The 72,089-nt window shown below is 41.7% G+C and overlaps 1 protein-coding gene across 1 annotated transcript; it reads left to right on the top strand.

Annotated features, from left to right (window-relative positions):
* The first annotated feature begins 33,841 nt into the window (after nucleotides 1–33,841).
* Nucleotides 33,842–63,859, top strand: Oprk1 (opioid receptor kappa 1). Its single transcript, XM_038347711.1, has 3 exons — nucleotides 33,842–34,098; nucleotides 44,513–44,865; nucleotides 63,327–63,859. The coding sequence occupies exons 1-3, from the start codon at nucleotides 33,842–33,844 to the stop codon at nucleotides 63,857–63,859; spliced, it is 1,143 nt and encodes a 380-aa protein (XP_038203639.1).
* Nucleotides 63,860–72,089: the final 8,230 nt, after the last annotated feature.

Genomic DNA, 72,089 nt, shown 5'->3' with positions numbered 1-72,089 from the left:
AGGAAATGCCACCACCAATGGATATATAAGAATGAATATATGCAAGAATGAATGTTGACTTGTAAGGAATCTGATTAAGGAAAACGAGTTAACCTCTCTGGACCTCAGTGATGCTTACTGTACATCAGTTTTGAAGATTATTGGACACCTATGGGTAATGAGCATCCACTGCCGAAATTACAGCAGATGCTTAGGAAGTTTAATCATCATTAGAAAATCTATCAAAAAGGAAAGAAAAAAGTATCCTCAGAAAGATCCAAGAAAATAACTGTGATACATTTAATGGTGTTTTATAATTTTAGAGGCTCATGGTTTAAATTGATGAGTTTAGAAAATGCTACATTGATTTAATTGCAAATCATCAAAGTTATTTAGAAGTAACAACCCTTCTTCCTCTCTTGTCTTTACCTCCAGATGTGAAAAACAATTAAAACCTCAAATCTGAGTCAGTGTTTTATGCCGATGGCCTTTTTTCTTCTGCTGCTTCTTGCTTGACTTCAGACGCAGCTTTGTAAAACAGGAAAATGGGAAAGGCAAATCTCAATTTATCTGTGTAGTTAAATGTCAATGGGACTTTGTGATTTCTATTAATATTGCATATTCATTAGAGAGGATGGCTAGAATCTTTTCATATTCAAAATCTCTTCTTCATTTGAGCCACTGAACCCAATAATGGCTTGAATCTTTTAGTTACTGTATCTCTGGGATGCTTGACTGCCCCAGAATCAGCACACCTGATGCTTCATGTCACAAGTTTACCAGCTTCTAAAGCTGAACGCCTAGTGGAGACACTACACACACACACACACACACACACACACACACACACACACACACACACACATCTTTATATGAGGTTGAGTTTCGTTGGTCTCCAAAATATTTCTTAACTGGAAAAGCTTTGAAGGGTGCTGCAGAGATGGTTCAGTGGTTAAGGGCACCTGTTGTTCTGTCAGAGACCCTGGATTTGGTTCTCAGAAACCATATAGTGGCTCACACCTGGGTGCAACTCCAGTTTCAGGGGATCTGACACTGTCTTTTGCTCTCTACAGGCACCGGGTATACACAGGACAGCATAGGCTACAATACAAGGTCTAGAGTAATCTGGCATGCTGCTTCATTTTGATTGTCAATTTGATGAAACTTAGAGCCACCATGAAATCAAGTCTGTAGGTCCCTGTGAGGGATTATCTAGATTAGGATAATTAACATGGGAAGACCCACCCTCCATTCTACAGGCTGGTTCAGGGCTTCAAATGAGAAAATGAGTGAGCACTGGCATTTACCCCTCCTTGCCCACTGCGTTCAGTCTCAGAATCCCTCTTTTTCACCCATGGAGCGGCACAAATGCTCTGATTCTGGCTGCTCTCCTGTGGATACCTCCCTGTGTGTGATTTGTACCCTGCACTGTTCCCAGTCTGCAGGGCTTACTCTGTGGCCCTCTGAAAGGTTCAGTTCTTTACTGTTAATGGGGCCAGTGCAAGTGCTCCCAAGGCCCTGTCCTCTTTAATCCCATGTTCTTTCAGGCTCAGAACTTAACTCTGCAGCACAGAGCACTTAGAAATATTCCTTACTGAGGCATTATAAACAATCCATTAGTTTTGCTTTTCAGTATGTGTGTACACACATTCGAAGGTATGAATATGCTTTGTGTTGTATCAGGCTGTATCGCTTCATTCCTGCTAATGAGGGACAGAATTTTTCCCTAGACCTGGTTACCAAGAGAGTAATGGAGAGGTCTTCTGTTCCTCTGCTTTATGAAATAAGGAGTGGCAGTAGTGTAAAACGAATTTGGTCTTTTGATTTGTTTCAAGTTGTCATTTAAGCATCCTGTCATTAGGTTTGCCAAATGCCTTTCAGGGTCAGACCCATGCTTTCTCTCTTGTATTATAATGAAGAGGAGGGATCTTGTTACCAGGGAAAGTGTGCCAACGAGGGAAGCTAGGGCCAGACATCTGCCAGCCTAAAAAGAGATCCTAGGAGCACTCTGAGATTTCACACGGTGACAGCTGTAAGTGTATGGAAAACAAAAATGAGCTTAGAAACCAAGGAGCAAAGCAGAAGACGGGACTTAGAGTCTCTGAGAGAGAGCTGGGGTTTCTGTGGGCTGGATATCCACCTATGCTGTTTTCCAGATGAAACTGACAAACCATCTCTTTCTGTGTTCCCCTAGAGACAAAGTGAGGTGTCACTCAGCACCAGGAGACTCTAAGCTAGCAGAGCATTGGGTGGGCAGCATGTTGATGGGAAGAAGCACATGGAAAGATGAGGGAAGGAAGGATAGAGAGAGCCATGATTTTACATGTGCTGTTTATGTTAGACGTTGTTCGTGTTTTACCTCTTCATGGAAACGTGTTCAAAATGCCTAGCGTCAAATTTAGCTGAGTGCTACAGCTGAGAGACGCATGGGACATGAGCATGTTTTGAAACACAGTAAAATAACAGCATGGTGAAACAAGCAATCTCTTGCTCAAATTTTCCAGAAAATAGTTTAGAGAGGTATTATTTTGCCAGCAAGGCTTACGCAGCTTGCCCTTTCTTCAGTTTTTTTCAAACAATCAGGCCAGAAGCCCAAAGCTGTCACTAGTATATGCAAGGATGAGAACGTAGACTAAAGATGGTTTTAAAATAAAAGATCTGGGAACTATAAAATACCATTGCTTTCTGAGCAAGAATGTCAGCAGCCACCCGAAAGGAACTTGTACCCAGCTGAGAAGCACACCCGAATCTAAGAGCAAGAGCTTTTGATTAATCCAGCCAAGGATCCTGGTCCATCTAAGGATGTAGCTGGGAAGGGGGAGAGTGAGGATGGCAGTCACAATGACCAGTGTGTACCTCTCTCTGAAAGCACCAAGCTCACAGCCTGTTTCTAAGTGTGTTGCTTACTTTTGCGTCTTACTCTTTTTTTTCCCAGTGAACTTCTATCAACTTCCAGTTTATATATCACTTACTCTTGGAAACCTTTCCCAACTAGCCCGTAGAGTCCATTTGCTCTTTCTTGTGCCTTGATAGCCTTTTGTCCATGCCCCACTTGAAAACACCTCATACGTTCATGCCTTTCATTCTGCCACTGTTCTCAGCATAGGCACCGGAGCACCAACAAAGAGTTATTCATGTGCCTTTAGCCAGCAACTGACAAGGAGGACCTACTTAGCAGAGAATTACCAGATAATTGAGTTGGTGTGTGCTTTGGCAGCTTAACTGCTTTGACAACCAGAATGAGTTTGTCAACACTGAATGGTTTGAGTCAGTGTTTAAACAAGTAGAGGTCTCCTATCTCCTTATTATTTAGAGTTCTGCTTATTTTATTTAAAAAGTGTTAGACTTCTCATGAGTCATGCTGAAAGAAGAATGTCTTAGATGAACTTGCAGAGCATACCACTGGAAAGTCATATTGCATCTTTCTAAAGGCCACAAAGCACATTCATTCTTCAATCATACTCTTGAATGTAAAAGTAGACTTGAGTGGCATTCTGAGGGTAAGGGTCTAGAAAGGAACAACCACCGGTGAGCAACTCTGTGTAGATCCAGCTCGATGAAACAGTAGCCATCTTGAGTCATACCACTTCTACTGACCAGTTCAAGATAAACACAACCACTCAAGTGGTATGTGGACCTTTGAAGCTGCAGTCCACATCAGGGGTGCGCCCAACTCTTTAATACTAGTTTGCAGTGAATCAGGTATGTGATAACTGGTTTGTAACCACATTTATACTGATGATTCTTTTTGAACTAGACTGGAAATCGTCTTTGCACTGCTGCAGCCCAGGACTTGTGAAGAAGTCTCTACGTTAATTGCACGCTGCGAGATCGTGAATTCATGTGTGCTTTCTTTGGTCTAATACGCTTTATCCCAGTTTTCATCAGCCAGGACCAGGCTGTCCTGGAGCACTGAAGTCTTCCCATTTCAATGTGATTTTGACTTTTCCAACTCAAACTGGTTTTTGTGTGATCTTTAGATTGTGATTGCCTTAAAGGTCAGGAGTGAACTGTGGGTGTTATTCATTTAACTTGATCAATATTAGAATCAAGAAGGAAATTTAGTCTGTAATTTAAATAAATAGTGAAGTAATCTTCAGACAAGGGACAATCACATCAGGCATTCTGTTCTCAAAACATCATGTGGTGAGGGGAATCAATGAGAAACACTCCTGAAAATAGAATCTCTTGATGCAGCCTTTATCATGGTAGATGATGCTTTCGATGTGTTCTTAAATTCTTTGTACTACTATTTTAATGAGTATTTTTTGCAACAATGTTCATGAGGGAAATTGGTTTACAACTCTCTCTTTTGTTGTTGTTGAGTCTTTGTGTGGTTTGGCTATCAGGTTAATTGTGGCCTCACAAAAAGATTTTGGTGATGTTCTTTATGCTATCAGTTTCAACATGATACTCACGAAAACATTTTAATTATGACGAAAGAAATTTTTTGTAATTTAGAATTCCAAAATTTCCACCTAAGGCAAAGCTCAGTGACATTGGTCTTGCCAATGACTTTGGCAGTGTGGTTCCAAAAGCATGGGCACCAAAAGCAAGAGGTTTATCAAATTAAAACTTTTATGAAGTGTTCGGGAAACATTCAACAAATGAAAGTATGATGTCTAAAATAGGAAAAACATTTGCAAACCTAGTCATGTGTTAATATGCAGAGGTTGTTAAATTCTGTGTGTTAGATACTGGCTGAATTCTATTTGTCAAGGTGGCTTTTCATTCATTCTCCAGACTTTTACAGGGAGAATTTGATGTCTCTGGAGATTGTTCTCTCCCTTTGTTAATTTCTGTGCTTCTATACTTGCATTTGCTTTATTGAATTGATTAGTATATATGGCCTAATGTTGAATTTTAGTGTATAATTTTGTGCATTATTGTTAATACTAGAGAAAGCACCTGAAACTTATTTTTTTTTCACATTGCTTCTGCTAAAACACTCTGACAGAACCAACTTAAGGAATGACTTATCTGGCCTACAGTTTGAGGATACAATCATTTACTGTGGAGAGGGTAAGGCAGCAGGGACTTGAGGAAGCAGCTCTCAAAGTGTGTTCACATTCAAGGAACGCCTGTGCTCATCTGGCTGTATTGTCCTCAGTCTAGGACTCCAGTCTTTATAAACGTGCTACTCACAGTTCTGAACATCAGTGGAACCTAATCCAGATGCTTCCTTACAGATGTAGCCAGGAGCTTTTCTCCTAAGTGATTCTAAATACTGTCCAGTTAACAACCAATATCAGTCACTGTAATATTGTTAAGATTTCTTAAGTAAAAATACGTTAAAGAAGAATCTTATGTGGAATATCACACAGTGAACCTGGCAGCACAATCTGAAGGAGCCCACACCCCTCCGCAGGAATCCTCAGACCCAGACCCAAAAAGATGAACATGGGATGTACTCACTCATAATCGGTTTCTAGCCATAATTAAAGGACATCGAGCCTATAATTTGGGATCCTTGAGAAGATAATAAGAAGGTGAACTCCCAAAAGAAGATATAGTAATCCTCCTGGATATTGGAAGTAGACACGATCGCCAGGCAAAATTGGGAACTTGAGGGTTGGGCGAGACTGGGCCAAGGGAAGATGGGGAGAGAAAAGTGTGAAGGGGAGAATGGGGGGAGCTCGGAGGAATGGGATGCTTGGGATACAGGAAGGGTGGATATGGGAGCAGGGAAGCATATGTCTTAATTTAAGGAGCCACCTGAGGGTTGTCAAGAGACTTGACCCTAGAGGGGTTCCCAGGTTTCCAGGGAGACGCCCCCAGTTAGTTCCTTGGGCAGCTGAGGAGAGGGAGCCTGAAAAGGCCAGTTCCTATAGCCATACTGATGAATTTCTTGCATATCACCATAGAACCTCCACCTGACGATAGATGGAGAAAATGACAGAGCCCCACATTGGAGCACCGGACTGAGCTCCCAAGGTCCTGAGGAGGAGCAGAAGGAGAGAGAACATGAGAAAGAAAGTCAGGACCGTGAGGGAACCTCCATCTGGCGATAGATGAAGAAAATGACTGAGCCCCACATTGGAGCACTGGACTGAGCTCCCAAGGTCCTGATGAGCAGAAGGAGAGAGAACATGAGAAAGAAAGTCAGGAACGTGAGGGGTGCGTTCACTCATGGAGACGGTGGGACAGAACTAATGGGAGATCACCAACTCCAGTTGGAATGGGACTGATGGATCATGCGACCAAACCCGTCTCTCTGAATGTGGCCAACAGCGGGGGCTGACTGAGAAGCAAAGGACAATGGCGCTGGGCTCTGATTCTTCTGCATGGATGGGCTCTGTGGGAGCCTTCTCAGCTTGGTCAATCACCTTCCTGGACCTGGGGGGAGTTGGGAGGACCTTGGTCTTAGCATAGAGTAGGGAACCCTGATGGCTCCTTGGCCTTGAGAGGGAGGGAGGGGAGGTATGGGTGGAGGGGAGGGGAGGGAAGGGGGAGAAGGAGGGGAGGGAAGGGGGAGGAGGAGGAAAAAAAACAAAAAGAAAATAAAAAAAGAAAAAAAAAGAAAAAGAAAATTGAACACCTGAAAAAAAAAAAGAAAGAATCTTGCAGTTACTACTTTCTCTGAGTTTTACATTGTCTATCAAACTGGATCAAAACCTTTTCTTAGCATTTATGACAATAGCCAAATAATTTTTTCTTTGGGTCTATTAACATACCATAGTCTAGTAATGGATATTCTAACATTGAATTTGAATAGATACCATTAAGTGATTGTTATTTTCTTGATAAAGAATAGGAGGATTTTGTTTGCTAATACTTTAATATTTTTGAACTGATGTTCATAAATATTGTTTGCCTATAGTTTTCTTTTGCTATATATGTAGTCTTTTAAAATCACGTTTAAATTTTAGCTATAGACTTGCTTAAGAAAAATACTGGGAATTTCTAGAATTTGAGTGCCATGAACAGTTCATGGTGCTCAGGGACTCAGTACTTTAAAGCTGTGGAAATTCCCCTATGGAACAATCTTAAAAAGATTCTTAAAATTCTTTGGGGTAAAATTATTCTTTTTGTCTATATTAGACATAATTTCTTTAATTGTGTACTATACTTGTAATGACAAAGTTTGAACATTATTTTAAGGCTTCAATTTCCTTGCAAAGGAGAAGCATAAAATAATCAAATAGTTCTTCAGACTCTTTAGGACACTTTCAAATTTTCCATCTTGACAGTTTTCTGGGAAGCAAATTGTAAAGACAGCAATGTAGGTAAAAGCTAGTTTATAAAAGTATTCAAGATGTAATTTATGTCCAGAAAAGCAAGATTCAGGAGCCTTGACACCACCCAGAATTATCTTACCTGATTAGGTTTTGGCTCCAAACTGACATAATAAAATCCCCAGGGCTGTAAGTCTCAGAAGATGATTTCTTCTGACTTAGATGATGTCAATTTGAGAGCTTATTACATCTCCTTTTGTGTGAGGGAGAAAAGGAAATCTCAGAAAATTTCCCACTGAGATCCAGTAGTGTTACCCTGCTGTTGAATATTCTCAGGAAGTTTTAGAATTATATATGAGCAGAGGCCCAGTTCTGACTAGGTAAGACCCTGGTCCAAGCTCCAAAAGGCAGAGGAACTAGTCCGCATACACTTACAAAGGCCTTAAGACTGGCCACCTATGGTCTAACATGGCCAGAAGATGATCATTAATTTTAGCCTATAATGTCTTTGACTCCCAAGCTTGAATTGCTTGCCATTCAATTTTACATTAAGCTAATATATCTTTTTTTACACTGAAAGTCATTACTTATTCCAAACACCTAGCAGCACAAAGGCCAGGTCACATGGCAACTGGAAGCTGAACACAGTTGCTCTTTAGATGGTGCAGCCCTCATCTACTTCTACCTGTTAAGGTATCTGTATCATTTTGGGAGGCCTGGAAAGCACTTTAGTTTGAGATTTATGACCAAATTGAAAGAGTAAAGATATGATTTAGTCAATAATTACACTGATAAGGAAAGGTTACAGAAGAATAACTCTGTAAAGACAGGGGACATGTTTTGTGGTGGGTGTGCACCTGCTCAACCATGATTCCAACACCTGTCAGATCATCCTATCAGTTTGTGCCTGTCATGTCATACTGTTTACCTCTAGTTCCACCTCCTGTCTACCAGATTGCCCTTGAAGCATCCTCTCATTTACACCAAGACCGATGAGGTTATTTCAGAGACTGGCATTATTGTCAATTGCCTCTTTGCACAGATGTCTGTCTAGACTTGGCATCCACGGCCTTCCTCAGTTAGCATTGCTCTCTAAATGACAGTAAAAATGGTAGGACTTTTCACTGCCCCAAATGTCAACAAAATTTTAAAAAGATCACTTTAAGTTTAAAATACCACAAGTTAAATTAAAAAGGCCCCAAGGGAGCTCTTTGCTGTGGCACGTTCACACTAAAAGAACACAGTCTTCCAATTGTGTCACATAGACTTGGGCATCTGTGTCAGGTCTAGGTAAGGCTTGACTGACAGTTTGCAAAGTGAAATAGATGGCTCAAGAAGAGAAAAAAGAGAAAAGAGTGGAGTCCCAGGGACTGCACAGAGTTCTTGGATGCTCTGGCCCCTCTACGATAGGGAAAGCATGCAGTCACCAGGAGAGGAACACCTGGGAAGATGCGTAGATAGTTCACCTTGGCCGTCATCTAAAGATGCCCTTGACTAGTCACATCTGCATTTAGCTCAAGCCATTAATTCTGTGCACTAGAGATAGAGTGGGCAACAGCGTAAGCGCCACATTCTTTGTGTCTTCATAAAACCCAAGCAGTTCTCAGTGAGGTTCAGAAGCATTATTTATGTGACACAGTTGTCATAACTATGGAACACAATATTGCTATTCTATATGAACTATATAAGACCCAAAGAAAATAACAGCCAATCATTTACTTTCTTTTTTTACTTTGGTATTTTTCAAGACAGGGTTTTTCTGTAGCTTTGGTGCCTGTCCTGGAACTAGCTCTTGTAGACCAGGCTAACCTCGAACTCAGAGATCCACCTGCCTCTGCCTCCCAAGTGCTGGGATTAAAGGCGTGCGCCACCACCGCCTGGCCTCCAACCATTTTCTTGTTTTGCTTTGATGACAACTAGCTTTGCATAAGAAATTAAAATGGGAATTGTATTTAGTTAATTATAGCATTTAAATTTATTTCTATTAAAATGAAATACATTGCTTTGAAGCCTGAGTGTTGATGGCTCATACTTGTGAAAATCATGTTGTTGCTTGATTCTCCATTTTTCTGTGCCTCACTAAAAAGAGCAAAAAGGACAGTCACAAATTGCCACAAGTGCCATTCTGTTTCCATTTTCTTTGTGATTTATTTCTTTTTTCTTTTTTTTTGCAATTAGTCTATTTATACTATCATTAAAAAACAGTCAAAGAAAAAGCAATATTTAATTTCTTGTGTAGGCATATGGTGTGAAATGCCAAAAATGAATGGCTCTCTGGGAATCAGCTTTTGGTTTGAACTTGGCTTCTCTACTGATTTAATAGTAACTTTGAAAAAGTAGTATCAAGTCTGCTAATTTAAATGTGAAGAATACTTGGCAAAGAGAAGCTTAAATGCAAAGTGCCAAAGATTTCTAGGATTATTCAAGAGAATAGAGAAAACTAAGAAGTGAAAAAATAAAGGAATAGTATAAACTTACAGACTAACTGGTTATAACATCCCCAAATAATGTTAAAGAAATAGGATTTTTCAGTAAGATTTAGAAGACTGCAGTCTCTAGAAAATAAAACTTACGATGCTATAGTCTGTAACTGAATAACATCATAAAAAGTAATGGCCCTCTTTCTAATTACGATGATGCCTCTGCTACAAACCCCACACTGAGAACCTTGGGGGACTATTTCTAGATGAGCTGAATGAGAGTGGACATTGATTTTCTCTCTCCCTCTCCCTCTCCCCTCCCCCCTCTTCCCTCCCCCTGCCCCTCTCCCTTCCCGCCTCCCCCTCTCCCTCTCCCCTCCCCCTCCACACTCCCTCTCTCCCCTCCCTCTCCCATTCTCCCTCTCCCCCTCCCTCTCTCTGACAAAACTTCTGCGTGTAGCCTTGGCTGTGTTGGAACTTGTTCTGTAGACCAGACTACTGGCTTGGTACTTAGAAATCTGCCTGTCTTTACCTTTCGAGTGCTGGGATTAAAGGTGTCACCACCACTGCCCAGCTGACATTGGATTCTTTGAAGGGTGGGGCAATTGCCTTGTATTTCTACCTCTCTACACTGCAAACAAAATCATGACAGCCTAAGGTAAGCATTTATGTCTTGCATGATTTAAAAATAAATACTGAGATATGTTGAGCAGGTTTGCTAGTGAGTTCTTGATATTAAAACAGATTAAAAAAATGACAAAAGTGGATTTAGGCAAACAGATTTGGAGCTGTGTTACTGATTCTATGGAAACTTCCAATGATTGCCATGAGCTCTAAACTAGAGACAGCTTTAAAGAATTATTCAAAATGGAATGTAGGGACAAAATTGTTGACCTCCAATGTTGACCAGTCAGTGAGTCACACTTGGGTTCACGTAAGTAGGGTACCAGCAGTTCTCAAAGACCTACCAATACACAGTTTCTCTAGCAGTTGAGATTGAGTCCCTTCTCCAATCAAGAAAGAAGAAAGCACCTGCTTCCGCTACATTTGGAGTCAGGGAAATAACCCTTTTAAAAAGTGACTACAGAGAAAAAGGTGAGTAGAGGAATCAGGAGGAATAAAATGGAGAGAGGGGAAAGTCAGTCTGTCTGAGGATCCACTGGTTCGTCACTGAGCTGGTCAGTGGACAATGGCACCTCTGCCCAGCAGCCAGAGCACTACTGAATATCTAGATATCTGCATGTGAGACTAAAGAGTGTGGCTGCCACAGACCAGTTTTACCACTCAGTGGACACAAACTGCTCAGAGAATTTCACTCTTTAAGATTCAGTTTGTGTGTTTGTGCTCGGGCAGATGAGCATCTACCGGAGGGCTCCCATGTGACAGCAGCTGAATGATTGCAAAGTAAGTAGTGATTGGCGTGAGAGGGTTCATCCCACTGTGGGTGATGCCTCCCCTGGGCATATAAAAACAGGCTGAGCAAGCCATGGGAGCAAGCTAGTACGCAGTATTCCTCTACGCCCTCTGCTCCAGTTCCTGCCCCCAGGTTCCTCCTGCTTGAGTTTCCTCCTTGATTTAGCTCAGCAATGCCTGTCTGCTGAGAGATGCAAATTCAAATAAACCTTTTTCCTCCACAAATTTCTTCTTGTCATGACGTTTATCACAGCAATAGAAAACAAGCTAGGCCATCATTACTCTGGCTTTCATAGGAAGAAGTGGAAATATGATGTCCTCGTATTTTTTTTTAGAGAAGCATGTAGCACAAATAGGTAAATTTCCAAGTAACAAAAGCTGTAGACTTTCAGAAAAGAACAGCGCATTATAGAACATCTGCTAGGATTCATCTTACTCAGAGCAGAGAGAAGTGAAGCTGAGCAGAACTCCGTCAGAGTCCAGGTTCAGGGTTCCATGTTCTTCCCACCCAAGACTCCCATTTCTCCTGAATCATTGCTTGTCTCTTCCGGAATCTTAAATAAATGAAGAAGGGAATGACATATGAACAGGGAACAAGATAACCAATCTGAAGAGGCACATTTGACAAAATGATAGGACAAAAGTTTTAGGAATTAAAAAAGAAAAAAGATTCAGTGAAATTGAAAAGTTGGTAATACAGGTTGTTTATTGTTTTTTTTTTTTTTTTTTCTTATGCTTCAGCTAACGTTGTAAGATTTGGGGCCTGTTGTGCTAGGGTTGCTGGGTTCCAGTGTAGACATATTGTCCTGACTGTTATGGATTGTGTTTTTACACTTGTGTTTAGGTATCTGGTTTTGCGAGATTGAAATTCTAGGTGCTGATATCTGACTTTGTTTTTGTTAGATAGGTGTTTTGTTTCTTGGCTTTTATTTCCTTTCTGGTTCTTAGGAGTGTGGTGGCTGCGTGTTGCCTGTAGGAAAATCTCCTGGGTTCCTACTAGGTATCAGCACTGGGTGTTCCAGGCAAAACGCTTTGCTGTGTGTTTGGACCTGAGACTTAGGAATGAGGAAGCTTGTGGGGGTGGAGGGAATTTCACAAGAGTGAGGAAGCAGGGTGTTCCACCAAAGTCTGCTTACTCAGTCCCCTGGGCATAGGGGCAGAGGGTGAGGAAGGGCCACAGCAGCAGGTATTCCGAAGAGCTAAGGGTGAGACTGGGGGATTGGTCTTGGAGGAATGGAGGGAAAGGTGAAGATCTGCAGTTAGCCTACCTATTAGCCTGGTCAGAGTGGCCAATCACCAATCCAAGGCTCAAAGAACATGAGGAATAGAGAGCAGAAGGAACGAATGTATGCGAGTGGAAACTGTGCTTTTTGTTTCCTGGCCACCCAGACCCAAGGAACAACACTAAAACCATATAATTACAACAGTGTTTGGTCAATAACTCAGGTACATCCCTAGCTAACTCTTACATCTTAAATTAACCCATTTCTGTTAGTTTATATTTTACCACAAGGTTCACAGTTTGTTACCTCACATCTTGCTTCTTGGGCAGCTACATGGCATTTCCTGACTCTGCCTTTTTTTCCCTCCCTGTATTCAGTTTAGTTTTCCCGCCTAACTAAATTCTGGCCTGCCATAGACCAAAGCAGCTTCTTTATTAACCAGTAGTAATAAAACATATTCATAGCCTACAGAGAAGAATCCCACATCAAATGTAAGTTGGAGAATGTGTAGTACTGCTGCAACATGCTCTCTTCTGGCTATGTTATTGGTACATATATATTGCATGTATTGAACTACAACAGCTGTGGTTTTCTACATTGAGGCCCATGTGTACATAGCTCTTCTTTTCCAGCTGTGCTTGTACCATTTTATAAGAGTTTCTTTTACTATTTTATTTCTTGTACCATTTTCTAAAAATTTATAAGGATGTAAATCCCATTTACTGCAGAAGAGGTAGGCAGTCCTTGAGACTCATGTCTTTATCAGATGAAAATGTGGATTTAAGTCACCCGTGGAGCCATTTCATAATCTTACTGATCCAAACAAAAGGAAAAAGAAAAAAGTTTCTCAAAAACCCTTTGAGATATAGCTTGAAAGTCACTAAAAGAGCTTGGTGTTTTAGCTACTTATTGATTTCTGTGAAGAGAAAGACAACTTACAAAAGAAAGCATTGCATTTGAGGTTCACAGTTCCAGAGGGTTAGAGTGCCCGACTATTAGGATGAAGAGCAAGGCAGCAGGCAAGAAAGCTAGAGAAGTAGCTGAGAGTTCAACATCTGATCCACAAGCATGAGAGAGAGAGAGAGAGAGAGAGAGAGAGAGAGAGAGAGAGAGGAGAGGAGAGAGAGAGAGATGAGAGAGAGAGAGAGAGAGAGAGAGAACAAGAACTAAACTAACTGGAATTGTGGCCATGTTATAATATATATAGCAAACTCCCTGTAGCTCTGTGGATCAAAGGGCTTAGATGGCTCTTCCCTTCCAGCTTTGCTAGCTGCAAATCACTTCAGTCTCCTGAGCTGGTTTCCCTCCCTGTCTAAAGCTCTCTTTGGCAGGTGTCCCACAGCTCTGGCATCTCCAGCATCTTGGGATCTCCAAGGCATCACTTTCACGGCTTCATGCACTGATGCTCCAGATCTCTATGCAGAGACTCTTCTGTCCCACACCTGGCCTCCGCGACTCTCCCACACAGTGGAAGATTCCATAACTCCTTTATTCTCATATTTTTCATGACTGTAAAGCCAGAAATACATGCTAAACTACTTGGAATGGGATCTTGTGTCCTCTTTGAATTATATTTGCATAGACTTCGACTTGCTATCGCTTTTTAGGACAAGATAATAACTCCTAGGCCTTTTCTTTTTATAAGTTGCAGGGTTGGCTGAGTGGGGTTTTGCCCTGCAGGTACCACTCATTTTATTTACTTTTCTTTTATCAATTTCAGCACAAACCATGTCAACATAGCTCCAACATTGAATTTCCCAGTGCTCTTCTTCTTCTCAAACTGTACAGTTTGTACTTCTTACCCTGCTTGCACTTTTTCAATGTAGACCCAGATAGGCAAAATCACTAATAACCACGGACACAGTCAATACAAAGTTGCCTTAAAATCTCCTTTGCCAATGATGTTTGTCCAAAACTCTTCAATTTAGCTTCAGGCAGATTCTTAGGAGAGGGCAAACTTTAATCACATTCTTTGCCAAAATATCTCAAGAATGGTCTCTTGCCCAACTGATAATATTGTTCTCTTCTGAAACTACTTGAACTGGGACCACAAAATCCACATTGTTCTCAACATTCTTTTCTTTCAGTATCCTATTATGATTGGCCGTCAAACCCCACTTACAACCTTCATTCTGTTTCCTAGTTGAGAGTCCTAATGCCTTCTAGATTTCTCTAAAATATATCAGGATGGTCAGGCCTGTTACAACCATAGTTCATCCCTGGTACCAACTTCTGTCTTAGTTACTTTTTGATTCCTGTAAAGAGATACCATGACAAAGGTAACTTATTAAAAAAGCATTTAGCTTGGGGCTCACAGTTCCAGAGGGTTAAAGGCCCCCCACACACACAAGAGAGAAAGAGAGAGAGAGAGAGACAGACAGAGAGACAGAGAGACTATTACATATGTTTTAATAAGTTCTTTATTAAAAAATATTGGTGAGAAAGGACCTTCCGTGTAGCATCTCATGGGTTGAAGGTAATAAAGAAATTCACAGGAGGCTAACTTCTTGGCTTAGTTTCCTTAGATGTCTCTTTAACAGCTCACTGCTTTCTCAAAGGATTGAGGTCTCCAGATACAATAGAGATTAACTTATATTGCCCACATACTTGCCTACAAGTCAAGTTGATGGAGGCAGTGCCTCAGCTGACAGTCTCTCTTCCCAGATATGTCAAGGCTTGTTCCAAGTAGACAAAAGGAAAAACAAAAGGAAAAAAGGAAAAAAGAGTGAGCAAGCAAGCCTAAAATGGAAGCAGCTGAAGCTAGTAGGAAGTTTACGTCTTATTACTCTGCCATCCAAGTCACCGAGGGTTCACGCAGAGATGTTTGATGTTAAGTGGAGGTCTTTTAGGAAGACCCTAGACTCTGCCAGTCCTGATCTTATTTTTTTAACTTTATGTATTTATGTCTGAGTGTGCACATGTGTCTGGTGTGTACGTTTGCAGGTGTCAGAGGACAACTTTCAGAAATGTGTCCTTTTCTCCTACCACTTGGGTCCTGTGGACTTGACTCGGGTGGTTAGGCTTGTTGACAAGTGGCTTTATTCACACAGCTCTCGCTCTGTCGTGTCAGTCATCTTCTTCCTGGCTTCTATTCGATTACCATGAGCCTCGCCCCAAGTATACTCTGCATTCCAACGGTTTGGTTGGTAATTAAGACAGGGCGCAGGTGGGAGTCCTCACTTCCTATTTGGGCCTCCCCTTTTGAAATGCCCTACCTCCCACATTTGTAAGAGAGTTTCAGCACAGAAATACTCAGGATCTCCATGGCTCTCAGGATTGGAGGGTGGCTGACAGCAAGGTGACCTTTTGAAAGTTGCATTGCTCCCCTTAGTTTCTTCTTGGTCTTGACCTCAGAACACCTTGGTAGTGCTCTTGAGCACGTGTTTTAGGGTTTTGTTAGGCCCAGAGGAACCTTTTGTAGTTTCCACCTGACCTTAGGAACAGACTGAGTTATAATCATAAGCTCCTCTCTTGGCGCACAACAATACATTTGATCAGAGCTTCCTTGAGTCTTTCTAAGAAAGTTACACTGCCCCATGAATTACTTGAAAAAGCTTGAAGTTATTTAAGGGTTTAGTGTGGGTCCTTTAAAGACTTTTAAATATAGTGATAAATGCTTTTCTCCATCTCCACAAGGGCAGTAGTAATACCATTCAGTGTATATGGAGAAATGCCTGCTCACCAGGAGGGTAATAATTTCAGTAAGCCTCCCTCTTGATTCATCTTATATATGTTGTTCCCGAATAGCTCTGTAGCTTGTGGTCTTTTCTGTATCTCTTTTAGTTAGTATACTTTTCCATGCTAAATCATATCACTGGGCCTAGCCTCAAAATATCTCTAACATGCTTATCAAGGTTTTCTTAGAATTCACCCATCAGTTTAATGTGTCTTAAGTCTCAAAGAGAAAAACAACATAGACCCAGTCCTTCCACCAGTCTCTAGGCGCGCCCCTATCAAGCACAAAACAGGTAGGTTTATGGGAGTTTAGAGTTTGGGCTCCCCTGCGTAGGGTGGGCAGAGAAGTGTCACTGTAGCTGCCCCACCCTAGATGGAGACTTTTTAAAATTCTCTTTCTCTCCAGAAGGTGTATTTAAAGGATTTGTGGGCTTGGCCACATTGTGGCTAGGATTTATGAGTCTTTATGGCATTTTTTTTTTATGTAAACTGCATATATCTCTAAAACCAAAGAAGCTCTCATGCATGGAACATCAGAACATTTTTCTTGCTCCCGGTGAAAGAAGTCTAACTGCAATATAGTATGATGATTAATACGTCCCTCCGGGGCCATCTTTCTTCATCTCTCAGCTGGCATTCTGGTCAAGTCTGCTGGCAGGAGAACACCATCCTGTACTTTTCAGGGTTTGTGGATCAAACTCATTCCAGCTTTTAAGGGTGGTGTGTCTCCGAGGAGAAGAAACACATATGGTCTTTGACTCTGAGTTTGTCAATCTGTAAAATAGCAAAGGAGGAAAGGCGACCCTAATTCCTGGCCTAGGTTAAACTTTCCATTTGTATGAATGCTGTTATATTATCAGCAAACTGCCCAAGATCAGAACTCCTGGGCTTTATGCTCGGGTTTTTTTTTTTTAATTTTGTCCAGATGAAATTGTCTTTAAGTTTTCCCAGATGATAAGAAAGGCTTTCTATAAATGACTTCTCAGAGTTTCCCTCAAAGACAGAGAGACGGTTGACCCAAGGTAGATAACATACTCAGGTATTTTGGTATCTTGTGGATCACCAATAAAACCCCAAACTGTAATCATCCTGGTTTGTGAACCCAGGATCATGTTTTAGGAATGAGGAGAGATAAAACCTACACATTAGAAAGAAAGAAACATGTGTCGTAGGAAGAAAGGAAAAAAAGGAACTCTGGCTGGTAGCAGAGCTATACAGCTAGAGGACACTGCCCAAGCAATAGGGTGGGATAAAGGTGACCTCTCTTCTCTTGCTGCACAAGATGATCCATGTCTTCCCAGTGCTGAAGCTCTGTCTTAAACTAATACAGTAATCTAAATGTTATCAAGTAGAGGGGCTCGAATCCATGAGCATCTGTAACTGATGTCATGAGAGTTTGCCCAGATGATAAATCCTCATTGGGACCAGTTTCTTACCGCTTAAGTTCTGTGTATCTTTTGTCTCAAACGGAATGAATATTTCTGAAACCTCAACTAATATTTTAAGTAAGCATTCACAGCATAGAATGACCAGCATCAGAGCAGACATGGCAAATGGCAATGCGAGTAAACATACCCAAGGGCAGCTGAAAGACAAATGGGAAGGAAGAAAACAAGAACGTGAACAAGAAATGGGACATGATCAAAAACTGTGACCCTGCAGTTCAGGGGAAGAAGAAGAAAAAGGAGAGAGGAATCAATCTGGAAAATTGGCTGAAAATTGTCAGGAACAAATGGAAATCCTGAGAAGACCAGAAACAGCTGAAAATGAGAGAGGAAGAAGAAAAGTGAGAGGAAGACAGCCCAGTCAGCAATGCTGATGTAGTTCCCTCGTGAAAATGATCAGCTCTGTTACTGGAGAAGGAGGGATTTGCTCTTGTGGGTTCTTAGTCTCACTAACAAAAAGAATCTTATAAAAACATACTCAGAAAGAAGCTGAAGATTATTTTATTGGTGTTTGAAAGAAAAACAACAGGGCAGATAAGCTCAAAATCTTTCACGTCCTGAATAGAAAGACACCAGTAAGAGGAAGAGAGATAACTGTACCATTTGAGTTAGAGTCCAAGAGAGCCATTCGGCATGCTATCATATTCATCAATGGAGATCAGGGAGAAATTGTATGGCAGAGGGGAAGTGAGTTTCTAAGAAAGAGAGAGCACAGAATGCCAGGGGAAACATACTGAATTTTCGGCTGGTATCAGAAAAACAGAAAGGAAGGACAGAAGAGTTGCTTTCATTAAAGAATGCAGAAAAGCAGGCTGGTTTGGTATTACATGCTTTGGATGGATAAGCACACTATTTCATTGAGGGGATAATTTTTCCTCCCCCGTCCTTAGCATGTCTTCAGGTGAATCAGTTTTCCTGTGGGTGGCTTTCACGTGGTTGACAGGTCCAGCTGGATTAACTCTCCACAGAGGTGACGATAGCATGTAGCATTCTGATCTTTAGGATGCATGAGATGTCTTTTCTTCACCCAGAGCCAAGGGCAGAACTCAGATCCCCTTCGTCTGACCTGAAGGAGATAGCTTAAAGCCTGATCCCTCCCCTTTCCTCATGGTATTTTAAACCCTAAACAGGGGCAGCTGTCATGTTACTATTCTAGTAACATATGCTGGAATGACATACTCCAGAGAATATGGAATATTCTCCTATTACCAGAGAAATGGAAGTTGGGGGTAAAAGATGATCCTGAAAAAGAGATCTTCAGTTGCCTCCCAGACTACCAATCCTTATCAGCCTACTTAACACAATGTCCCTTGAATCAGTGCTTTCCTGTGTACCCATAGAAGAAACTCAGATTGGAAATATCTATTTCAGGTGCTCTGTACGTCCTTCACATATGAATTCTTGATGTTGAACCTTTCTGTATAAGCCAAGCAAGCTAATTGCAGGTGGATACCACCAGACCTCCATTTTCTTTTGGCTGGTCTCTAATCCTGTGGCTTTCCAGTACCCATTGAAATGTCAGTGCCTCTTAAGTTAGTACCTCTAGCTCTATTCACACCCACCGACAGGTAGAACACTTTCATTTGAATGATTAGGAATAATTTAAGGCAGCAGTGCTGATGTTTGACCCTGAAGTTTTATGAGCCTATCTTCATCAGTCACTGCCATCCCTAGCTTCCCTGTTATTCCAACCCAGCAAAAATCTAGGCACACCCCATCTCTCCCTTGTCTCAGTCCCCACATTTGCTCCATCAGCATATTTTATTAGCATTGAGGTGGTATTCAGATCCAGTTATTTCTTTGTGTTCCTATTGCTAATCCACAGTCCATACCATCCTTGTCTTTTCTGGACCACTCAAACATCTTTGTAATTTTTGTGCTGCATTTATGGATTTCAGACCTCCCTTCTAGGCAGAGACCTCAGAGAGGCTTTGCCCAAAAGTTACTTTGTGTTCCTCACCTTGTTTTCCTGGGAGATGCATACTTATGTGCTTACTTGTAGGTTGCCTGGCCTCTTCACCAATGACAGCTTTTGTGAAGGAGGAGATGCTGTTTCTCCTTCTTGTACCTATTATGGGCTCAATTACCTGAAAGACAAATGAACAGACATAAAAAATTCATATCCATGTAAGGCTTGCTTTCACAGTAATAACTGGAGAGGTCTGGTTTGCTCACAACTTAATTTCTTATTCCCCTTCCCCACTTTGGTCTCTGTTGCAAAAAAAAAAAAAAAATATGTTGCCAAAAGTCACTTTTTGGCTTCCTAGAGGTCATACAAAAGGGATCCTGGAGAAATTCAGGTGAGAGAGGACAGAGTAAGCAAAACCAATCCTTCCCTTCTCCTCCTAAGTAGCATTGCCAGAAGTAGATATACCCCATTTGGTTCTCATTACCTTTATCAGTGTTCTCTGTGTTGTCTAAGGCACCAATAGGCAGCACTTCCTTTTATCACACCTTTTCAGAGTCTATTTGGACTCTGTAGACACTATTTTCCCCACAGCTCTCCATTCCTAGAGTTGGTGCAAATCTTTGTATTCTCTAGTCCTCTTACTGTCTCATTGCAGCAACTCCATCTCCTATGTAACCAATACCCTTCATTAAATATGCCCTGTTTAAGACACTTTAGCTAGTAGCCATTTTCCTAATGGGGCTCCAAGTCAAACTTATATTTGCAAAATGCTGCCATTGCTCCAAACATCGGCGGATCCCTTTTGTAACTGCCTCCCTATTGTGCTAGGAGTCACCCTTTGTTTGTGCTGCTACAGCAAAATACCATAGGCCAAGTAACTCATAAACACAGTGTATTTGTTTTTTTATAGTTTGGAGGCTGGATGGCCGATGGCAGGGCATCAGTGTATGGTGTCTTCAGGTTTTGTGTCTAGTGAGGGCCTGGTTCCTTTGCTTCCGGGACGGTGCTTTTCTGTTGCCCTGTCATCACATGGAGAAGGCAGCAGGGCTAGAAAAGAAAGCCTCATCTTTTTCCCTCTGACCCTTCTATAAACCTCTAATCCACGGGAGAGAGCAGAAATGCAGTGCTTAAGCCTCCCCCCCAAAAGCTCTGCCTTCTAGTACTACGAAAAGAAGGAGGAGGAGAAGGAGGAGGAAGAGGAGGAGGAGGAGGGGGGGGGGGGAAAGAAATTTTCACATAAATTTGGAGAGGACTCACTTAAGTTACTGAGCATTCAAAACAATAATCTGAGTAATTCGACTCATTACACAAGTCTAATGATGAGCTTTGACCATTCCAAACATCAAGAAGACATTTAGAAATATGCTTTTTACAGCTCCTGGAGTTTCTTAATCGAATTACAGGAGGACATTGTATTATTTTATTGCTTTGAGAAATAGCAATCCTGATGATGTAAACAGAGTTAACTTCCTCCCTCCCTGCATTCTCCTCTCCATGCCTCTCCTTCCCTTCCTCCTCTCCAGCTCTCCAACTTATCTCTCTTTCTTTGTCAAAGATAGTAATTTAAGATCATAAAAACTCCCTCATCAATTCCTCCCTCACAGCAACTCCTCCCCTCTAATCACCCCCTTCCCATAGTCACTCCAGGCCCCTCTATTCCCCCCTCACTCATGTTCACCCCTCCCCCCATCAAGCCCTCTCCCCTCTGGAGGGCTCACTGGTCAATACTGTGGGGAAAATCCTGCTCCTCGGGAAAGAGAGAAGGGAAGGGTTCCTGGCACTCCTGTTTTCAATACACAATGTCAATCTAAGGAGCTGTAGTGTGTGCAAACTACCTGGATGCAACACTGAGAGTTAAGGGTGGTATTTCATTTAGACCTGAAGAATTGTGTCTTTTCTTTTTTTGTTGTTTATTACTTTTCATCCGAGACAAATTTATAAGTTCCTTTTAAAATGTGCCTTAGTTATTTGAATTGCATATTTAAAGACCTTCATTTGTGATTCAAAAATGCAAAATACCTCTAAAGATTTTTTTTTTCCCAGATGTTTGCAGAGAATGAAATGAGAATCTTGCCTGAAGTGAACGAGTCTTTATTTTACTCTGGTGGGATGCTAATAATATATTGATTATAATAACATTGGATTATAATATTTCTGATTAAGGTCTTAATGAGGAAGTTATGTCGAACAGTCTGTATACTTTATTGGTTTTGTAAATTTTGAAAAAAAAATACTAAATCCTAAAACACAAGGTTGTGAGAGCTTTGTGTATAGGACTTGAGACCTGTGATAATTTTTGGAGTTATGGCAGTAGATTCTTTATAGTATAAAATCAAATTTGAATAATAGGGAGAAATAAGTTGTCTGAAATTCTCTCTTTCACAGTGCCAGATACACCATTGCAGGTGTATTGTAAGAGATACTAAACAGAACTGCTGCTTGGGCCTGGGTCTGAAATGAAAATTAATGATTAGACAAATTCAGGCTGACAGGGGAAAAGAGAAAGTATTTAAACAGCTCTTGAGACTCCTCTCAACCTGCCTTTCTGGTGTGGTGGTGGTGGTGGTGGTGGTGGTGGTGTGTGTGTGTGTGTGGGTGTGTGAGTGTGTGTGTGTGTGTGTGTGTTGTGTGTAAAGAACCACATGACCCTATGGAAGTCAGAAGGTCTCAGATCTCTTGAGGTTGGAATTGTAGGTGCCTGTGCATGATAGGACCTGAGCTCTGTTCTCTAATGGGGAGGTGAGTACTTTTAACATGGATCTATCTCTTCAGTCGACGTAATATCTTTTAAAAATCCTTTAAGTGCTGCTTGATGCCTACTTTTAGCAGGATCCAGCATTTAGAATCTAAAGTATTCTCTTATTTGATACAGGTTACCAATTCCTAATGGCTGTTATCCAGGGATTCAGTTGTTGTAGGTTGGTTGCAAAATGAAAATGGAAAAAGCAGCAATCATATGGTTTGCTTCCTCAAGGTCCAAGTTTGGTTATGATCCCAGGCCAGTTCATTAGCTTTAAGAGTCCAGAAATATATTAAGGGATAATTGTCTGTGCTTATCTCATAATCATGACTCTGGTCACTAAGATTAGAGTTGTTGTTTGTAATGAGATATTAAACTGTAACACAGGTGATATTGTCTTCTGAGAGTGATCAGGGCCATCTGCCTGCAAGAAAGGATCCAGCGGATGATAGAATGAAAAGCTTGCTCCATGAAGCAAGGGCTCTCCTGCTTCTCTCCGGCTTCCCTACCTCTCCACCATTTTTCTTTTGTAGCATATTTATTGAAATGCAATTGTCATGAAATTAAAACCAACCCACTTAACGTATCAAATACAATGTTTTTAGTATATTTGCTGAGTTAAGCAGCCACAATTATGATTTGCTTCTAAAGTATTTTCCTCACTCCTGAGAGAGATAATCTGCACTTTCTGGGTCTAGTCAGCAGCCAGTATGATCTGTCTAACTAGATTTGCTTATACTGTACATTCTATATTCCCAGGATCATGCAGTGTGTAGTTTGTATCAACTTCTTTTACTTATTGAAGTGTCTTCAAGACTTGTCAAGACAATATTGTATATTAGGTATTAAGACACGTTTCTTTCACTTTTTGATTGAATAATATTGCATTGTACAGATATAAAATTTATTTTTCTACTCATTCACTTACACAGACTTCAGGTACTTCTGCTTTTCCAGCTATTGTTAATGTCATCGTTTTCAGTACACAGTATGTATATTTGTGGTACTAGGGACTGAACGCAGGACCTTTCACTTACCAGCCAGACAAATGCTCGACTACTGAGCTACATGTTCCACTTGTCATGTACATGGGAGGAGAAGATCTAGGTAAAATGTTAATGATTATTTATTTTACCTTCCCAAACTCTTGTCCAAAGTGGAATGATGATGCTACATTCTCACCAAAAATTTCATCTCCTCTTTATATTCTCTAACACTTGTCATATCTTCACATGTGTGTTGAAGGGTATCTCATGGCTTTGGCGTGCATTCTCTACTTATTAATGAGGTTGAACTTCTTTGCATATGTGTCTTGGTCACTGACTTGCCTTTTGTTTGGGGATCTACCTATTTTAGATCTTATGACAGTTTATTATTGAACTTAAAACATTGTTATTGAATTGTTAAGAGTTCCTTGTAGATTTTTGGCCTTGTCTCTCAACACACATGAGTTACAAATGGCTTCTATTCATCAGTGAGTTTTCTTTCCATTTTTTCTCTGTGTAACATTTAGCAGTAGTGTTTTTTAACTTCAGTGAGATCTATTTCTCATCCATCATTGTGCTTTGCTGTAAGCTAAAGTTGTCACTTAACAAAACCCTTACAGATTCACTCATAGGAAAGAGGCGTTTGAAGATTTTGCTATTTGTTGTTGTTGTATCCTAGCTTTGTGGTCCATTTTGAGTTAATCATTTAAAAAAGCAACAGTTTGGAGAAGATATCTGAGATAGAGGAATGGGTTAAATGACACCAAGAAGAAATAAAGACATAACTCTAAACTAGACATTTCAGGAATGCCTACAGCTCTGGATTTGATCACAGCACTGAGCTGAAATGTCTTCCCTAGGACTCTTGACTGCAGGCCCCTGATTAGTTTGCTATATATCTCTACCACACTCCCTTGATTACTACAGCTTTAGACTCAGTTTTAGAGCTAGGAAGTATGAATTTTCCAAAGTAACTGTTTTTCAAATTATATTTCTATTGCATTTTATATGAAATTTTGGATTGCCTCGTTAATGTTTTTACAAAAAGAAAAACTCAGTTCTACTTTGGAGATTGCAACTCTGCTGATTCTGAAGATCACTTTATGATGTTATTCATCTTAAGTCTTCAGACCCATGAGTATGGAATTTATATTGAAAATACTTTTTTCATAGATTATATTCTGATTATGGTAACCCTCTTACAATATTTATCAGAATCTTCCCACCCACCCAAATCCACATTCTTCTTTTCTCTCGTTAGAAAAAGCCATCTAAATATAAAAATAATAAAATATGGTAAAATAAAAACTAGCAAAGGACTAGGACAAAACAAGAAAGCAGAAAAAAAAAGGAGGTAAAGAAAAAAATTCAAGAACCATACAGATGCAGAGATATACACACTCCCACATACACATAGAAATCCCAATACAAACACAAAACTGAAACTCATAATATATAAACTAAAGACCTATAAGCTAAAAATAAAATGACCGGACAAAGCATATGAGACAAAAACCCTCCAAAATACCACCAAATTTATTATGTGTTGACCATCTACTGCTGGATATAGGGCCGACACTTAATAGTGGTTTGTAAGCCCAGTGAGACTCCATTCAAGAAAATTAATTTTTATTTTGTGAATGAGAATCAATCGGAAAGAGCTTTTGCATTAGGGATTGGGGCAATCATCTGCTTCTCCTCTCAGTACTAGGACCCCATCTGGCTTAGATTTGTGCAGGACTTAGAATTTTATGTGTGACTTTTATACATCCTACAAATCCTGTTCATGTTCATTGTTTCCTCCCAAATTAGCACACCCCAGTATTCACGTGTTCAACACTTTCCCTCTAAATGACCGGAATTGGTCATTCATTCCTGGCCTTGCTTAGTTGTCTAAATGGATTCTGTTGGCGGTGGTGCTCATTAACACAACTTGTGAAAATGGCTTTCATGTTGCTATTTGTTCCTGATTCACAAATATAGTTAAATTTCTCTCAACAGAATCTGGGGCCCATCCCAACTTCATGTTGCTGCACACACTTGGTTTTAATTGTACTCCTATGGACACTCTATTTTTATTAGAAATAAATATTTCATGCGATCTGGGAAGGTGAAAAAGTTGCTGGGTAGGGACATCAAAGACAGTTTCTATTCCTCCTTCCTCCACTAATTACATGGTCATGGCTGTGTGTCTTGACATCTTGTAGTCTACTGTTTATAAAAAAAAAAAGAAGTAGGATTTTTCTGCATGAAGAACAGGAAGATATTAGAAACAAACGAGTTATCATTATAGGAAGAGCTTTGATAAAATCAAAGGCTTCTAGAAATTGATGATATTCTTTGTACCATGGCCACAAAGAGGTGATTTAATATGCTACATGAATTTAGAACAAAGGTTATCTTTAAAGTGAAACTGGATTCAGGTTTTCCTGAATTTTTGAGAGTAGTTATGTCACTTCTGTCTGTGTTTTCTTTTATTTCTTTGCCAAAAGTATTATTCTATAGTGCCTACTCCCTCTGATGTTTACATGTCCCTGTTTGCACTTTTGTTAAAACGGGGGGGGGGGACAGGAATAAAGCTCCCGCCTCAGCCAACAAGCTCTTGTAAGCTCTCTTCTTCCCTCCATCCCTCCCTTCTTCCCCCCTCCCTGCTTCCTCAGCTCCCCCCTCCCTCTCTCCCCTCCCTTCTTTTTGCTGGTAGGCTATTCAAATGTTTTTTTTATGTTTGCAGAACTGTGCTGTGATCCTTTAAAATAACCACTGTGGGTGTGGTCTACGGCATTAGTGTTAATGGCACATGTGCTAAAATACTAGACATTGGAAGAGTTCTTTTTCTCGTGAGAGTCAGTCAGAATGACATTACAGATGCACCAGAAATAGTTCCTCCATTCAGGGAGTTTTTTGCTTCTAGATTTTGGGTACTAACTGAATAATTAAGAAATTTGTTGCAAAATAAGTAACATTTTGGGCAAGCACTGCCTTCAGATTATAGTTACTGAATATGACTGCTCTGGAGTCCTGAGATCCTAAGTTCTGTTAAGCTCAGTGAATGTATTGGTCTTAAAATGTGTACAAAGTATGGTGTAGGACTTGAAGTGACCCACCCACTTGTTTTCTCTTGGGTTACTAACCCTTGAGTTCCATCACTGGTCATATGCTTGTTTTATGATACATATGTGTGTGTGTGTGTGTGTGTCTGTATACAACAAAAGAAAAAGGAAACACTACAAAGTTGGTAGACTCAATGTAACCGCTTTCTCAGGGTAATACCACTTTCCAGACACATGCTCATAATCTATGAGAACCATTTCTGGTCCCATTCACTGCCATTCACTTCTTCACTATGAGATGTAACATATGACCTATTACTATCCTCAAGTCATTCTTATAGCTTATATTATATCCTCATATATCTTTTGTTGATGTGAGAAATTGTTTGGGGAACATAAGTAATCAGCATCAATATAAGCATTTATTTAGTTAAAATACTATTCATTCTTTACATACAAGATAGAAAGGATGATGAGTTTAAGAGTGCCCACAAAATCTACCATGGATACGCCAAGTACTGGGTGACCAGTTGTTTTAGGATTGGGAAAAGGACTGGCCATGTGGTATGAAACTTTCCCTCTGAAGAGTGGGCAGTGTGGGCTGTTGGAAGGAGCTGGCTGCTTGTTCCTCCCAGCTGCCCGGCTAACTTAGCCCTGAAATAACCACACAGAAACCATATTCATTAAATCACTGCTTGGCCCTTTAGCTCTAACTTCTTATTGGTTAATTCTTACATACTGGTTCAACCCATTTCTATTTATCTGTATATCACCACGAGTCCGTGGCCTACCAGCAAAGTCTCAGCACATCTACCTCTGGCAGCGGGTCCACGGTGTCTCCTCACTCCGCCCTTTTTTCTCCCAGCACACAATTCTGTCTTCCCTGCCTACCTAAGTTCTGTCCTATCAACATGCCCAAAGCAGTTTCTTTACTAACCAATGAAAGCAACACAAAGACAGAAGGACTTTCTATTCCAGTAGTTCACTGCCTTCACTGACATTTTCATATCAGCAGAAAGCTGAATGGGAAAGTCTGTTACCCACTGGCTGCTTGAGTATCCTTTTGAAGTTCTTCACATTCTCCTGAGCTATTCAAGGATGGGGCAGAAATGGGTCATTAAGAGACATAAGGGAACATTGTTACTTAAACTCTGTGCTAGAAACCCAAAAAGTGAAATGCCTCCAGCTACATTCAAGCTAATGGCTTCATGTAGAGTAAGCACAATTTGGGGCAAACAGGAAAGCTGCTCCGTTGTGCCCAGTGCTAGCCCTGAAAGTCCAATGCACAACCAGCGAACCTGAAGCCTTCTCTCGCAATGCAAGAGTGTTCCTCACCTCCAGGGCTGAGCAGTGCTTCGCTCTGTGACTATCGTGTCCAGTTGGGCTTTCCCGTTCCCACAGTAGTGATAAGAAATGAGGAATGACTTCTAGTCCCTGAGGGTAGGGGAAGCTTAACATCCCAGCTTGCCCTGTTGTGAGACTTCCTTCAAGAGAGAACTTGAAAAATCACATTCACATTTCATTAAGTTTCATTATCTCGTTTCTTATGTAATGGTCAGATATAAACCCTAACGTAAATTGCAGATAATGCTGGGTACCCAGTGACTTCCTATGTGTCAATATGTTACTTACCTCCTCTCTCCTGTTGACTACTTATCTTCACTGTAATCTCTCTTCTCTGGGCTTTGCTCCTGTTTATTCACTTCCATTCCTTATCTGTCTTCTCTGCTCTGTCACTGTCTCTGCAGTGGCTTCAGAGCTGTCTCATCAGCTCCAGCCTCGGATACCCGTGTTTATGTCCCTGGATTCAAACACTCACCCTTCTCCCCCACATCACATATACAATAGAGTATGTCACTGGTGCCGCAAACACAGTCTTCCAAAGCCAGAGCTCTTTATGTTCTAGGCAAAGTCCTCATTATTTCCCTGAGTTTTCTTTCTGGTTACCCAAGCATCATCCTAAAGTAATTCCAGGCTCTTCATCCACCCTAACTTCCAAATTCATTCAAGCTACAGGCCCTACTAATTTAATTCCCTAAATGCTTTTCAAAATTATCATCTCCTCATCTTCTTAAATTACATTGTGTTAGTAAGGAGTCATCCCCTCCAAGGCTGTTAGGAAAGCTTTGCCATCTTTGCCTGGCCAAGCAGTGGCTCTTCCATCTCTCCATCGGCCTCTCCTGCAGTCAGCCTGATCTCTGCTGGCCTGAACTGTTCTGGGGCTGCAGCTCTCACAATGGCAGCATAAAGCCCCTGTCAACTCAGCGAACTCCACACCCTGACACAAGCTCTCACACCTTTGCCGGGGATCTCTGGGCCCTTTCTTCTTGGTAAATTCTTTCTCACATTTCAATCCCTACCTTTGTTACTTACCATAAACAATACTGGTTTCCTCTGAGACGATTCTGTGTACATGTCCTGTGTGCCAATTCTGTCCATATGTCCTGTCCTACTTTGCTTTTGTTGATATGATAAAGAACATGACCAAAAGCAACATGGGGAGGGAAAGGCTTATTTGGCTTACACATGCCAATCTCAAACCATCACCCATGGATGCTAAGGCAGGAAATATAGCAGAGGGCATGGAGGAGTGGCACCTACTGACTTGCTCCCCATGGCCTGTTCATGTTCAGCCTCTTTCTTATAACACCCAAGACACTTACCCAGGGCTACAGGACCCACAGCAAGCTGGGTCCTCCCACGTCAATTATTAATAAAAAAAAAGCCTCAATTTTCTCAACTGAGGCTCCTCTTCCCAGATAACTCTACCTTATCCGACATTACCCAACGCTAACTAGGACATGTCTGATAAACCATTCTGGCCTCTTGTTACCAGAGTTTCTCTCACTCCCTACTCTATTGTCTGACACAGGACTGGCAATGAACTTCACACAAATAGATTTGACTCACTAAAGAGACTTCATGCAAAAGAAGTTTAAGTCCAAGAGGGTGGGAGAGTTCTTTAACCCTTCATTTATATACTGTGTATTGCACAGAGACAACTTTTAGTCACAACAATGGGCTTGCTGATTCAACATGGGATGCCCTGCTCACCCCTCCAAAGTGAAGAAAGTGGTGTTCCGAAGTCCATGCCTTGGGGATAGGGGACTGGGTCCTTTGGTAAAGTGTGGAGCAAGAAAGAGGACCCGAGTTCAGATCTGCGGACTCCATTTCCCCCTCACCTGGATAATAACCATCAAAGGACAGTTTCAATGTTACTTCTTTAGAAGGATGCTCACTGAATTCTCTTACTGCCTGCCATTTCTTGGCATCCTGTCTTCTTTTTCCTCCACACACACGAGAATGGGAGGACAGCATCTCAGAGAATGCTGTCGTTCCCAAGTCAAGGGATTTGCACATTAATGATGATATTTTACTAAAAAATGTCAGCATGGTGTCACTAATAAGAAATCATTTTTTAAAATTTTGGACAAGCTTTCTGCATTGGCTATGAGTTTTATCCCTGTTTTATCCCTCATTGCACCTTTACCAAAGTTGGCATAATTGTTATTAATTATCCATAAACTCTTCAGTTTAGATTCAGCCTCGCATGTCTGAAAGTACACCATACTTTAGAGAGATTGCTTTTGTCTAGCTTCCTGTCACACTCTTAGGGCCCGCCTTTTCTCCTGCCACTTGGGGACACTTAGCAGAAGGTGCTGAGTCAGGCAAGCTGGTCCTGCTTGCACCTTGGCTTAGTGTAATGGGCTATAGCAGCTGCAGCTGGGACTTGTCACTGACCCTTCAGCTCTGAAGCCATGGCTGGTTAATGAGTCCTGAAAGTCAGGAGAAATCGCATTATTCACAACAGGCTGGGGGTTCTCCAGTCCTTCTTCAGGATTGTCACAGCTGCCTGTCACTCAAGGTGCTTCTTAATGCGAACATTTTCTTTGTAAAGGTGCTTTCTTTGTCGTTTTCACCACCGTGGCCATGTAGAGTATTAGTGAGCTCATTTATTACTTTTTAAAAATATTTTATGTGTATGGGTGCTTTGCCTTGATTTGTATCTGTGCACCACATGTATGCCTGGTATCCACAGAGGGTCCCCTGGAACTGGAGATCCAGAGGGCCATGAGCCATCATGTGATGCCAAGAACAAGTCTTCTAGCAGAGCAGCCAATGCCTTTAACTGCTTCACTATCTTGCCAGCTTCAGTCTCAGAATGGCTAATCATACATGCTTCATAAGTGTGTTGTGGTGCACAACAATTTGATAGTTCATTTTCTTTATGTTTTACCCAATATTATGATAAAAATCTCATACTTCTAAGAGCTCGACTCCACAGAAACAGTTATGCTTATCACCTTCAGAGACAGCAGGTCCCTGGCAATGGGGTAGGGGGCACCTTCGGGCATAACAGTGTTCTCTCTATCTTGGGTCTCTTTATTTTGGCTATTAATGTGATTTAAAAGAGGGTGAGAAATAGGGCAAAAGTAAAACAAGTCACTTTTACTGGCTGTAGCGTTCTATGTCCTCACAGCTGTCTTAACTTAGGTTTCCCACTAGTGGTGGAATCTAGCCTGCGGTTTTACATTTACAAGTCCAGGCTGAGCTGCCTCCTGACTTAGGGTGTATCCCAGAGATGCCCTTTCATCCCGTTCTCTATATCCTGTCACCCCTATTGATGAGTTCTACAGTCACAGACAGACCCGAACCTTTCTTTAATTAATTTTTTTCTACTGAACACACACAGACATTTTGTCAACATATCCTAATTATCCAAATATTTATATAGCATTTGCTTTTTTTTTTTTTTAGGTTTCATGGTGAACATAGAGATGACTTGAAGTAAAAGGGGACCTGTGCCCAGGCTATATGCAAATGCTACAGTGTCTCTGTGAATGACTTAGAACTCTGTGAAGTTTGCTATCTGTGGGGTTCTGTAACCAATCGGCTAGAGATCCCGAAGAACACATATAAATGTAAGTGTATAAGAATGGAAGACCAAAAGGTTGAATTATTCAAATGGCATGAGTGCTTAGAAGTGTTCCCCTTTGAAACTTCATGTATATCTTGCCAATTAATGTGTTCTTGTTTTTCTGCCTTCACTAAATGCCTCTCTCTTCAGCTAGTGTTTGGGAAATGGGCTCTACATTTGTCTTCTCACATGGGTAGTTCTCCTCACCAAGCACATGACGAGACCCATGATTACATTGTGTTTGAACCCAGATTCCGCGTTACTGATGGTATAAATTTGAGTAAAGAGGGTGGGCAATGTGTAAATAAGAGCAAAGAGAGGTAAAGTAAAACAGGCACACTTCAAAAGCGTGTAACACAAAGGCAGTTATATATTTAATGCATAGAATGTCAGACAAATAAATACTAAATAGATACAAAAGATGGATAATTCTGGATGGCCGCATATTTTCACTGGAAAACGGTTTTAACATCTTTTCAAATGCCATATAGCTTAGTTTTTGTCATTTCTAGGGAAGCATCTTTTGATGAGCTGGTTTGCTGGCCACAGGTCATCCCTGTCACAGGAAGTGATTCCCCAAGACATGAAGAAAGAGTCTGCCATCTTCCTTACGGACAAGACAGCCTTGGATTCATCCTGTCTCGCGGGAGGCAGTGTCTGCAGAAGCAGGTATCACTGTCTGTGTTAGTCAGGTTTCTACTGCTATGAACACCACGACCAGAAGCAGGTGCAGCAGAAAGGGTTTAGTTCAGCTTACAGCTCTTAGGTCAAACCTCATCCCAGAGGAAAGTCAGCAGGGACTCAAGCCGGGAGCCTGGAGGCAGGAAATTAAGCAGAAGCCATGGAAGAGTGCTCTTTATAGGTATGTTTCCCATGTTTTTCTCAGCCTGAATTCTTATGCGCTCCAGGACTTTCTGTCCAGAGGTAGCACTGGAGTAGACACTCCTACATCAACCATTATTCAAGAAAACATCCCACAGTCTTGCCTACAAGCCATTTCCTTCTTTCTAGAGAAGTCTAGCTTTGTGTCACATTGACAAAAACCAAAACCAAACCAAAACAAAACAAAACAAAACAAAACAACAACAACAAAAAAAAACAAAAAGAAAACAGTACTCTTTCCATTGAGAATTTGCAAGGCTTGATAATGAGCTCAGAGCTGGAAGCACTATTGGCAAAGGGGAGTGTTTTCTGCAGCAGCAGAAGGAGAGTTGGACATTTGCAATCTTTAAGGCCAGATGGCAGATTTTCAGTTAGAATGCTTTGGAAGGTGTAGGAGGCCCCTTCCACCATCATCTGGTGGATAAAAGAGCAAAGTCTGCTATTAAAATGCCCACCTGTGGACACCATGCACCTTAAGGGAAACAATAGGAACCTGGTTTGTCTAAGAACCTTGGAAGCCCTGGAAAATGCAAGTGCCTTACCCTTGGGTGACTGCAGTCCTTCTCTTCTGAACCGTCCTTTGGGACCCAGCCCTGGATCCCCACCTGAACGTTGCCCCCCACGCCCTGGGTCTTTTCTACTCAACAGACTCTGACAGAGACATTTGGATTTTCAGTTACTTTCACACAGTGGAAACTGAGTTTCTGCACAAAGGTTTGGGTTCTCTGCATTTGTTAGAGGAGGCAAGAACTTCACGACTGGAGATTAATTTAAGAAAGAGTTGCTGTCCTGCTCCACAGGGGGGTCTGGGTGAGGGTAATCATAGGCAATAATGTTAGTGCCTGTAAGGTACAGTCCACTTGCACCCTGCCATGCTAAACAGACAGAAGGACAGAGACTTTCTATTTATACATCTTAAACCACTAGTTCTATATGACCAGTTTGATTCTGACTAGATTATTTTGCAACTTTATTGGATCCTGAATAAATAAAATTCAATACTACCACGATTAGTCCCCTGGCCTAAAAAGGGTCTGGTCCTGTGAACTATGAAGACACGAAATTCCAAACACATTGTGCATTCACTCCAATGGTCTCATTAACTCTGGTCACTGCATGGGCGCTCTTATCTGTTAATGGACCAGAGCTAAATGCTGGGCTGCCCGCCTGCCCGCCTGCCCGCCCGCCTGGCCGCCGGGAAACTGCATCGCTGAGGGAGGAAGCAAAGCGGTGTGCAGCTGGGGAAGTTGGAATTGTTGAGAGCCGGCAGCGCAGCCACGGGGGCCTTGGCTAGGCTCTGAGGGGGTGGGGAGGGGGATGAGATCTCTCTGGCGGGGCGGGGTGGGGGAGGGGGACAACTAGCCCGGCTGCTCTCAATCTGCCGGTCGCTTCCGCCCCTTCATGGCTGCATCCCACCCAGCCGAGCCTCCTCCAGTTGTGGAAGCCACGCACTGAGCAGCGGGGACGTGGACCCATCAAGGCAGAACAACCCCGGGAACTAGAGTGGTACCTGGGAGTCTGACAAGGACTTGGGAGAGGTCGCCTGTCAGGGATCGGGAGGTGAGCTTGGGGCTCTCAGAGCACAGTGGTTGATTGTTGCTCTCAGGCTCAGTGAATCTGGGTGGCGGGGCTCTTCTTGCAGTTGCAAAGGCACACAGGCAGGGTGGACAGTGCCTGAGGGCAACGTGCACCCTCAGGATTCCTGGAACGTGCAAATGCTCTCAGTTTATCAGTGGGAGTGTGTGTGTGTGTGTGTGTGTGCGCGCGCGCGCGCGCGCGCGCGCGCGCGGTGGTGGGGGCGTTAAGTTTTGAAGGGGGGTGCCACCAAGAGGCCAATCATCCAAGCCCCTTCCTTTGGATGAGCGCCCACAGACTGAGACTGAGTTGAGGGGTTGCGAGCTCCCGCCTGCCAGCCGTGCATGCCTCCCCTGCACAGGCAAAGTTTGTCTCTCTGGGATCAGTCTGTCCTCGGCTCCCTCAGCCCCACAGATATCACTGCTCCTCCCTTTCCAGCTGCAGCCCTCACATGGAGTCCCCGGTCCAGATCTTCCGCGGGGAGCCAGGCCCCACCTGCGCCCCAAGTGCTTGCCTACTCCCCAACAGCAGTGCTTGGTTCCCTAACTGGGTAGAATCGGACAGGAACGGCAGCATGGACTCAGAAGAGCAGCCACTGGAGACGGCGCACGTTTCCCCAGCCATCCCTATCATCATCACCGCTGTCTATTCAGTTGTGTTCGTGGTGGGTTTGGTGGGCAACTCGCTGGTCATGTTTGTCATCATTCGGTGAGTGCGGGGACAGGGTGTGGTGGTGGCATGGGTGGGGAGTTGATAGTGTGTATGTGTGTAGGAGTGAGCCAGCCAGGTGTGGGATCTCTTCGGTGCAGGGTTCTGAAGACTCTCCAAGGTGACATCTTACAAGAATTTCCCGGGAGAGTTTGTATGGAACTGTGGGCTTCACACAGGGCAAACCCAAGGTACCTTTAGGATTTAAGAGCTGCTTGCCTGTCAAAGTAGAGGCTCTAACCTCTGCCTGAGAGAGCGCTGTGGGAAAGTGCCAGGGTTCCGATGACAAGGTCATCCCCTGGTAAATATAAGAGAACATGTATGCAAGTCTTTTCTTGCTTACCTGCTTTGGATCGAAGCACTTTACTGCCCTGTGTAAATATTTCTTTAAATAAATTCCAGGCCCACCAACTGCAGTGGAGATAATTCAGAATTTTCTGTGACTCATCAGACTGGTGTTGTGGCTTATCAAATGAAAACCAATATTCTACTTAGTGGATATCCACTAGCAAGATTTTGCAGTGCCCAGGAACAAACACAATAAGTGTGCTAAGCAAGTACTCTACTTCTGAGCTGTTTGTTTAGCCCTTGGCTTTTTGACACAAGTTCTTTCTGTGCAGCCCAGGCGGGCTTTGAATTCATTCTGTAGTTCCGGCTGCTCTCAAATTCCCATCTTCCTGCCTCCAAAAATCTGAGTGCTAGGATCATAGCCCTGGGCCATGATACTCAGTTCATAGAGGCCCCCATTTCCCCCTCTGCAGCCCTACATCCTCTGAGCTTTGGCTGCTTCGTAGATTAGTTTCTTCTGATCAAATCCTCCGTGGCCTCATAGATCTCTTCTGCCCTCTTGGAATATTCTCCTTATTACTCAAACAGAGAGACAGAACCAGTGGTATATGTGTATGCTAAAAGAATGCACACAAGGAATTGTTTTATTCCATTGTGAGGTGAGCAGGCGTCTGAAATCTGTAAAGCAAGAAGCCAGAAGGGCTAGATGATATGCCCGGGGAGAAATTCTTCCGTGGTGAGCCTCAGTTATACTCTTAGTGCTGTCTCTGATTCAGCTGCCTGGCCTTGTGCTCATTATTGCTTCCCCTACTTAAGGTCAACTGAATCTAGGCTAAGACCTCCTACAGAAACCCTTCACAGTAACACTCAGATGAAGAAGTTTGAAGAAATAAAAATGTGTGAAGACCTAGAAGCCACCGTCTGGCTGAGGAGAACCTTAAACCTACTGACACCCACCCCCATGGCTTCCTTCTTTTTTCCCCTTCCTTCCTTCCTTCCTTCCTTCCTTCCTTCCTTCCTTCCTTCCTTCCTTCCTTCCTCCCTCCCTCCCTCCCTCCTTCTCTTCCTCCCTCCCTCCCTCCCTCCCTCCCTCCCTCCCTCCTTTTCTTTTTGTGGCCATGATCATCAGGAATGTGATGAAAAACCCCAAACATACTCTCCTCTCTCTCTCTCTCTCTCTCTCTCTCTCTCTCTCGCTCTCTTTTTCTCTTACTCCCCCTACAGTTATCCATCCTTACCAAAAACCCCCCCCCCCCCCCCCGCCATTCTGGATGGCTACCTGATGATCTAACATGCACTGCTGAATTTCTAGACCTGCCTGGATGATTCTGACAGGGCTACCATTACAGAACGCTATAGACTAGGTGGCTTCCATAACAGAACATTTTATCTCACAGTTTTAGATGCAGAAAGCCCAAGGTTAAAATGTACTAGGTCAGAATTTTCTGGAATCTCTTTTTGACTTGTCATCCCTCTCTGCATCTGTCATCTCCAAGTGATCAAATGGACTTTTTTCTGAATGTGACTATGTCCTAGCCTCTAATAAAGACATCAGCCATATGAGCTGATGTGTGATCTCACTGGATCTTAATGACTTCTTTGATGGTCATGTCTCCAGTCACATTCTGATGTGCCAGCCATTCGGACACCAAAATATGAAGCTCGGCCTGTGACTCTAACCCATCACTTTCCATTCTTCTAGAGCACTTCCTTCCAGTTTCAAATTCTGCATGAATTACTTTTATAATCTATTTGATCAAAAGTTCACTCTTAATGAAGGTACATTTCTTTGTCAATTAATTTTAAGGATAAGCAAAGAAATTTTACAGAGAAAAACAAAGCAAAAATGAGTAATTCGTCAGGCCTTGGTGACAGGCTGAGCCTTTTCCTTTTATCAGGTTTCAGGAATTTGCAGCCAGGGCTTGGCTCACTTCCAGACTTGCTCTGGAATAGAGGACATTTGCTTCTTTGGAGCTCAAGCATCGCTGTGTTGAAAGTTCCCCCAAAGAGTCATCTTGAAAGAGGCTTAAAGGTAACTATGGAAGGACTACTGCTACGGAAAAGGCTGCATTTCCCAAGCTCAAATTTATTGATCCACCCAAAATTCCTGAGCACGGAGCTTGATTGTCATGAAGAAACCAATTTACTCACCTACAAATAAGAGGAAAAAGTTTACTTTTCCTTAAGCGACGATGCAGAAATTCTATAGTTCACTCTGCTTACGTCATCTTAAGTTTGGGACAGATACTGGCTTATTTAGATTATCTCTGAGCCAGTCTAGACTGTATGACCAAACTGTGTGGCTGAACTGAATAAGAGTGGGAAGGAATACGATGACCCAGCTGGAGAGTCTGCAGTAGCAATGTGTCTTCTATGTCAGTTCTTTCACCCCCTCCAGAGTCCCAGTAATCCCTGCACTAGATGTCCTTGTCTTCCAGAGTCTCATGGGTATCAGCTTGACTCCTTTTACATATTGCAGACCATTGCAGAGGAGCATAAAGAGAGCTGGTGGACAGCGTGGCTGGTCACATCCCATGCACCACTGCTCCCTCCTGCAACTTTATCCTGTGAACCAATATGCTCTCATTTTTCTGCGTCCTGTCTGGGAACCAACATTAACATTCCCTGTTATGCAAGAAGAGCAAAAGCAACCTCGGAAATTAAGAGCCCATCTTTTTTTTTCCCTTCAATTATTTTGTACATGTTTAAGAATCTCTCAAAAGAGAGCTAGTTTCATGGCAGCTTCTTGTGTGGATTAGTTAAAACTATTTTCTCTCAGTGGAGTATGTGAGCTCAATGAAGTATGGATCCTGCACAGCCATTTCAGGACAGAAGCTAAACAGCCACAGTAAGATAAAGAGGATGGGGAATGGAGGGAGGAAGGGAGGAAAGAAGTCAGCTGGGCTGGGATCATAGCCCTGCAATCACAGCTACCTGATAGGTTGAAACAGGAGAAATGTGAGCTCAAGGCCTGTTTGGACAACTTAGTGAGGGTAAAATAAATCTCAAAATAAAAACTAAAATACAGAGCTGGAGGAAATGCCTCTGTTTGGGCACTTAGTGAGCACACATAGCGCCCCAGCGCCATAGAAAAGAAAGCCAGAAATGTGCTGCAGAGCTCTTCCTGAGTGAGCAGCCCACCGACAAAGCCTTCTAACTGCTCCCACATGGCATTCTCCTGACTCTCCTTTCTTTCCTGGCATCTGCCTTGGGGCTGGTTTCAGGCTAGTTTGTGTCTTCCTGGGAGGGAAGAATCCTCTCCACTAGCTATTGAAATGCATCCTCAGTGGCAGTATCTTCCTGGGAACTGTGTGGGTGGCACCTCCTTCACCTTAGCTTGACTTCTGGATGCAGGCAGACATGGTTGCCCCTGGAGGCTCTGTTCTTGGCTACAAATCTACAATTCTGTGGCTGTGAGACAGCTGCCCTTCTAGGATAGGAGGGATTTCAGTGGGACATGTAATATAAGCTTAGGATTATATCAAGAGCTTTGATGGTAACAATTGCTTGCTCTTCACCTTCTCTTTAAAAGGGCATGCCAGTTTATGTCATAGATAAAGAAAATTTGTAGAAGAAAAGTAGTTGGTGGTGGTTTTTGTTTTTGAGACAGTCTCTAAATTCTCTACACTCCCCTCAAACTACTATCTGCTTACTTCAGCCGAGCAAGGACTGGAGTAGCAGCCCTGTACTACCAAACCTCATAGGAGAATGGATTTGAAGAATGGAGTTAATGCTGCAGAACTCTTGTGGGCTATTGTTTGTTCATTTATGTGACACTTACTATCCAAAGTTTTCATAAGGTCAGAATTTTCATAAGAGACTTAAATCTTTGCTTATGTCAAGTCTTCAGACTTCTGTATGAAGCCATAGAAATAATTTTAAATACATGCCTTTTGGTACCCAGATAGCTGTGCCTGACTGCACATGCTGGAATTTGTGTTACAATACCAAGAGGAAGGGATGAGCTCTTCCCAGCCACTGACTACTCCAGTGAAATTGCTTCTTGGGCATTCCCCATCCTCCTTAAGGGGCCACAGTTTTGCTGGGACAGCCTGCCCAGCTGCAATGCTTAGCTTAGGATTGTCACTGTACTCGGTTGCCTGCGTGCTCAGGTGTGATGCTTGCCCTAGGGTTGCTCTTGTACTTGGTTACCTGTGTGGTTACCTGAGCAAGTACACTATCTAGTGTTCCTGTTTCATTTTCCTGTGCTGGCTCTGTGCACAAGGGTGAACACTGCAAACACGCTGGCTCCAATGGGAATGAGGTTGCACACAGGGACCTGTGGACTGAGGCAATGTCAGACACAGCTCAGAGGCAAGGACCACATTTCCTTTCTTTTCAGAAATGAACAAACTACTACTGCCTCTTAGTAAGCAACCATGATTTCAATAGCAAGTAATCCAGAAGGATGTTTAACAAATTAATTTTATTGAGATGAACTGAAGATATCCGGAGAATTTAATGATGCAAACTCATTATGTTTTTAAGTCATTCAGCTGAGAAGTCAGATCAGGACCATCTTCATCCCTAATCATTTTAATTTTATTTAATGTCTTAAAAGAGACTTTTCTAAACTAATAGTTGAGTTCACAGAAAACTTGAAAGAAAGGCATAAATGTTCTACGTACCCTGACCCTCACAGGCAGTCTTTCCACCATCAATCAATGTCCTGCTTCAACCAGAAGGAGACAACTGACCTCCCTGCGCAGACTCAGGATTGTCACCCAGACTCCAAAGTTGGCACTGGGATTGTTTCACCCTATCAGGTTCCACTGAGGTCTAACTGACTACTGAAAATGACTTGTGTTGAAGGTGTGTTTAGGTCATTTGTACTTAAAGTTCATTTTAAAATGTTGCTTAAAAGCCTGCATGTTGGAGATGTCATTCACTTAAAGTGCTGCTGCTCAGAGGCAGTAGGATATTTAAGAGGTATGACACAATGTAAGAAAGTGAGGTTGCAGGACCTTGAAGGAGAGATTGTGGGGTGCATACATGAGCTCTTGCTCTCTCTTTCTCCCCTCTCCCCCACTGCGGTCTGAGGTAAACAGGCCTCCTTTAACAGGGCATACTGAGCCGTCATGACCATCTTCAAACAAATGGGCCAATAGTGAACTGAAAGCTCCCAAACTGGAAGCCAAGACAAGCTTTCCTCGTTACAGATTGATTACCTCCGGTATTTTGTTACTGTGACAGAAGACTAACATTGTTTAAGACATGTATGTACTGTGAAATGTTTAGCATTAACAAACACCTGCAATACCACACAGAGCTGCTTCTCTGAGAGTGCCAGTTATAGGAGGCACACTTAAGAATTTTCAGATCCACACTATAGTAAGTAATTATAGACATCATTTATACATTTTTTTCCCTCCAAAGTGAATTCATCTTGTAACAGAGGATTTGTACCTTTGGCCAATGTCTCCTCATTTACCCACCCTTTTATATCATAAGCACAGAAGCTAGCATGTTATGCAACCTGGAAAACATGCCCAAATGTAGCGAGTACATCATTCTTGTTGGCAGTGCAAAAGAAAGCCCACCCACCACTTGCTTGCCTCTTGTCATATTTGTCTCCTACTGCTTGCTCAAAAGGACTGTGTTTCCCTGAGGCTGCACAGCTTTCCTCCTACTGAGTCTGAATGTGGGCAGTGCCAGTGTTGGAAGATAGATGCCAGATCCATGGTTTTAGTGGAGATGTACTTTTCATTACGTTGGTACCAAGGTTTGGGTTTCTGCTATGTCACTGGCTAATTGTGGAACAAGTTACCTGTTCCTTTGAATTCATTCGTTGCCACCCTCCACCTCCAAATCACTAGAGTAGGCTCTTCACACCTGAAGACTCTGTCTTTGTAGTTTCAACCAAATGTCCTTAGGCCTGTCTTGGTTTCTGTCTGTACCAAATCTGTGCCATTTAACAAACTAACAGAAACAATAACACCCTCCCAAACACTGAGTATAACTACTATTGAAATTGCATTTGTGAACACACAGAGGGAAAGAAGCAAGAAACCAGGAAAATCTGCACAGATTGGTAAGAGAGAGAACCTGATGGGAACTTGAGCTTACCAGGTGATAGGGACACAGAGATACGTTTGGTGTCCAGTATCCTTTGCAGGAGATAGTGAGGAGATAGATAGACTTTCTGGGGGAGTGATGGGAGAGGAGACTGGATGGGTGGGAACAGTGGTGTTGGGCCAGTGGAGAGCTATGACCCATCAAGAACAAAACTCTTTTATGCACTTACTAGTGACTTACCAAGTGTGAGATGGTGCTTTAAGAGCTGCATATGAGCTGGCAAAGTTGTGGTGATGGTTAGATCTCACACACACACACACACACACACACAGTCACACAGCAGGGGCCTGCCCCATGATAAGTGCTTAGGAGATGGTGGCCTCTAGCATCATTACCAAGGCAGCTGCTGCTCTGCTTGTTAATTGTAATAACCTCCCATGGCCCTGCCCTAACGACCTATAGTATAGCCCTGTGTTTCTTGAGGACCCTTGGAATCCATGTCTACCGGGTAAAGAACCTCTGCCCTCTTCTTGGTCTGTCTTTCTCCTTCTGTCCGGTGTACAGTATTGTGACCCAGGGTTTTAGCTCTGTGGAGATTAGCGAGGAGAAACCCCTGTATTTGCCCTTTAGTGCCATATGCTCCTGAGATGTGGATGTTAAAAAGAGCAACCATTTGCAGTCAACCCGCCTTCAGCTTCTGCACACAAGCCAAAACTTCCCACCTTGATGGTGACATTTTACTTTAAACGCTTGCAAATTTCTGTAAAGCATTGTGGTTGAAATGGAGAAAAATCATATTCTATTTCAAGAAAAAAAAAGCTATGTTTTCTCTTCAGTGGACATAAAATGTTAGACTGGCTAACATTTAGTCATAGTTAATTATAAGCACCTCCTGGGGGCTCTGCCAGAATCTTTGATTGTAGAGGTCTTGGTTTCCACTTAGATGTTCATGGAATCCAGCACAGTGTACTTCCCCGAAGACTGTTAATTCTATTGAATTTGTGGCTCATTCTTTCCTTTAGTTCTGCTTGTGAGCTCTCTATCCCATTAGTGTGGCAGGTTTCTAAGCACCTGTCTGCAGGCTGGAGCCCTGCCCTGTTCTTCAGAGCAAGGTCTGTCTCTGTGCTGCACAGATCACTCAAGCCCACATGTCTTCAGTAGATGTGAAAAGGCATAAATCTCCAAGGCAGTTTGAAGGGCAGGGGTGAGAATCAAGTAAGACAAATGGAAGTCATAACACTAGATTTTTGAAAGTTATTTGGGAACTGGAATGACAGCTGTAGGAATACATAACTTGATTTCTAACTCCTGGATGGAAGTTTCTGCACTTTAATTTGTATTTATATCACTTGAAGATTTTTAAAAAGAGAATCACATGATTCTTAGTTGCCTCATTTGTAGAACAGCAATATTAGGCTCTACCACACGGAGTTACTGAGAGGCCTAAGTGAGATAAAGTCTACATTCCCGATGGAAAGCTTTTTGAAATGAGTGCTCACTGTGCTTGCTGTCTGTGCTCAGTTCTTTTTTTCTGAACTCCGATGACATGATGTGGAGTCTTTCTAAATTATTTAGATTTATACAGTTTTGTGCATCTATTGCTTATAAATACTTTGAAAAGCTAAACACCAGATTTCACCCAACATTCTATGATGACTTTGGATCCAGATCTTATTTCATTTTAGTATTATTGCACTTGGGTTTTTCTACGCCAGAGCTCAAGTTTCATTTGACCACCATCTTTGTATTCAAGCTAAATTGGGTAAAGTGGACATGAGCGTCATCTGGAAGCTACACCCAGCTTTGTTTTCTGGGATTGCTATTAGATTCACCCCAGATATGAAAGGGAGGGGAGAAAGGGTTGGGGCATGGGATATAAATCAGACACGATTGCTGGGAAAAGGGAGAAATACATTTTGCCTCAGGCCCCAAAGTTACCTTTGGAATGCTGTGCAGTGAGCTTGCATTTTGTACACAAGGAAACTGAGGTTTATTTATTAGGTCCTTGCTATTCTCCGGACCTTGAACATTGCTCAAAGATCTGTGTGTTGAACATTTAGCGTTAGACCCTTAATGGATGCAGGCTTAAATGGGATCTTGGGACCTCATGCTCCTCTTCATATTCTTCACTACTGGTAAAACGAATGGCTCTGCTCTGCTGTGCTCTGCTGTGCATGCCTGTCTAGATGTGCTGCCTTACCACTGACCTGTAGCTACAGGAGCAGCAAGACTTTGTAATAGAACCTCCAAGAAAGGGAATGGAATTGAATGGAATTAATACTTTCTACAGACAAGTTGACTAGCTCAGGTATTTGTCATCATGATACAAAACTGACTAATTCCCCCTAGTGAAGTCTGTCTGTTGACTGGAAGGGAGAAAATTGAAGATCATGACCCTGGTATATCTAATTTTATAAAGCAAAGTATGGCAGTGCATGTTCATGAAGACACAGGAACTTCAGAGACTCTAAACACAAGAGTAGATACACAAGCTACACCAGCTGAAACTTCCAATAATATCAGAGATTTTTCTTAGGGGAACTCGAAGGAGTAGGAGTTATGTCTATAACCTGTATTTTTCATACATAAAATCACATTTTAAAACAGGCAATATTCAAATGTATTGCAGTCTATATTTTCTCATTAGAAACATTACTTTCATAACTGTGCTTTGCTTAGTTATCTGTGCTTTTAGAAAGATATTATGAGTATTTGGTTATAAAGTCTTAAAAGCTTTCTGATACATATAGGCCATTTAATATTTGAGTTAAATGTCCAAAGGTGTAATGTGTTTCCCCACTTCCCTGAGTAGATCACTCATTTACAAATGAACCACAGAGGAAAACAGAACTTGCTAGCTTTATTACTATTCCTTGTAATGCCCTCCCACCCAGCCAATAACATACTCTGTTTCTCACAAGAAGAGAAGGAGGAAATGAAAGGCAGTGGATGCTGAGGGTAGAATACATCCATGCCTGCCACATGTGTTTAGCCAGACTTCCCAGTGGCCTCTCTCCTAGGCTCCCAGCTTTCTATCCTTGTGTATCAGAAACTGACTCAGGAAGTTGAGACTCGGGACTGTGACTTCACCTTGGGCAACACCATCCCATTTCTATGTTATCACTGACAGCAGGGTGTTTTCATGAGGAAATGTATGTGTCTAGGAGCACAGGGTGCATTCATTGAGATGAAGTTTACATTCTGAGGTACACGGAAAGGAATTAACACACTGTTTTTCTTCTTGGCTTCAGAGAGGTGAAGCACTATGGGTATTTACTGCTCAATGGATTCTGGAGGAAGTATTCCTTCAAGGAACGACTCTTTGGTTGTTGATTCAGATTTAAGGGAAAATGGTGTTACTCTGAGTTTTGTGTTGTAGTGTAGAGAATAATTTCAGCTTCCAGGCAGTCTTGCCAACTCAACTTGAACATTATTGTCGCTTTGACTGAAAAGTGAGACAACTGTACACTTTAAAAACCTGTCTAGGACTGGGATAGAGAAAGACAGAATTCATTTTTATCTACTGTGATGTTGCTGTATCAAATATAACTCATCTTGTTCTGTCTTGTTTATATACTACACTTAAAATGACAAGTTGGTGGCATATTGGTTAGCAGAAATCAATGACTCTAATTGTGCTTTGGCCTCTACTGCTGGATACATTTTAAAATTGAACACCATTTTGTACTTTCAAAGGTAATAATAAAAGTAAATAATTACAGCGATTGATTTGTCAAAATAACTATGAAGGGAAAAGGGTTTGCATTATACAAACAAAAGAAAAGTATTTCAAAAATACTTAATATAAGACCTCTCTGAAGGATTAAAATAAATCATCAACTATGACATGAAGACCTCTGTGTATTTTAGTCTGTCTGTGTATTCATCTATTTATTGATCTGTACTTTCTTCATTCTCTTTTTTATTTAAATATTTTGAGCAAAGCACTAAAACCTTAATCAAACCTTTTACAGTATGCACATGCAATACCTGCAAAAGGAACAAGTAAGTGCATAGCAAAATCAATCATCCAGTGACTGCCGCTAACATTCACGCTCTGGGTTTAAGTTGCAGAGCTGGAAGGAACTGACATTTTTTTCTTATCATTTAGATACACGAAGATGAAGACAGCAACCAATATATACATTTTTAACCTGGCTTTGGCAGATGCTTTGGTTACTACCACCATGCCCTTCCAGAGTGCCGTCTACTTGATGAATTCCTGGCCTTTTGGGGATGTTCTGTGCAAAATTGTAATTTCCATAGACTACTACAACATGTTCACCAGCATATTCACCTTGACCATGATGAGTGTGGATCGCTACATTGCTGTGTGTCACCCCGTGAAAGCCTTGGATTTCCGCACACCTTTGAAAGCCAAGATCATCAACATCTGCATTTGGCTTCTGTCGTCATCTGTTGGCATATCAGCGATCGTCCTGGGAGGCACCAAAGTCAGAGAAGGTAACATCTATTGCTTTCATGCCACTTATAAAAATAGAATTTTTGATTAGATAAACTTTTTTTTTTATTTTGGGAACTAGTGGAACACGTATCTATTGGGAAACAAGCAAACAAAAAGTAATTTATAATTTATAAATCCACGGAGGATTAGAAACAGAAAATTTTTTTTCTTTTCACCTCCAAACCTGGAGTGGGGCGATGACAGTGCCAGAGCACAGACACCCAGAAGTCTCAGATCTTTAAAGCGCTTGGTGATGCTGGAGGAACTGTAAACCCAGGGAGGGAAAACTATACACGCTGGCTTCCTTTTTATTTCTTCTCTTCCCTTTCTTTCCACAGAAGCTTTTGTGACACGGAGATTTAGTGTACCATTTTACAAAACACACTTTGGAAACGAGTAGCTCAGACATTCGTATTTTAACTAGTGATGTGGTAAACCAACCAGAAAGTGAGTGTGAAAATCCTGACACAATTTCTGTTGGTCATAAGAAGAAAAGTGTGTTCACAAAAGGTCTTCTAACTGCCACTGAATCCCGTCATACTCATTACTCTTATGACGGGGAGAAAATGCAGTCTGGAAGGGTATGAAGTAAGGAACCAAAGGCAAGAAAGTTTTGAAATTGCAACCTAGCAAACCCATGGCTTCCCTTCTTTTTCTTCCCAACAAGGGATTAAATTATTAAACACATATGTGAGATCTTTGTCCTTTCCACTTTAAGGTTATTCCTCATATATCTTTTCTTCATTGGCTTAGGTCAGCTCATAATCAGGTTCACAGGTGCTTACAATTCTTGCTCTATGTAAACAGGGAAACTACTCTCATCAAATTGGGGTGCCTGGCTTAATCGAGCTGGAGTGTGACCTAGCTTAGGCTGACCTGCAACTAAGGTGAGAACCACTGTCTCAAGAGTTTTGCTTTTGAAGCTATGGAAAATATGCTTGATCTTAATAGAGATTTCCTAGAGAGGAGCAGGTAAACAGCCTTTGAACTGTATAAATACTGCTTAATGCTCTTGCAGGTGTCCAGATGAATCCTTTTATTAGCGAGCTTTGTAGTACCTGTGTGTACAGATAATTGAACATGTGTAGCAAGGACTTAGGAACAGGACAGGTACTAAAAGCAGTGCTTATCTTACATGGTCCAGGCATGGGTGACCTTTGCTCATTCTAGATGGTTTATTTTAGAAAAATTTTAGGGTCACAGCAAAATTGAAATGCAAAGTAGAGTTCCAATCCGTCTCTTAACCGCACACTTGCACTGCCTCCATTATCAGCACCTCCACTGGAGTGGCACCCTTGTCACAGCCCAGTCTAAATTAACACATCGTCACCCACAATTGGCAGCTTATAATAAGGGGTTATTCTAGGTGTCATGTTCTCATGGCATTTTCCTCTGAACTGTGTTGCAAGTTCTCAACACAGCTACATCAGGTACTGGACTCTGACACTTGTCATCCAACAAGCAGTTGGGAAGATGAATAATCACACAGAAGAATTCGTTTTTTCATGACTACATTAAGGGGAGATAAATGGCAAGAAGCTCTTCTAGGGCTCAGGTGTCAGCACACACAAGTCCCATCCTGGAGCAATGCTGTGCACACGCTCAGATGAGAAGGGGCTTTGTGGCGATAGGTGATAGAGGACTTTCCCAGGGCAAATAGAGACCTGGTTTTACATTTTGTGTTCCACTTACAAAGTTAACTACTATATTACTTCTTTTTTCAATTAATTAATTAATTAATTAACTTTTAATTATTCCAAAGGCATTCCCAAAGGCAAACTTGTGTGCTCTACAGAGTCCAAGCAAATGCAATGATTATAGGCATGGCCTGCCACAGCTCCTGTGTTTCCCAGTTCCTCTGTCTTGCTCCAGCACTCAACATCTTATTCAGCTAATTCCTTATAAATTACACACACACACACACACACACACACACACACACACACACATACACACTTGTTCTGTTTCTCTAGAGAGCCCTGACTAATGCAGGGGAGGGAAAGTTGGTTTATAAAGCTTGAACATGTGATCAACAGTTGTCTTCCTGGGGAAACCTGGCTAGGAAGGATAAATAACTATAATTTGTTCTCTAGAACAAGAAAACAACCAAGAAAGGACTGTAATGATGTTTCCTCAAAATGCAGCAGATTTTATGGTGCCCGTCACAGGGTTGTTGGTGACATAGACAAGAGACAGATGGTTGGTTTGAGGTCTCACAAAGGTCCAGGCAGGCAGCAGGCCTCATAAAAGTTAAGAGTGTCTGGATTACCCAACAAGGATCAGCGACCTGCAGGGCAACTGGCGGTTCTCGCTGTGCTTTGTGGAAATGGGTTTGATTTGGCGCCATGCTGTCGGCTTCCCATGCCGCAGTTCTTACCTATGGGGTTCTCCGTGAGTACAAGACTCTACCAGCGGATCTGCGATGCACCTCAGTAAGTTACCAGGGTACTTAAGTGTAAACAAAAGCTGCTCAGAGTGGAACTGGGGTCAAACCGACATTGCTGTGTTTCCTTTAAAGTGATCCCAAACCAAAATGACCCCTCCAAACCATCATCACTTACGATTAAAAACACACGTGAGTTACACACACACACACACACACACACACACACTTACTCTATATAAGTGACACGTTACAAATACATACTTTTTAAATGTGTACATTAATTTTACGAGTTTTAAAACGGCAGGCACATTGATAGCAACTGCACGGCAAATTAGCACCTGTGCTTATCATCCTAGTCACCATTGAGTGGATACAGCTTTTATCAATTATACCTCAATAAGACTGAGTTGATATATAGCATGAAGTTTGCTGCACACCACACCCCCCGTGTCTGCGCTCGTGCGCTTGAACCCAGTTACTGAGTTTCGGGCAAGGGGCAGGAGGTTAAAATACACAAAGACTCACACAGATTGAGAGACAACAACACGGGTCATCCTTGAATTCCTCAAGAATGCCCCCTTTATTGTGTTCAGGGGCAGATTACATAGAGATAGCCATGCCCCAGCCAAACCCACCAGAAACCACTCTCCTGCCATCAGGAACTCCTGAAGGTTTCGTGCTCAGAACAGCGGTAGGCACTCAGATCAGGGGATTACAAGAAATTCAGGATCTGGGGTCTCACTGCTCCCAACATCTCCCCCCTAAATTTTTCATAAAACAGTGTCTGATCTTAAGTATTCGGGGGGATAAGGGGTCAGTATCTCCAGGTAACATGTACTTCGGGCACTGCTGTGGCATCCGCCAGGCTAGGCACCGACTGGGCTGAGGAAATGTGCCTTCCACCACAGCCACCTAGCAAAGCTCTGCTCCAGCTGCCTTCTAGCCCCAGCTGCATTCGTTCTGGGTCCAAACTGGTGCATGGAGTGGAGCAGAACTCAGGGAAGCAGGCTTGCTCTGCAACCACTGAAGGGGCCCCACTTAGGGAATTTGGGCATTATCAATCTGTCTGACTACTTCCTGCTGAGTTGGGACGCTGCATTCTTGGGGGTATTTACTACAATTTACTGCCATTTTCCAGTAGCTCTCAGATGCGGGTCAGGGTCGTGCTGTGCTTCTGCGCCTTGAGGCCCGCGCTGGAGTGGGCCTAGCGTTCTTGCCTTGTCGGTCCTCGAGGCAGGTCCCGGGGTTTGCATGCATGGCAGCCCCTCAGCGCTGGCCGCCTGGAGCCGCTTGGCCTTGGAGCCGCCGCTCACACTCCACTGCCAACATTTCAGGAGGTCTCGGGGATTCAAACCACATGAATATCGAATAAATCCTTAGGTTCTCATCGTCTGTGGAGACAAAAACAGAACCTTTTTTCCAAAGCATCAAGCTCTTAAGCCCATATTTTAAAGTCAAGATACCTTTCTTAGCAGTTGCTAGAATCAAATGTCTTTCTCCAGTCCAGAACACAAAAGACAACACAATCAACATATCATACATCTGTACACATTTATCTTTTAAAGCTATATACATTCTTTCTATCTTTTCCCAATACATAAGTCCCCTCCAGCCGGGGACAATCCTGTTCGTTTACCCCTCTTTCTCGGTTGGACTTCCTGGAACCAAAACCGAGCGAAGGACGTCAGGATTAACACATATACCCCAATCCACCCTTACCTTCTGAGGGCGACCTCTCAGCATTCCCTAGTTCCCTATATCTCAGCTGGGACCTCCAATTGCCGAAATCTTGGTGGAGACCTCCAATAGCCGCGCACGGCGCCCCCGTGTCTGCATTCACTGCGCTGGCACCCAGTTCGCGAGATTCGGGCAAGGGGCAGGAGGTTAAAATACACAGACAGACAGAAAGATCAACGACACGGGTCATCCTTGAATTCCCCAAGAATGCCCCCTTTATTGTGTTCAGGGGCAGATTATATAGAGATAGCCACGCCCCAGCCAAACCCACCAGAAACCACTCTCCTGCCATCAGGAACTCCTGAAGGTCTCGTGCCCAGAGCAGCTGTAGGCACTCAGATCAGGGGATTACAAGAAATTCAGGATCTGGGGTTTCACTGCTCCCAACAAAGTTGTTGTCACAGTAACATTAATTAACACACTCATCATCATGCAATTACCACACTTAATGTGTTGAGGCCAGGGCTATAATGTAAGGGCACTTGGGTCCTACTTTCCCCCCACATTTCAAGCAAACAGTACAGTGTTGACATTCACACTCTCCATGCTGAGTTCTGGAATTGATTAATCTTTTAAAATATGCCAAATAATTTTATATGCATGGGCATTTCATCTGCATCGTTATGTGTGTATGCTGTGCATACCTCCAGCTGTGCTTCCAGCTGTGCTTCCAGATGTGCCTCCAGCTGTGTTCCAGCTGCGTTTCCAGCTGTACTCCAGCTGTGTTCCAGCTGCGTTTCCAGCTGTGTTCCAGCTGCGTTTCCAGATGTGTTCCAGCTGTGCCTCCAGCTGTGTTCCAGCTGTGCTTCCAGATGTGCCTCCAGATGTGCCTCCAGCTGTGTTCCAGCTGCGTTTCCAGCTGCGTTTCCAGATGCGTTTCCAGCTGTGTTCCAGCTGCGTTTCCAGCTGTACTCCAGCTGCGTTTCCAGATGTGACTGATACTCTGAATGATAGTCTCTATCCTGACTCTTTGGATATGACCCTAAGAGGCACATGCGACAAACACAAATACCTGGAACTCTGTGTGATGGCATGGAGCTGAAAAACTTCCTCGCAATGAAACGAAAAGATAGCCCACAGAATGAGAAAGAAAACTAGAAGTAACAACATCTATGACCCATTAAAAGAAACCAGAAAATACAGACTTAGTTTAAAATGTTCAAAATAGTCTAGAGATGAATCAGGAGAAATATTAAATGAATTTTCAAAGTGGCTAAAATAATGAGAATGGATACAATACATTGTATTTCTAGGAATAGAATCTAATAAAAGTTTTTTTTAAAAAATAGAGAAATGGAAAGATATACTTTATAGATTAGAAATGTAGCAGTCTCCCCAAATATATCTATAGATTCAGCTAACCTCAATACACCAAGTAGGTGTTTCGTGCCTTTTATGATAAAGGTTTAGCTAAAATTAAACTATAAACATAAATGTTATTCAGCCATTGCAAGTATAATTTTAAAAGTGATGTCAGACTATCGTGCTGGCAAACCTTAATTGTTGACGCGCCCTAGAGTTAGTTATTTGAGAGGAGCGCATCACCCGAGGGACTGCCCAGACCAGATGATCTACAGCTGTGTCTGCTCAGGACCGTTCTCATCGTTAACTGATGCAGGAGGGCCCAGCCCACTGTGGCTGGTACCATCACTAGGCGAGTGGTACTGAGCTGCACAGCAAGCTAGCTGGATATAAGGTGGCTTTAGAGCCAGCTAGCAAGCCGCTTTCCCCTGCTTCCTGCCATTCTTATCTTACTGGGAAGTGAGTTTCTTGGTCAGAAATAATGCCCTGTGGAACAGCAAGCCTTCAAGATTCTGCCTTGGGTTCCCGTCTTGACTTCCCACAATGAAGGGTTGTGGTCTGGAGCTGTAAGCTGAAATAAACCCTTTTCTCCCCTGAGTAGTTTTCCATCAGGGTGTCTGTTACAACGGCAGAAATGAAAGCAGGGCAGTGCAGTGGTCATGTAAAGTAGATAAAGGAGCATGCTTGATGCAAATGCAGGAAGATGTGTAAAAGTCCATGACAGCAATGGTCTAACGGTGGGGTTGTGTTTCTATTACATGGGCTTTTATATCAAATTTCCTGTTTTTTTTTTTGTTTTTTTTTTGACAGCATTTGCTTTATTTGCCATCTCTAGTGATATTCAGATATATGAAGTCATAAATAACAAGTAACTTTGAATTTAATTTATTGTTTTAATTAGAAGTATTGATAATGTGATGTTGATTTATATATAACATATTATATATAATTATATAATTTTTAATAAGGGTCTCATGATGTACTCTTGGCTGACCCAGAAACTTTGTGTATAGACTTGCTAGTCTTGACCTCACAGAAATCTGCCTGCTTCTGCCTCCCAGGTGCTGGGTTTACAAGTGTGTCCCACCATGCACAACTGTTGCTATTTTATATAAAAGTTTTACTCAGTGTCTTTTATCTCTTTTTTTCTCTTTTCTTTTATTAAAAATTTCCATCTCCTCCCCTCCTCCTTCCCCTTCCCTCCCCTCCCCTCCACCCATACCCCCACTCCCTCCCTCTCCAGGCCAAAGAGCCATCAGTGTTCCCTACACTATGTTAAGTCCAAGGTCCTTCCAACTCCCCCCAGGTCCAGGAAGGTGAGCAACCAAACTGACAAGACTCACACAGAGCCCGTCCTTGTCATAGAGACCAAGCCCATCGCCATTGTCCTTGGCTTCTCGGTCAGCTTCCACCATCAGCCACTTTCAGAAAGTCCGGTTTGGTCAGATGTTCCATCAGTCCCATTCCAACTGGACTTGGTGATCTCTGGTTAGTTCTGTCCCACCGTCTCAGTGGGTGAATGCACCCCTCACGGTTCTGATTTTCTTTCTCATGTTCTCTCTCCTTCTGCTCCTCATCAGGACCTTGGGAGCTCAGTCCGGTGCTCCAATGTGGGGCTCTGTCTCTGTCTCAATCCATCGCCAGGTGAAGGTTAATATCCAGGAGGATAACTGTATGTTTTTTTCTTTGGGTTCATCTTCTTATTGTCTTCTCAAGGATCACGAATTATAGGCTCGATGTCCTTTAATTATGGCTAGAAACCGATTATGAGTGAGTACATCCCATGTTCATCTTTTTGGGTCTGGGTTACCTAACTTAGAATAGTGTTTTCTATTTCCATCCATTTGCCTGCAAAATTCAAGATGTTATTGTTTTTTTTTTTTATCACTGAGTAGTATTCTAATATGTATATATTCCCCAGTTTCTTCATCCATTCTTCCACTGAAGGGCATCTAGGTTGTTTCCAGGTTCTGGCTATTACAAATAATGCTGCTATGAACATAGTTGAACAGATGCTTTTGTAATATGATTGGGCATCTCTTGGGTAAATTCCCAAGAGTGGAATTGCTAGGTCCTGGGGTAGGTTGATCCCAAATTTCCTGAGAAACCACCACACTGCTTTCCAAAGTGGTTGCACAAGTGTGCATTCCTACCAGCAATGGATGAGTGTACCCCTTGCCCCACAACCTCTCCAGCAAAGGCTATTATTGGTGTTTTTGATTTCAGCCAATCTGACAGGTGTAAGATGGTATCTCAAAGTTGTTTTGATTTGCATTTCCCTGATAGCTAAGGAGGTTGAGCATGACCTTAAGTGTCTTTTGGCCATTTGAACTTCTTCTGTTGAGAATTCTCTGTTCAGTTCAGAGCCCCATTTTTTAAATGGGTTAATTAGCATTTTAAAGTCTAGTCTCTTGAGTTCCTTATATATTTTAGAGATCAGACCTTTGTCAGTTGCAGGGTTGGTGAAGATCTTTTCCCAGTCAGTAGGCTGCCTTTGTGTCTTAGTGACAATGTCCTTTGCTTTACAGAAGCTGCTCAGCTTCAGGAGGTCCCATTTATTCAATGTTGCCCTTAATGTCTGTGCTGCTGGGGTTATACGTAGGAAACAGTCTCCTGTACCCATATGTTGTAGAGTACTTCCCACTTTCTCCGCTATCAGGCTCAGTGTGTTCAAATTAATATTGAGGTCTTTAATCCATTTGGACTTGAGTTTTGTGCATGGTGATAGATATGGATCTACTTTCATTCTTCTACAGGCTGACATCCAGTTACGCCAGCAACATTTGTTTAAGATGCCCTCTTTCTTCCATTGTGCACTTTTGGCTCCTTTATCAAAAATCAGGTGTTCATAGGTTTGTGGGTTAAGATCCGGGTCTTCTATTCGATTCCATTTGTCGACTTCTCTGTTTTTATGCCAATACCAAGCTGTTTTCAATACTGTAGCTCTGTAATAGAGTTTGAAGTCAGGAATGGTAATGCCTCCAGAAGTTCCTTTATTGTATAAGATTGTTTTGGCTATCCTCGGTTTCTTGATTTTCCATATAAAGTTGATTATTGTCCTTTCAAGATCTGTGAAGAATTTTGTTGGGACCTTGATGGGGATTGCATTGAATCTATAGATTGCTTTTGGTAGAATTGCCATTTTTACTATGTTGATCCTCCCAATCCACGAGCAAGGGAGATATTTCCATTTTCTGGTATCTTCTTCAATTTCTTTCTTCAAAGACTTAAAATTCTTGTCAAATAAGTCCTTCACTTCTTTGGTTAGAGTTACCCCAAGATACTCTATGCTATTTGTGGCTATTGTGAAAGGTGATACTTCTCTGATTTCCCTCTCTGCTTCCTTATCCTTTGTGTATAGGAGGGCAACTGATTTTTTGGAGTTGATCTTGTATCCTGCCATGTTACTGAAGGAGTTTATCAGCTGTAAGAGTTCTTTGGTGGAGTTTTGGGGGTCGCTTATGTACACTATCATATCATCTGCAAATAATGAAAGTTTAACTTCTTCCTTTCCAATTCGAATCCCCTTGATCCCCTTATGTTGTCTTATTGCTATTGCTAGGACTTCAAGTACTATATTGAAGAGATAAAGAGAAAGTGGACAGCCTTGTTGTGTTCCTGAATTTAGTGGGATGGCCTTGAGTTTCTCTCCATTTAGTTTGATGTTAGCTGTTGGCTTGCTGTAAATAGCCTTTATTATATTTAGGAATGACCCTTGTATCCCTATTCTCTCCAAGACCTTTATCATAAAGGGGTGTTGAATTTTGTCAAATGCTTTTTCAGCATCTAATGTGATGATCATATGGTTTTTTTTCCCCTTCAGTTTATTTATATGATGGATTACATTGATAGATTTTCGTATGTTGAACCAACCCTGCATCTCTGGGATGAAGCCTACTTGATAGTAGTGGATAATTTTTCTAGTGTGTTCTTGGATTCTGTTTGCCAGTATTTTATTGAGAATTTTTGCGTCAATGTTCATGAGTGAGATTGGCCTGTAATTCTCTTTCTTGGTTGAGTCTTTGTGTGGTTTAGGTATCAGGGTAACTGTAGCTTCATAAAAGGAATTTGGCAATGACTCTTCTGTTTCTATATTATGAAATACCTTAAGGAGTATAGGTATTAGGTCTTCTTGGAAGTTCTGGTAGAATTCTGCATTGAAACCATCTGGTCCTGGGCTCTTTTTGGTAGGGAGGTTTTTGATCACAGTTTCTAATTCTTTGTGACTAACAGGACTATTTAGAATGTTCACCTGGTCCTGGTTTAACTTTGGTATATGGCACTTATCTAAAAATTGTCCATTTCTTTTACATTTTCCAATTTTGTGGCATACAGGCTTTTGTAGTAAGATCTAATGATTCTCTGAATTTCCTCTGTGTCTGTGGTTATGTCCCCGTTTTCATTTCTGATCTTATTAATTTGCATGTTCTCTGTCTGCCATTTGATTAGTTTGGCTAGGGGTTTGTCAATCTTGTTGATATTCTCCAAGAACCAGCTTTTTGTTTCATTGATTCTTTGGATTGTTTTCTGTGTTTCTATTTTGTTGATTTCTGCCCTCAGTTTGATTATTTCCTGTCTCCTACTCCTCCTAGGTGAATCTGCTTCTTTTTTCTAGAGCTTTCAGGTGTGCTGTTAAGTCTCCAATGAGTGCTTTCTCCGATTTCTTTAAGTGGGCACTTAGTGCTATGAACTTTCCTCTTAGCACTGCCTTCATTGTGTCCCATAGGTTTGAGTATGTTGTGTCTTTGTTTTCATTAAATTCAAGAAAGACTTTAATTTCTTTCTTATTTCTTCCTTGACCCAGGTGTGGTTCAGTAGTTGACTGTTCAGTTTCCATGAGTTTGTGGGCTTTCTGGGGGTAGCATTGTTGTTAAATTCTAATTTTAATCCATGGTGATCTGACAGGACACAGGTGGTTACTAATATTTTTTTGTAACTGTGGAAGTTTGCTTTGTTACCGAGTATGTGGTCAATTTTTAAAAAGGTTCCATGAGCCACAGAGAAGAAGGTATATTCTTTCCTATTTGGGTGGAATGTTCTATAGATGTCTGTTAAGTCCATTTGGTTCATTACCTCCATCAAGTCTTTTAATTCTCTGTTAGGTTTCTGTCTGATTGACCTGTCCATTGGTGAGAGAGGAGTGTTGAAGTCTCCTAGTATTAATGTGTGTGGTTTGATGGCTGCCTTGAGTTCTAGTAATGTTTCTTTTACATAAGTAGGTGCTTTTATATTAGGGGCATAGATATTCAGAATTGAGACTTCATTCTGAAGGATTTTTCCTGTTATGAGTATAAAATGACCCTTTCCATCTCTTCTGATTGATTTTAGTTTGAAGTCAACTTTGTTAGAAATTAATATGGCCACACCCGCTTGTTTCTTAGGGCCATTTGCTTGATAAACCTTTTCCCAACCCTTTACTCTGAGTAGGTGTCTGTCTTTGTGGTTGAGGTGTGTTTCTTGTAAACAGCAGAATGTTGGATCCTGTCTTCGTATCCAATCTCTTAGCCTGTGCCTTTTTATAGGTGAATTGAGTCCATTGATATTAAGTAATATTAATGACCAGTGGTTGTTGACTCCGGACATTTTTTTTGTAGTAGAGTTGTGTGTTTCCCTTCTTCTAGTTGTGCTGGTGAAGGGTCGCTAGATGTCTGAGTTATTGTGGGCATTGTTGTACTCCTTGGTTTGTGATTTTCCTTCTATTACTTTCTGCAAGGCTGGATTTGTGGCTATGTATTGTTTAAATCTGTATTTGTCCTGGAATATCTTGTTTTCTCCATTGATGGTGAATGCAAGCTTTGCTGGGTATAGTAGTCTGGGCTTGCATCCATGTTCCCTTAGTGTCTGTAGCACATCTCTCCAAGACCTTCTGGCTTTCATGGTTTCCAGTGAGAAGTCAGGTGTAATTCTGATAGGTTTCCGTTTATATGTTACTTGACCTTTTTTCTTTGCAGCTCTTAATATCAGTTCTTTTTAATATTTATTTATTTATTATGTATACAATATTCTGTCTGTGTGTGTATGTCTGCAGGCCAGAAGAGGGCACCAGACCTCATTACAGATGGTTGTGAGCCACCATGTGGTTGCCGGGAATTGAACTCAGGACCTTCGGAAGAGCAGGCAATGCTCTTAACCACTGAGCCATCTCTCCAGCCCCTTAATATCAGTTCTTTATTCTGTATGTTTTGTGTTTTGATTATTATATGGCACGGGGATGCTTTCTTTTGATCCAGTCTATTTGGTGTTCTGTGGGCTTCTTGTACCTTCATAGGAATATCCTTCTTTAGGTTGGGGAAATTTTCTTCTATAATTTTGTTGAATATATTTTCTGGGCCTTTGAGTTGTAATTCTTCTCCTTTTTCTACACCAATTATTCTTAGGTTTGGTCTTTTCATGGTGTTCCAGATTTCCTGGATGTTTTGTGTTAAGAATTTGTTGGATTTGTTTTGTTCTTTAATCTGTGAGTTTATTTCCTCTATAGTATCTTCAGAGTCTGAGATTCTTTCTTCCCTCTCTTGTATTCTGTTGGTAATACTTGTCTCTGTAGTTTTTGTTCATTTACTCAGAATTTCCATTTCCAGTCTTCCCTCAGATTGTGTTTTCTTCATTACCTCCATTTCATTTTTCAGGTCTTGTACTGTTTCCCTTACCTGTTTGATTGCTTTTTCTTGTTTTTCTTGTTTTTCTTGGGTATCTTTGAGAGATTTATTTATTTTGTCTACCTTTTTGTTTTCATTTCCATTTCTTTATGGCAGTATTTTACCTCCTGTTTAAGGTCCTCTATTATTTTCATAAAGTACTGTTTAAGGTTGATTTCTTCTATTTCCTCTGGAGTAGGGTGTACAATTCTTGTTGTTTCGGGATGCCTGGATTCTGGGATGTCATGTTGCCTTTTGGGTTATTGGAGGAGTTCTTGCATTGGTGCCTGCCCATCTTTTTCTTCAAACGGAGCTAGGAGAGACTTGATGTCTTCGTCCAATCTTTGCTGTGACTGAATCTGGGTGGCTCTCCTCAGTGCCGGAGCAGGAGCTATTCCTTGCAGCACAATCTGAAGGAGCCAGCACTCCCTTGCCGGAATCCTCAGAACTGCCTGGAGGGCAGCCTCTCTCACCTCTGGGTGGGTGGCCTTGGTACAGGAGCAGGACACTTGAATACACTAGGGAAGGCTTGGGAGAGGCAGGGACTGGGGGAGGGAGGGATGTGCTCTCTTCCAGGGCAGGTCGCCCCAGGATAGCACACACTCACCCGTCTAGATGGAACTCCACAGTGCTGTATCAGGGATTCCTGATAGCCAAGGGACACAGCAGGGACAAAAGGGTAAGGGTGGGGGCAGGGTGGGGTGGAGTATCACACAGCGAACCTTGCAGCACAATCTGAAGGAGGCGGAACTCCCTTGCCAGAATCCTCAGACCTTCCTGGAGGGCAGCCGGATACGGGCCGAGCAGGGAGGTTTTGTGACCCCTAAGGAGTGGAGCGGTGCTTTAGGGACGCTGGGATGGGGTAGGAAGAGAAGGGCAGAAGGCGCGGGGAGAAATCCCTGCAGAATGACCAGAAAGATTCGGGGGTCGAGGAATGTCTGCAGAAACACACTCACCCTCTGCTGGGTCTTCTGTTTCAGGCTATTGGCTCCTGGCTGGGCAGGTATCTCAGACAAAGGCCCAGCTTGCCAGGGGCAAGCTGAGTGAGATTAAGGGACTATATTACTTCTAACATGTGTCAGAGAATGATACTCTAGGAGAGATGAGTTTCAGTTAGGTTTTTGAAAGAAAAAATGTAGAGAGATGTGTTTGTTTCCAGATAGATGTTGCTAGAGATGAATGCATAGATGTAGAAGAAAAGAGGCACCAAAGTCAGTGAAGAGTAATCTGTGCAGCAAAGGAGAGCACAGTAAAGTGGTTTGTAGGATAACTGTTTTTTCCTTTTACCTTTTTCTAATTGGGGTTTTGTTTTTATTATGAAAGGTGGTTTTTGTGAACTGCAGGCATTTTGGAGTGCTACCCCACACTGCCTGTTAGAACTGTTTGATGAGTAGGAGGAGTGATTGAGGCCATCTTTCCAACTGGAAATGACTGGCTGGTACTTCAGCATGTCAGCATCATCAGCTACCAGCCTGGTCCTCAGAGGTTGCTGTGACTTGTTGATATGTTTGCCAACATCTTCTGATGCCTATACAATAGTGAGGGCTCTTGTATATAGCAATGTTTTCACTTTATGGGTAATAAATATTGAATCTTATGTTTTACGTATGTGTGAATTATTTATTTTAGTAAATTGTAATCTGCTTGTCACCAGTACTATAGTAGGCAACCCTAGACAAAGAATTGTAGGTAGGTAAGGGATACTAGAAGCAGGAGAAATAGCCCTCCCTAGGGAATAATCCTCAGTTACTTATACAATACCAAATGATCATCCCTGAAAACATATAGACAAGTAGCGCTATACACAATGAGCAAGTTATACATATGTATATGTGAATATGTATGCAACAGTTAAAGAAATAGGGATTATGAATTTGAGAGAGTGGGGGGTATACACAGGAAGGTTTAGAGAGAGGAAAAGGAAATAATAAGCTTAATTTCAAGAACTAAAACAAGAAACAAAACAAGCACACAGCAAAATGACTAAAAAATAAATCTTTAATTTGGCTGTTGGATCTAATTCTAATTATAGAAGTTGTAGGTGTTGGACTGCATGCCAATGAGAGCTATGACCATACTGTACTAATCTGCAATGGGAAAGGAATCCTGAAGCTACAATTCTCGCCTGACCTTCAGTAGGATCAAGCTCTTTAAATTCTGTCTGTGAGAACAATCATGTGATGTTTGAGAAAACACTACTTTTTAACTGAAGCAACCCATAAAGATAATTCAGTCAGAACATGTCTTCTTTTCCAGAGCAGATGTTTGAAACAAATCATGGGTTAGGGCCATCTGTGGGCCCTCCTCTTTGATGGCGCATGTTCAGTGTCCAGGGCATATTTGGAGGCCACTCCTACCCCACAATTGGTGTTTATTTCAAATGTATTTTTTTTCTCATTTTTTTATTCAAGATTTCCATCTCCTCCCCTTCTCCTCCCCCTTCCCTCCACTCCCTTCCACCCATACCCCCACTCCACCCCTCTCCAAAGACAAAGAGCCATCAGGGTTCCCTTCACTATGTTTAGTCCAAGGTCCTCCCAGCTCCCCCTAAGTCCAGGAAGGTGAGCAACCAAACTGACAAGGCTCACAGTGAGCCCGTCCATGCTGTAGAGTTCATGTTCATTGCCATTGTCCTTGGTTTCTCAGTCCTCCTCCACCGTCAGCCACATTCAGAGAGTCCGGTTTGGTCCCCTGTTCCATCAGTCCCATTCCGACTGGACTTGGTGGTCTCCCGTTAGATCTGTCCCACCGTCTCAATGGGTAAAAGCACTCCTCGCGGTCCTGGCTTCCTCATGAATATCTTGCATATCACCATAGAACCTTCACCTGGCATTGGATGGAGAAAATGACAGAGCCCCACATAGGAGCACCAGACTGAGCTCTCAAGGTCCTGATGAGGAGCAAAAGGAGGGAGATCATAAGCAAGGAAGCCAGGACCGCGAGGAGTGCTTTTACTCAAATGTATTTTTAAAAGTAGCTACCATTGATCATTTTCCACATCAATAATACCTATTGATCAAATATTTACTAAGATGCAACCATCTATGGGATAGTTTAAGTGAAAGGAGCCTTCATAACTAAATTATATAACCAAGTTTCATCGGTTCCGTGTCATGCTTCCACGTTTGATGAATAACTCTTTCATATTAGATTCACAATGGTTTTTTATGTACATGGCATGTGTTTAACCATTATTTTAAAGATTCATTCTCTTTTTGTAGTATTGCTGTAGGCATGACCCTTATACTAAAGAATAAGTTAGACTTAATCCTTATTCTAGGAGTGTTTACATCCTGGAGAGAATAGTGAGAAAAAAATAATGACCTCATAATTTCCTAAAAGAAAATGATCTGTCTATGTATTAAGTAACATGAATAAAACACAAATAAGTACCATACATTGTCAGGAAGACAACCAAAGAAAGGAATCTCTGTGTAAATATTTTTGAAATGACTTTTCAACTGAAACTTCTGTGAGAAAGAGATCTACAAAGATTAAACAACTTTCCCATTCCCAAAACATCTTACCTGCAAGAAAATGTTTATGGTGGTTAGTTCAGTATCTGTTATCCCCTTGAACCCAGGATAGTTTGTTCTGTGGGTTTTCTTGTAGTGTTCTTGACCCCTCTGGCCTCCTTTTCTGCAGAATTTCCCAAACTCTAATGTTTGGCTGAGTCTGGTCTGCATCTGTTTCCATCAGTTGCCAGATAAAGCCTGTTTGATGACAACTGGCCTAGGCTATAAATCTACAAGTGTAGCAGAATATTCTTAGGCATCATTACATTGACTTTTTTTTCCAGTTGGGTTTGGTTCTATCCTAGGTCTTTGTGCATCCCGCCTCTGGGTCCTGGCCTTCCAGGCAATTTCAGGGGTGGGCTCCTTCTAGTTGCTTGGGTCTCAGGCTGGACCAGTCATTGATTAGCCACTCACAAAATTTCTGTACTTTCTCCCCTCCCCTCAGCACATCTTGTAGGCAGGGCAAATTGTAGATTGAAGATGATATGGCTGGTGCCTGCATGGGGCTCACCTAGGCCCTCAGCAATTAGCTGCTGTGATATAACTAGGTCTTCTTGTGGAACTGTTAACAGAGGGAGCAGGCACTGTCTCTGAATTTTTTGCTGGCTTTTGGGAACCTATTCCTCATACTGATATGTGATGTCCTTCTGTATATATGTTGCTTTTATTGGTTAATGAATAAAGCTGTTTCAGCCAACAGCTTAGGCATATTCCTGGCTGACTCTTACAGTAGGAGACCGCTCATTTGTTTCCTGGCTGCCCAGACCTAAATAACCACACAAAACTATATTAATTACAATACTGTTTGGCCAATAGTTTAGGTGTATTCCTAGCTAGCTCTTACATCTTAAACTAACCGTTTTTTTTTTTTTTTGTTTTTTTTTTTTTTTTTTTTTTTTTTTTCAAACTGTGTATCACCATGAGGCTGTGGCCTACTGGTAAGGTTCTTTTTTTGTTGTTGTTTTTTTCGAGACAGGATTTCCCTGTAGTTTCTAGAGCCTGTCCTGGAGCTAGCTCTTGTAGACCAGGCTGGCCCCTAACTCAGAGGTCCGCCTGCCTCTGCCTCCTGAGTGCTGGGATTAGAGGCGTGCGCCACCACTGCCCGGCACTGGTAAGGTTCTTAAGGTTCTGGTCTGTCCTCCTTAGCTAAGCAGCTACCTGGCGGCTCTCTGACTCCCCCTACTTTCTCTCTATATTTCTGATCAGATTTCTAGCCTGGCTTTGCTCTGTTAAGCCATTGACGGAAAAAGCTTTATTCATTAACCAATAAGAGCAACTCATATGCAGAAGGACATCTGACATCATCGTACTGGGTTGGTGTGCCCAGCTTTAATACTAGGGGGGTACCTAGGCTTACTGCAACTTGATATACCATGTTTTAAAGTTAATACCTATACAAGGCCTGCCCTTCTTTTCAATAGAAACAGAAGAGAAGTTGTTGGGTGAGTGGAAAAGAAAGGGGGAAGTGAGGGGGAGGGACTGGGCTGAGAGGAAAGAGGAAACTGCTATTGGGATGAAATAAAAATAAAAAAAAAATAAAACCCAGGATCACTTTTAAAAAAAGAAAAGCATGAGTGATTAATCAGCAGTTAAGAGCACTTATTGCTTTTATAGGGGACCCACATTCAGTTCTACAACATCTGTATGGTGCCCCCAAAATAATTGTAACTGCAGTTCCAGGGGTCTCAACTCCTTGTCACCACCATGGGCACCAGGCACACACATGGTGCGCATACATACATGCAACCAAACACTCATACACACAAAATAAAATCAATATATTCAAAAATTTAAAAATGATAAAGTTTACCAGATTTAATAGATAACTATAGAACATTTATATTAAACTCAGAGTTTCATGACATACCACCTACCAAAGATTTTTAATATTTTGTTTTCTAAGACAATGGTGATGATTTTTGAGGAATACTTCACATAAACATGTAGGCATATTGAAGAGTTCCATAATTGTCTGGAATGGAGTATAACAAAGGTTTATTTTATTTGGGAATAAACTCACAGTAAGGGTAGCAATCTGCAGTCCCCTGTGTGTGCTGGAAACTAGGAACTGAGCCCTTCATAAAAGAGGGCAGCACACACTTTTTGTCTATAGTTATAGTACCTCAGACCATGCCCAAAATGGGCTGGTGTCTGAAAGACTTTTGACAGAAGGAGTTCCCATAACAGAAACACTAAACCAAGAATGATGTAGATGATTATTCCTTTCTCATGCATGGTCTTCATTTACCTTTGCAATTTTTGTTCACATTTCAATGAAGGTGTTAATCATGGTGAGCAGGTGGTACTAGTAACTCACAGCAGCTGAGTCACATTGAGATGTATTTCATTATCAGCTTTTACGGACCCACCTAAATAGTTAATATTTTTTAAGACAAGCTGGTATTTGTTAAATTCAATAGGGAGATTCAAAATGTTTAGTTATTTCCTAGAAATAGATTCTAACTTTTTGTTGTCGTTGTTGTTGTTAACTCTTTTGTCTGAGTCGTGGGTGTGAGGAAATTGTTAATATGGAAAAATACAACATTCGTGCTACCTTAAAAGTGAGCAGTTTGGCTCCTCTGAAAGCCCCCAACACCAGGCCAGCCGTCCGAGGTGGACAAATCACACTGCTAGCCAGATTTGCTTGTTTAATCTATGTAGGATTTTGTGTTTGACAACAAATAGCTCTGTCAAATCATTGTTTTGATAAAATTCTCAGTAATGAACCATTAATGTTTGCACTGCTATTCTGCTTCCAGTACTACCTCACTGTACCTGGACTTCTGAAATCAAAGGTATTGGGAATTAACATATAACTCAACAGTCATAGTGCTGACAATAACAGGATTCTCTCTGATTTTGTTGACTTTGGTCACCTCTGGCAGATATGGATGTTATTGAGTGCTCCTTGCAGTTTCCTGATGATAACTATTCCTGGTGGGACCTCTTCATGAAGATCTGTGTTTTCATCTTCGCCTTTGTGATCCCGGTCCTCATCATCATAGTCTGCTACACCCTGATGATCCTGCGCCTGAAGAGCGTCCGCCTCCTCTCTGGCTCCCGAGAGAAGGACCGCAATCTCCGCAGGATCACCAAGCTGGTGCTGGTGGTGGTGGCTGTCTTCATCATCTGTTGGACCCCCATTCACATTTTCATCCTGGTGGAGGCTCTGGGCAGCACCTCCGCCAGCACAGCCGCCCTCTCCAGCTACTACTTCTGCATTGCTTTGGGCTATACCAACAGCAGCCTGAATCCTGTCCTTTATGCCTTCCTTGATGAAAACTTCAAGCGGTGTTTTAGGGACTTCTGCTTCCCCATGAAGGTGAGAATGGAGCGACAGAGCACCAACAGAGTTAGAAACACAGTTCAGGATCCTGCTTCTGTGAGGGATGTGGATGGGATGAATAAACCTGTATGACTAGTTGTGGAGATGTCTTCTTATAGCTCTCTAGGTAGAGAGGAGTTCAATGATCTTGGTTTAACACAGATTACCACTGCAGTCTAAATGGAAAGATGAGGTATTTGATAACATAAACATGTCATGATCTAAAGTCTTAAAGTCCAGGGTGCATTAGTGATCTAGCTGAGCAGGGACAGCAAGTCTGAAGAACAGAGCACAGGAGGTCCTGGCAACAATAATCCTCATGTCCAGGGCAGTGAAGCCAGTCTAATCCCAACCCATTCATAAACAAAGATAAGACTTTTCTGGTTCCTTTGGTTTAGTTCACCTCCAGCTGTGTGACCTTCTTATGCAACATAGTTCCAAAGCTATAGAGAAGAAAATAAAGGAAAAAGCAAAGCAAACCAAACCATTGGATCCAAAGTTTAGTGGACACCAAAACTACCTGTTAGCACTGGCAGAAACAACCAGTTAGAGTGGGAGCATGTCAAAGAACATACCCGGTTCATACCCTGCTGGGTCGACATGTCTCAAGTGTGAAAAGAATGCCTCTTAGGAAGAATTTGGACTCAGACCCATGCCTAGTGGTAGAGAGCATCACGTTGACATTCGTGGACTTGTTTAAATTTGTAAATGCTCTTCTCAGAGTGTTTAATGCCTTGGAAGCTCCAGTTTGCTACTTATGATATCTATTCAGGGAGGTAATCTTAGAAACGATGTCCTGAAGTTAAGCATAAAACTTATATACCAACAAAGTGTGTATAATTTTATCTGTAAATAGTCTTTGTGTAAATAAGGAACAGGCTTCCTGCCCAGCCAGGCAGTCAGGACAGTTCGTAAGGGGGCAGCAGTGATTCCCCTGGAAGCATGGAGAATGGAAGCTGAGCTATTCTGCTGCAATGTAAGTTTCTCTGGGATCCAGTCATGTTGTAATTTTCTCTGGATTCCTCCAGCATTGTCTCCTCTATCACTGCTCTTAAGCTGGCGTTAATCCCCAGATTTTGAATTCGCTCTAAGATTTTAGTTTTGGTCAAATCTACTTGGTGATAACATCTATTTGTGAGCACACATCTATTGCCGGAGTCTCTCCTCAAGTAGAACAAGTTGTTTTGATAATGTGAATCTTCCGATATTATGTTCTGACTTTCCTCAGAAAGAGGATTGCTCCCAAATGTGTGCTGAAGAAGGAAATGAGGCTTGAGGTGGCTGAGCACAGCTTGCATGGCCATGGGTAAGGGTGTACATGTGGAGGTTATTGTCTAAGAAACCTATTTAGGATAATTTTGCTAAATTTTCCAAATAACATATAAATTTTCCCTTCTTTAAAACTTATGGTTCAGAGATAATGAGGATTTTTTTTTTTGTAATTTGACTTGAAAGAAGAAGCAAAGGATAATTTAGAAATAACACCTATTTCTAAGCTTGTACATGGTTAGGGCCAGCACCCCTTGGAGTCTAATGGAGCTTCTAATGTGTGGACCTGAGGACTGTAGGCACGGTTCCATCTCTGAGTTCTAACCGCCAGCTGTTTCACTGCTGCTACTCCCTCTCTTTTTGGAGACCAAGGCTTGCATAAAGGCATGACACATTCTGCAGAGTCACCGCCATTATTTTTATCTGCATTCGGGACTTTTATGCTACTGAATTCAGTGGCAACATTTTTAAGGGAACTGAAGTGCTCTCATGAGGACTTCTTAAATTTCACTAAATGCCTAGATGCCCTAGAATTCTTTTTTAATAACACAAATCTGGAATTTATTAAGAAAATACATTAATGTAGATTTAAGCATGGAAGCTAACAGCAGAAGAAAGACACGTAAGAGGAAGGGAAGGTCGTAGAGTGGGCACACACTTCTTTGAAAACTGTTATTATAATAATGATGACGATGAGAGTGTGTGCACGTGCATTGTGGTATGCATATAGAGGTCAGAGGACAATTTTTCACAATTAGCTCTCTCTCTTCTTTCATAAGGGTTCTAGGAATGGGAACTCAGGCTTACATTGTAAGGTATCATGTGCATTTACTCACTGAGTTATCTTGCCAGTCCAAGGCACATCTTTCTTAAAGAAAGAATCATTGCCCTTTGCATTCTTATAACTGAATATATAAATAAGAATGATTTAACTAGCCGGGCGGTGGTGGCGCATGCCTTTAATCCCAGCACTCGGGAGGCAGAGGCAGGAGGATCTCTGTGAGTTCGAGGCCAGCCTGGTCTACAAGAGCTAGTTCCAGGACAGGCTCTAAAAAAGCTGCAGAGAAACCCTGTCTCAAAAAACCAAAAAAAAAAAAAAAAAAAAAAAAGAATGACTTAACTATTGGGTGACATTAGCCTTGGTTGTTATTTTAATGGGACATGTTTGTGAACAAAGCAGTTCCAGGAACAAATACTGGAACTGAAGTAGGCAATAGAAATTCTTCTACAGCCCAGAAGGAGCGGGGGCTGTTGGAAGATTCTGCCCAGTACAAAATACAATGTAGTTACCACATCACCATGGAGTGGAGTTATAATAGTGGCCTCTTTAAATTAATACTCCATATGCTCTCCTAATATCTGTGATTCCTGCATTTCTTGATCTCATGGAAGGGAGATAAGTAGCTTAGCTGCCCTTGAGGTATATTCTGAGCTTCTCCATGACTCTTGAATTGAAAGTGAAGAGCAGATACCAGCTACTTTGGGGGCACTAGTTTAAAGAATGGTAAAAAGACTCACACAGGAAGGAAAATATCAATTGCACATATGTGCTTTATTGTTGAAGTATAAACATGTCTACATACACATGATTGTATATATGAAAGAGAGCAGGTGCACACATGTGTGTGCACATCTGCATGATGCTATGGAGCAGTGGTCATACTCCCATATTTGATTATTCAAACAGTGTTTTTGTCTAACTATGAGCCTCAAGTGACTCTCCCTCTCTGTGGTTCCCAGAGGGCTCTTCCATCTTACAAAGAAGGTGTTGTTTGATATGTCTGTGACCTTGAAATCAACTCTGCTTGGACTCTATCTTCCCACTCTAGTAGCAACTTTTGAATCAAAACTTGTTTAGAGAGAAATCAAGAATTTTGAAGAAAAGGGTTTAATTTTGTGATTGATGTGTTAGATAGCAGTTAATTTGTATCCAACAATATATAGATATTTCATTTGATATATATGATGTACAAAATGAGGAGTACATTGCTGATTTTAAAGGAAAGAATTTAGAGGAGAACCTATGACAAGATTGTATATTCATTCTGCAAGATTTGGTTTTCAAGCAAGAGTTGTTTTGATGGCATGGTGTCAATATGAAAGTCCTACAAGGTCACAAACTGGATCAGGTCATGACAATTTTCCTCTCTGAAAGAAAGATGTGTTCTTTATCTTATAGATATTATTTATATCTTATACTGTTAGATAGTAATTATACATTGTACATATGATTGTGTGCCTTGCAATAAAACCAAAATTGTACCTGATAAAAATTATAATCCTCTGCTGGTAAGTCGTTTGTTCTTCAGTGACTTCCGTGGAACCTCACAGTCTCAAGATAAGGTCAACTGTTTCTCAGAAATCCATCACTAACTTCCCACCCAGCAAAATGTGGCCGATGGTCAGTGGAGCAGAACAAGGTAAACAATCTGATTTTATCATCACACCCTCAACATCCCAGAATCAATGTAAAGCACTGCCTTTCTAACAAATTTACAATATGAAAACATGCAAAATCCCAAATTAAGCATTCTGGCACAAAAATAATTTAAATCAACTCCAGCCTGCAAATGCATTCGGTATCCTGCCCTTCTGTCAGCACAACACATCACTACTGCAGACTGCTTCCTGGCCAGATATTTGTTCACCTGAGCAGAAAGAAATTTTAAAATCACTGCTAATTTTTGAGGCAGAGTTTTATGTAGCCCAGGCTAGGTTTGAGCTCCCTTTAGAGGTAGGGATGACCTTGAACTTCTGATCATCCTGTCTGTATCCCAGTGCTAGGATTATAAGCCTGTGCCAATATACCCAATTGTCTGTGATGCTGAAGACCGAACATAGGGTTTCTTGCATAGTGTACAAGCACCCAGCCAACTGAGCTTCATGCCCAGCCCTAAAGTCAGTGTTTGGAGAAAAAATCTTGATTGCCGTGTGCTGCAAAGAACTTACTAGTGAGTCACTTTAAGATGGAGCACATTTGTTATTAATGTTTAGCTGTGACAAACAATTCAGTTTTACAAATTTAAAGTGTAAACTTCTGTATCTATTTTGGTAGATTCTTTAGCCTTATTAATAAAACAGGGCCCAATTTTAGAGAAAAAAATCTAAGGAAATGGGGTATGGATAGCTTTTCCTTTGAAACATAATTCTTTTTTCGTGATGATGTACATTCTGTACATGTCTGTGTGTGGGTAATGCGACTGGGTGCTTGTTTTCTAAGGAGAAAATTACTACATCAGGAGAGGGAACAATGGATTATAGACAGTTTGAGCTTTTTTTTTTATATTGACTCTTGCCAATGGTCTCTCCATGTGTAGAGACTGGGCAATAATGTAAATCAAGCCACCAAAGAGTCTGATTGATTTTCTTAGGTAGTGTTCTTGATAGAATATTTATATACATCAGGAACTATGCTAGAGTCTGTACAAACAGAAGTAAAATAGATGATTTTCTGATACATATAATCTATGAATATCTAGCAAGTAAGCAAGAAAATGTAGTAGATTGTAAGAGTGGCATGAACCAGGCACTAAACATATTCTGTACATATAATATACATTTACATATAATATACATATGCACATACATAATATACTATAATATACACATGCATAGACTATGTTCGTTTCTAAAAAAATGCTATAATCTACCTAGATATGCTTTTAAATTTCTGTGTGCATAGCTTTATGCATACTAAATTACTAAAAAAATGAAAACATGGCAATTATTCCAATATTTGGAGGCACTTAAAATAATAACTGTTGGTTAATGAGATAAGTGACTTATGTGTATCTGTAGTTCTTAGGAAAACTAAACTAGCCTGGGCTACATAGAAAGGCCATGTATTACAGTCCATGATAATAATAATAACTTCAATGATAGTGACTCATCTGACTTAACCAAATGAGATCGTTATTATTCACTGTCAGTGTGACTGGTCTTAAAACATTCATGAAAACCCATGTCTGCATGTGTTCATGAAGTGTTTCCACAGAGGTTTCCTTGGGAGGGAAGACCGATCCTGGGTCTGGGTGAGTTATTTTATGCATTCGAGTACCTGATTGAATAAAAAGAAGAAAACAAGTATTTCTCTTTTTGCAATCTGGTTGCCAGCACAATGTGGCCAGCTGCTTCAGGCTTCTGTTGCCAAAACTTTTCTACCATGATGGGCTTCTCCCACAAACTGTGACCCAAAATAGACTCCTGCTTGATTTTGCCAGGTGATTTGTCATAGAAACAAGAATTAATTAATATGCAAAGAAAATCAATAATTGAAAGCCAAATAATAAAGGACCATGTTGATCCTATCAGAGAATGACATACCTTTAAGCTATTCTGTAAAGGAGAATTAAGACAGAGACCAAATGACAGGGACTAAGGACCTAAAGAGACCAGAAAGTGCCATCAAATCTACGGAGCTATGTCTGCTTGATGTGGGTTCTGGGACCTTGATTTAAGTCCTCTGGAAGGACAGTGAACACTCCTAACCATGAAGCCATCAATCTAGCCCCTATATTATGTTTCTTCTACAATCTTCTCTGTAAAATGTTGACAAGCAAAATATCTACCACCAAAAGTGGTTGAGATCATATAACTACCAGAAGGACTTACTTACTAAGCAGTGGTTAATATAACAAGTATTATTATCTTAATTCTCCTCACCATAAAAACATTGGGATCACTTATTTCTATGGTTTCTTCTAATTCTAAAATTACACAACCATTGTTTCATTGGCAACCCCAATGATTCTCTCATGTCAGGAGCTGACACATGTCCTAGGTCATAAAGCAAGGACCTTGTCTGCAATGCAGCTCAGCCAACTGAGGGTTCAAGATGATGGGCATATTGAGTACATATGCAAAGGAGAACATGTGGGCTCCAGTGGCTTCTTTGTTGTGTTCAAGGCCAGGTCATCTTACACGGTGTCTCTGACAGTCCTAGAATCTTATGGTTCATGCATATCTGAGGGATAGAGAGACCCTGTTTTCTTCAGAACCCACATCTTCACCAAAGACATTCGAATTGTCTTTTCCCTGGCCCAGTAATCTTTCACAGGGGTTCAGAACTCCAATTTCCCTTGACTCTATCACGTGTTCCCCTAGTTTCTTGTGTGTATGTATGTGTTAACAGGGACCAGCCAAGAAGGGCTGTATTTTCCTGAGCCATATAGCATGAATGTCCATTGAAAAGAGAAATTCTATACTACAGAAGAGAAAGGGGTGCTAAAAAGAACAGTCATTACACATTGTCTTTATTTATTCAAACTTCCATCCTTTTCTCAACAGCGCAATGGGAAGAAAATGAATGAATCTTTGGAGACACAGAAAATAGGAACAATCTTTGAAAGGAATGTTCATGTAAAAAGTACTGCAGGTGCAGGTGGAAATGGGGTGAACTGAAGTATGCAGTAAGCATGGGATAAAAACAACAGTATTCTTGAGTGCCATAGATGGAGCACAGGAGTTCTGACACTACGAAATACCAACGGATATCTAAATGTATAAATTTTATATTAATGAGAATGATTTATTAGAGTGCCTTACGGGCTATGGTCCGACTATTCTGGAAATGACTGTCTCCTGCTAGAAAGCTCAAAATCTAATAGTTTTTCAGTCCACGCAGTTAGATGCCTCAGCTATTCTTCTCTATACCCCAGAATTCCAAAGAAATAGATTCCAATGCCAGTGAAGAAATGGACTTGCCAGCTAGAGGGAGGGCAAGCAGGCAAGGTGAAGAGCTTCCTTCTTTCATGGCCTTATACAGGCTGCCTGCAGAAGGTATGGGGCAAATTTAAGGTGAGTGTTCCCATCCCAAATGATCCTATCAAAACACCCTTTCACAGGTACACCTTAGGTTTTTGTTAAGTCCACATGTAGTCAAGTCAACAAGCAAAAATAGCATCACAATAGTTTAGAGCTTGACTCACTATGGCAAATATTGCTGGAAATTCTAATTCTGCAGTGTCTTCTTCCCTATGGGCTCCTCTTGTTTAGGTTGGCCATATATATATATATATATATATATATATATATATATATATATGTATATACACATACATATATCCCTTCTTTGAGCCTGGGAAACAACAGTCACTGCCACTGTCCACAGCAAACATCAAAATCTGCCACACACTTCTGTCCTTCTTGTGTGAATATTGCTCTTGAAACCAGTTACATATCACAAAAATACCCTGAAAGTTCCTGACCAAGGCCCCCATTCAGAAGGTGGCAGCAGCTGAGGAGGGTATGAAGGAAACTCCCTCCAAACCCAGCCCCTGCCCAAAAGTAATAGCTTTTGATTCTTTTCACCTAGAAGTGTGATGTGGACAGAAGGGTTCCTGCCATCTCCACAGCCCTCAGAGAAACCAGCCAGCTTAACAAAAGTGACTTTGTGTCTTCATGTTATGGCATAAAAACCCAAAGACCACTCAACATGGCCAGAGTTTGAATTGATAGTCTGTAGTAAGATTGCCCTCAACTGCCTGGAGAAAAACGTTTCTCACAGAGCAGCCCCAATGTATATCACAGGAAGTTGTTAAAGACACAGAGCCCAGACAAAAAGTACATCCTGGTTGTCGGTTGCAGGGGGACCAAGCAAACAGTTTAATGAAAGCAAAGAATATGCAGTTACCTCGGGGTTTTCAACCCTGAGATTCTAGAACAGGGTAGGGGACTTTCCCAGGAGACGTTGGAGGGCAAGGGGTAGAGAGCAAAGACAGCTTAAGCTGAGACAAGATGCAGAAACCTTTACCCTGTAACAACCAAGTTTTCTGGAATAGTAACTGTATTGTAGACAGAAGGCAGGAAGATTTCACCAGTCCCCTCCAGTCAAACTCCCCAGTTCACCTACCCATAGCACATGTTCAAAAACCTCTTCTTTGTGATAAAAAGAACGATCCCAAAGAGCTGCTTGAGAACTTCATTAGCGCACTCATTTACATCCCCTTGAAGGAATAGTAGTATGTAAATGCTACTATTTCTAAGAAGCTCAATTGGAAGAGCAGATGGTGAACACTGAAAGACACTATGTGTGGTAAATAGCAATGTAAAAAAA

Source organism: Arvicola amphibius, chromosome 11, assembly GCF_903992535.2.
Source record: "Arvicola amphibius chromosome 11, mArvAmp1.2, whole genome shotgun sequence".
NCBI lineage: Eukaryota > Metazoa > Chordata > Mammalia > Rodentia > Cricetidae > Arvicola > Arvicola amphibius.
The sequence above is the reverse complement of the archived record's forward strand: the minus strand, read 5'-3'. Positions and strand labels throughout refer to the sequence as shown.

Excerpts from the sequence above, each read along its gene's own strand:
- Oprk1 (XM_038347711.1), top strand. The coding sequence starts at position 33,842 with ATGGAGTCCCCGGTCCAGATCTTCCGCGGGGAGCCAGGCCCCACCTGC. Across the intron at positions 34,099-44,512 it reads GTCATGTTTGTCATCATTCG|ATACACGAAGATGAAGACAG; the intron begins GTGAGTGCGGGG and ends CTTATCATTTAG. Across the intron at positions 44,866-63,326 it reads AGGCACCAAAGTCAGAGAAG|ATATGGATGTTATTGAGTGC; the intron begins GTAACATCTATT and ends CACCTCTGGCAG.